At 36.3% G+C, this 72,089-nt stretch overlaps 1 protein-coding gene across 1 annotated transcript; it reads right to left on the bottom strand.

The window, feature by feature from the left end:
* Window positions 1-13,231: 13,231 nt before the first annotated feature.
* On the bottom strand, window positions 13,232-36,342 carry LOC125997088 (uncharacterized). Its single transcript, XM_049765581.1, is given in 6 exon segments — window positions 13,232-13,435; window positions 29,544-29,608; window positions 31,305-34,660; window positions 34,727-35,328; window positions 35,784-36,160; window positions 36,246-36,342. Coding segments are annotated over 6 exon segments (4,701 nt in total).
* Window positions 36,343-72,089: the final 35,747 nt, after the last annotated feature.

Raw genomic sequence — 72,089 nt, 5'->3', positions numbered from 1 at the left:
CTCATTTCTTCCCCTATAAAATAAGTATGATGAGGATGATATTTACCCTATGGAGTTATATGAATTTAAGACATTTAGAACAGAGCCAGAGATAGTACATCTTCTCAAGATTTAATGATGATTGCTATTATATCAAAAAAATTTCCTTTTAATTTTATCTCTTGTTAAGACACACATGAATTAATTGTAATTAATCTTACAATGTCCTTTAGTATTTTGCTTATAGTGGTTAACAAATATAATACCCAATTCTCATAAAAAACTTCATTATTATTCAAATTTAAATTTTGTTTTATTGGGGGGATTACTTGATAGTGCTCAACGTTTACTCCTGATTGTGCACTCAAGAATCATTCCTGAAAAAAATTGGAGGATCGTATGAGATTTTGATGATTGAACTAATGTGTAAGAAAAGTGCCCTACTAGCTATACACTCTATTACTCTATCAAATTTCATATTGATTTGGATGTATTTAGCCATATGTTTCAAAAAAAATGACATTGACATTGAATAAAAAAGTCTGTCAAAATCTGGCCTCTGGTAAATTCAAATGGTGTGTCTTTATGATCTTTTCCATGAAACATCCTAAAGGAATTCTGCTGTCATAATGTAAGATCTCTTTATCAGGGATATATTCCTTATGTTTTATGACTTCTCATAAAACTCACCATAAGAAAACATTATAGAAACAGAATGTATAGATATATCATTGCCACTTATACCCAAAATCATTGATTTCTGATGCTGTTATAAAGTATTGACTATGTTGAAAAAAATGTAGTTTGCTAAGTAGGTCACATATATGAAAAATGACTGAAATATTTCTAAGTTTTCTGAAACATAAAATTTCTCTTACTTAACATTGGCTCCCATTGATTAAAAAAAATACAGTTAAAGGATAAAAACTGCATTTACCTATCACATTTCATCAAAATATTTGAAGGAAATTTTTTAATTGTTTTTATTTAATTTTCTGAAGCTTTTTAAAAGTGTAGTCTCTTAAATTTTCTGGTAAAGTAAGGCTAAATTTCCTAGAAAGATAACTGAAGAAATTTATGTAGTTGAGTAGTTTTTGTATCTGTCAGCAAGCAACAATAATACCATTCAAGTCATTCAGCATCTATTTGTAAGATTAATGATAAAGCATAGGATAACCTTAATAAGGTAACCTTATTGGTTACCAGCATGAAACAGTCAAAATGAAAATGTTTGGGGAATCATACAAATTTTATTGTACTTATTGCTGAGAGTATATATTTCTTTCAAGGTATGTCTAAAACATTGGTACAGTTCTGACACATTTTACTATGTTAAGTTTTTAATACTGCATATAGATACTGCTCCCTAGGATAAAATGTAGAGTTTACAAGAGGTGGGGACTAACATACTTTATTACAGTCTCTTTTGATCAAGATGGAAGTTAAGATTTTTATGCCTGAAAAGTAGGACAAGAATCCCATGACAATTTTGTTTTACTCAACGTATGTAAGTTCAGAAAACAAAATATTCAATTTTCACTCCAAATTTAAGTTATGTTGTCAAATAAATTTATGTCAACATTAGAAAGATTATTTTATCAAACATTGAAATTTGTTTTTTCCTAAAGTATATCTAGAGTACTAATTTTTAGGTTTATAAGAATTAAGCCCAATTTGACATCAATGTGGCAGCAAATTAGTTTATAAATTAATATTTAACAGTTTAATTACTACAAATAGTGTTTTAATAAGTATTTTAATTGCATTATTTCAATAAAATAAATAAATAAAATAATCCAAAATTAATACTTAAGTTTGGAAAACACAGTTTATGAGAAATTTATATATATGGGACTAGGAAATATAAATATAATTGTTGAAATGGCATATACCAAGTTTCATATTACTGAGACATCTTTACTAAAGTAGACACACTGGAAAGTAATTATAATAATAAAAACACTTAATTTTTTAATTTTAAATGTATTCTAAGGAAAAGGTTGAAATATGTGACTCTATTACCTTTTTTGATTAGGTGCACAGGTAACCCTATTGCAGATTTCAGTTCCTTAATTTGGGGACCTTTATTAATAATTATCCATTTTATCTACCTTAATTTTTAGCACCAAAATATTCCTTCAGATTCTCTTTATCTTGACTAATAATTTCATTTGTCTTATATATTTTCTGCATTTACAGTTATTTGGAGTTAGGCAGTAGTAGGAATTTTTGAGAATACTACATATATGACTAGTAAGATGTAGGAAAATGGATCCCTTCACTAGCCACTGAGACTGGAGAAATAGTGTATTTTGAGAAGAAAAATATAAAGCAGGCCAATCTTGATAACTCCAAACTGTGTGAGTTTATGTGCATACTATATTGCTATGTATCACATAGCAATAGTCTTGTGATGCACTATTCTCTCAGTGAAAATTCATGATTAAAGGAGCAGGTTACAAAAATTAACTGAGAAGTCAACATTTATAGAAAGACTATCTTTTCCACGTGAGAAATGTGTTAATTTTCTAAAATGTGGAAGAAGTCTGTTCTAGGATAGTTATAAAGTCAGAAAGCTTGGAGCTTAGTTAGGCAGGGTGTGGAGTAAAATGAAGCCAGAGCAGAAGTAAGATCATACAGAGTTTTGTAGATCTTGCAATAAGAACCAATTTAAGAGTTTCAAACTGAAACACATGATCATGTTAGCATTCTAAAACAGATCTTGATGAAATGTTAGGACAGAGGTTTTTATAATAAACCTAACACATCAGTCATTATATTTTGTCTTGCCAATATGTCTTTTCATTTGCCTAGTTCCTTTGAGAGGAAATTCCTTTCCTCCATATGTCCCATTAGTTTCAAGGACCAGAATATTCTCATCCTTGTAAAAGGACTTGGTTCACAATTGTGCAATGATTCTTAAAGAATCAAACAGTATATTCTATGTGATACATTCTCACATGCCCATACTGGTGCAAATCACACATTCTTTGTCATTGGTGGTATGTGGCTGAGGGATGCTGACAGCCATTTACAAACTACATTCTATTTTGAGATGATCAAGACATTCAGCTCAGGTCCAAGATTGAATATAGAATCAGAATACTTATTTTTCCTCCTACCTCAGCCCAGTAGAATTTACAATCGCACTAATTCTGACCTTTATTTTATTTTGATCTTAACCAATATATCTTTTCCATTATTTTAAATATGACATCAAACTATTCATCTTAATTACTAAATTGTTTTGTACTCCATGAAAGCTTGCACTAGTCTTAATTAGTCGTTAGCTAAGCATCTCACTCAGCTCCTATAGTATATATTGGTCATGTTGGATTTAGCTAGTACTTGTACCATAGTTCTGTGTTCTGGAAATATTGTTGTACCTCATTTGTTTTCAGGAGCACAGTGCATCTTTCATTATGAATATAAAAGTGCCAGCTATATCTATGACACATATGGTAGGTGTCTTTCCTCCACAGATGTTCTAAATGACTTATATATTATCCTCCTCTGTTTTAGAGTAAAGAAAATGAAAATATATATTCCCCATGTTATCTTGGAACTACTGAACCAGCATAAAAACTAGCTTCTAGCAGTTTTATAGCTTCACATAAGATTTGGTTGCCTAAAGTGAAGAGTGCCTGGGTAGTTGTGAGAGTAGTTTATGAGCCTGGTGTTGGGAGCATGGACAGTCATGTTACTTGCAGACAAAGATATTTTGATGAATGCAGATTTGTGATTTCATTGCTATATAGAAATCAGAGTGTCATGATGCAAACTTAATGTGCTAGTTTACTACTTACAGAGGCTATATGGTATATAACCCAAAGATCCTAGGCTACAAACACACAGGTTATCAATTATCATAATGAACACTGTTGGCCATTGAACACAAGCACATTTGTGTAGTTATACACATAAAGTCATAAAAAGTATACAGTAAAAATGCATAAAAATATTTAAAACTGTAAAAACCATAGAACGCTTTTTGTTCTTGGGACTTATAGGACTGGTTGAGTGTCTCTGGTTGAGTTTGTGTAGGAAAGGTAAAGGCCTAAGTACCACTAGTGTTGACTTTTAATACAATATGCACAATATACTGAAGCCTCTTCTAAAACTTCCCACTTCCTAGAATCAACCATTTCTATTATAACCTGTGTTTTGTAAATGTTTGGGTTTTTACTTTCTAATTCCTAAATAATTTTTTAAAGCACTCATTGTACACTACACAAAATATTGTCTTTTTTATATATCCATTTGCAAGCTTTTATGGGTTGTAAACTAAAACACATATTAACTTTTCTATACTTGGGGAGGATCATCCTTGCTAACATCCATGTCCTCATCTCAACACATTGGTTAAATAATCTGCATGGAGCTGATGCAATCTAAGCAATGTCTTCTAAAAGATACATTTAAACTCCTATCTGAGAGTTTCTTAAACTGCTAGAAAGAATATAAAACACCATAACCATCCCTTATTGATGATACAGACACAATCTAAACAGTGTTTTCAAACGTTTTTTGGCAGGTTGGATTGGGAATGGGCACAGTCAATATTGCTAAAGTCTTAACTTCTGGCTCTGTGCTCAGGGATCACTCCTAGAGAGGCTCAAGGGACCATATATGATGCCAATTCTGGTTGACCATAGCAAGGCAAGCACTCTACCAATGTACCATCATTCCTAGCTCTGTTCTCAAAAATTTTAAGGAGTTTGAAGCCTAGAAAAATCTTTTGATAAACTTAATTTTCATCAGAATTTGATTTCTACACCCTTAAATTCGTCAGCTCTGTGTGTTCACTCTAATTTCTACAACTCATGATCCAGTTACTCAGGAAACACCTTTAGGGTATTTTCAATTCACTAATATCACATTAATGGGAGAGCTGCATAACACCTCAACTATACCCTTGTTAATTTTTGCATTTCATGCTTGGAAAGTCCTTTATAGACATGGACACACTACTTGAATAACTTCTTCCAGAAACATTTATGAATTGAATGTTTCACCTCAAACCCACATATTGCAGCAAAGATGTTGTCATCACTACATTTGCATCAATGTCTTTTCAATGTCTGACTAAATATTTGTGTATGCTCTTCAAATAAATTTATGTGTTTCTCCATCTCTAATGTATATACTTCTTGAATCATTACTGGTCTGGACAAACTGAATAAAGCAAATCATTAACCAAATTTTGACACTTTGTTCAAGATCAGAGAAAATATAGAATGGGAAATTTTGACTGCTGAGAATTGTTGATTTTTCCTTCTCTTTTCCCTTCCTGGTTTAAAATAGTGTGTATATTATTTTCATATGGACTGGAAAAGATGGCATTCTGACCAGCAGTGAATAAGAGTTGCTTTCTCCCCACAACCCTGCCAGCACTGATTGTTCTCATTCTTTGGGATGTATGCCAGTCTCTGTGGTGTGAGATGATACCTGATTGTTGTTTTGATTTGCATCTCCCTGATGATTAGTGATGTGGAACATTTTTCATGTTCCTTTTGGCCATTTGTATTTCTTCTTTGAGAAATCATTCATTTCTTCTCCCCATTTTTTGATGGCATTAGATTTTTTCTTGTTAAGTTCTGTCAGTAACTTGTATATCTTATATATTAGCCCCTTATCATATGGGTATGTGTGAATAGCTTCTGCCATTCTGTTGGTGGCTTTTGTATCCTAGGCATTATTTCCTTTGAGGTGCAGAAGATTCTCAGATTAATATCTCAATTGTGTATCTGCTTCTACTTGTTTGGAGAGTGCTGTTTCTTCCTTGAAGATGCCTTTAGTTTCAATTTCTTGGAATATTTTACCTACATGTTATTCTACATACATTATGGTTTCAGGTCTGATATTATAGTCTAATTCATTTGCATTTGACCTTCCTGCAGATTGTTAGATGGAGATCTAAGTTCGTTTTTTTTTTTCAAGTGGCTGACCTGCTGTCCCAATACCACTTGTTGAAGAGGCGTTCCTTGCTCCAATTTGCATTTATTGCACCTTTATCAAACATTGATTGCATACCTGTGGAGCATTCTCTGAATACTCTAGTTTATTCCACTGATCTGAGGGTCTGTCTTTATTCTACTACCATGCTATTTTAATGACTATAGCTTTGCAATACATTTTAAAGTTGGGGAAAGTGATACCTTCCATATTCCTTTTCCCAAGGGTTGCTCTAGATGTTCGCAGGTGTTTATTGTTCCAAATGGATTTCAAGAATATTTGATCCACTTCTCTGAAGAATGTCATGGATATTCTTAGAGGGATGCAATAAATCTGGACAATGCTTTGGGGAGTATTGCCACTAATGATTTTAATTCTGTTAATCCATGTCTCCATTTCCACGTGTCCTCTTTTATTTCTTGAAGCAGGGTTTTGTAGTTTTCTTTGTATAAGTCCTTCACATCTTTAGTTAAATTGACTCCAAGATATTTGAGTTAGTCACATTAGTGGGACACTAATGTAAATGGGGTTGTTTTTTATTTTATTTTCTATCATTATTAGTGTGTAAGAAGATCATTGATTTTTGCGTGTTGATTTTGTAGTCTGCACTTTGCTATATTAATCTATTGTTTCTAGAAGCTTTTTGGTAGTCTTTAGATTTTTCTATATATAGTATCATGTACCTGAAACAGTGATAACTTGATTATTACTTTCCTATCTGGATGCCCTTAATATCTTTTTCTTGCCTAATCGCTAAGAAAAGAACTCCCAGCACTATGTTGAATAGGAGTGGTGAGAAAGGGCAGCCTTGTATTGTACCAAATTTTAGAGGAAAGACTTTTAGTTTATCTCCACTGATAATAATATTTGCCATTGGCTTGTAGTGGATGGCCTTGACTATATTGAAAAAACTTCCTTCTATTCCCATCTTTCTTTTTCTTTTTGATCACCCGCCAGCGCTCAAGGGTTACTCCTGGCTCTATGCTCAGAAATCGCTACTGGCAGGCTCGGGGGACTTGAACCACCATCCTTCTGCATGAAAGGCAAACACCATACCTCCATGCTATATCTCCTGTCCCCCATTCCCATCTTGGTGAGAGTTTTTTAACAAGAATGGTTGTTAGGCCTTATCAAATGCTTTCTATGCATCTTTGAAATGATCATATGGTTTTCATTTTACTTTTTGTTGATATGGTATATTATGTTGATTGATTTTCATATGTTAAACTATCCTTGCATTCCTGGAATGAATCCTACTTGGTCATGATTTATGACGATCTTGCCTGTTATACTGGCAGGCCTGAGAATAAAGGATGGTTGTATAGGATGCACTCTGAGGCATTGGTGGAGAGAGGTTGACATTGGTTGTGGGAAGATCTCTGACTCATTTTATATCTCATTATTATTATCACCTCATTATTCTGTTGATAACAATAGTTTCAATAAAATATAATAAAATAACAAAAACAAAATAGTTTAAACCTTTGGTGAATACAATTTCTGCATTGTTACCTTGAAAGGGTCAAAAAGTAACATATCTACTCAAGTCTTTTGTGGACCACCCTTACTTTTCTCTCTTCTACCATATCACTGCTCAGTAATTTCAGTTTTAAATCAAGAACAAGATAATGCTATCAAAAGAGATGATTAAAACAAGATGCATGCAGCAGATGCAAGACTAACATTAGGCTAGGAACTAAAAGATTTTGGAAAGGAGTTAATGTGTTTGTTTATCATGTATAAATTCCCTTAAAAACAAAACACCAAGAATACAACTTTGATGTCAGTAAGAGTTTTATAAGACTATCATATATGTAGTTCTTTACTGTTTTAAAACTTTACTATGTATTATATATATAGTATATATCTATACTATGTATAGATAAATGTAGATAGTAAGCTGAGTTTGCATATAGGGTTTCTAGCAGAGAAATAATGAAGTGTTAAATTGAAATCTATAATAACCATTTTCACTAAAGTATTTCACAATGTGATAATTCATTGATTTTTATTTTCTGTCTATGTGGAATTCCCATCTCATTATTTTGGGCCCTTTGAAAAATTCTGAGTTATTATTTAGTAATTTTCTTTTTGCTTAAAAGAACTTCAGGGGTTTTAGTGTGTGGATCAAAGAGCTTACTCCTTAGGGTAGATTTTTTTAGCCTTTTTCACAGCAAAAGCACACATTCATAGATATAATCAATATTCAGATTTTTCTGTTTTATATGTTGAATCCAGAATAAGTGACAGAAGAGGAAGAAACAGCATGAAGGTTGTGAAAGTAACAGGTGTAGGCACCAGAGGTAATACTTTGATTTGAGTTTGAAGAAATACTAAGTAAATAGCTTTACTAACCATGGTCTAGATTCCTGATCCAATAAAACCTGGCAGATAAACATTAAAAAATAAGATATTTTTTGCTTTGTCTAGAAGTTTAATTTTAATTTTTAGGATTTTATAAAACATTTCACTCGGTTCAATTAGTGACATGGAAAAGAAAAGAATTTTATTTCTAAATATTATTCATGACAATAGCATACAGTATCTTATTATAGGCTAAGATATGCATATACATCCAAAATCTCTTCCTTCTGGTAACTACGCTCCTGTTCTCTGTTTTTAAACTTATTTTGTTTTATTATTTTGATTATATTCCATATATCAGTGAAATAACACAATATTTGCCTGTTTTTTCTGATTTATAATTTAAAGTTTCATTTCTATATTTGAGAATGACAAGGTTTCTTAATTTATTTGATATAGTAGTTTAGTGTGTGAATGTGACTGTGGTATGTCATCATACATCATGTTCCTCCCTACCTACTCATTCAATGATAGGTAGTAAGGTTGTTTCCATAACTTGAGTAGTATAAATAATGTTACAATGAACATAGCAGCCCACATATCTTTTAAAATCAGTAATTGTATTCTTATAATAAATACATAAAAGTGGAGTAAGATGTTCAAAGTAGGCCAGCTTCATAGAGTCACTCTTTTCTCACACAGATGTAAACTGAGCTGTAAACGCTGCTGGTACACCAGCCCACACAACAGAAAGCTAGCCATCTCAGTAGTAGAGAGCAGGCCAAGCACCTACCCTGCTAAAGTCATGTCTGCTGCCGCCATTATCCAGAATCAACATTTTCCCTAAGGCCCCATCTCATTACCCCTTTACAGTTATTCCCTACAGGGACACCATTCTGATGAGTCATCAGATAGGCTGTTTGGGGGGCTGATATCACCAGGGGTTCTTGAAACAAGTATGGGCACACCCCATACATTCCTAATCCCAGAAGGCCTAGCAGTCTAGTACACGCCCCTAAAATTTTAGTATTAGTAATAGTGTTTTGTATTTCTGTAAAGTTTCATTTGTTTGGTGCTGTCATCTTATAGAAACATATCAATTTAAAAGAATGGACAGCCAATAACAATAACTTACTAAACCTTCCACCATTGTACTAATGACTTCATTGGGCTACAGTACTTTTTATAAATGTGCTTGCTACTACATTTTTTTCTTTCTTAAATTTCTTTTACTCTTTTCTATTTTTTTCAATAACTTTGCTTTTATTTATCTGAAAAACAATTTGTATTATGGCCAACTATTTGTTACATTTTCTTTAAGGAAAGTAAAAATAATGGAGTAAAAGGATCATGTTATCTCTAGTCTGAATACTTGAAAGAGACTTCATATTGTTTGTGTTTTACAGGGCCTTCTTCAGTTGATACTTATACTAAATGTACATAAGGATTCCTTTTTCACACTATCCTTAGCCACATATATTACTTCTTGTCATACTTCCCACCTGTTACATATTGCTAGTAATGTTGTGATATAAATTTGCTTTACTCTAATTCAAATGATAGGGAATATCTTTTCAGAATTCTGTTGGCAATCTATAAAGTCTTTGATGATTTATTTAGGCTCTCTGCCTATCTATTATTGTTGCTGAATTATATGGCTTTATATATTCTCCCATTATTGTTTAAAGATAGTTTAAAGAGCTGAAGTACACTGATGATTCTTGGTCCTTAAGGGTATCCAGGGTATTGCCAGGTTATAAAACAAAAGCCAAATAAATAACAGTAAACACCCAGAGAGATAGAAATTATAGATTAAAAAGAAACAAACAGGGGCCGGGCGGTGGCGCAAGAGGTAAGGTGCCTGCCTTGCCTGCGCTGGCCTTGGACGGACCGCGGTTCGATCCCCCGGCGTCCCATATGGTCCCCTAAGCCAGGAGCAACTTCTGAGCGCATAGCCAGGAGTAACCCCTGAGCGTTACCGGGTGTGGCCCAAAAACCAAAAAAAAAAAAAAAAAAGAAACAAACAAAAAAACAATGATCTTCTAAACAGTAGCTTTTCTTTTCTTTTCTTTTCTTTTCTTTTCTTTTCACTTTTATTATTAAGCTTTAACTGTGAAGTAACCATTTGCTTTCATTTAGTAGCATTTGGTTGGCTATTGTTTCTATCACCATCAGTACAATCAGTAAATTTTCTCTAAGATATCAGGTAGCTTACTAGGTTTTCTTTTCAGATCTTACATGCCAACTCTTTCATTAGAGTTAACTTTTTTGTATGGTCTAAAGATAATGGTCTAGTTTTTCCATTTGTTTAATCATGTTCTTGCTTTTGTATCATAAATTAATTGCCCACAAATGTTCTGCTTTCTATTGCTAGGATATCCATTTTATTTATTATGTTAATTTCTATTTTTTATTAAAATGTTATAACGTTTCTTTGAATTTTGAAGTATAGCTTGAATGCAGAAAGCTTGATACCTCCATATTCGTCTCTGTGTTCGCCATCATTTTTGACAAATTAGAAAGCTTTGTAGAATTTAATTTTTATTTCTGCAAAATATTCCATTTAAATGTTAATAGAACTTGCACTGAATCTGTATAAAATGACAATTTTAACTATGTAAATTTCTCTAATCAAAATATGAATACTTTTATAGATTTTCCTCTATTTCTTTAAACAACTTTTAGTATTTTTTCACTATAGAAATCTTTTATCTTCTTGATTAAATTTATGCCTAGGTATCCATTTCTTTTAATGTGATTATAAATGGTATTAATTTATTAATTTGTTACTGGTAATTGTTTGTTTTAAATAAAAATTATTGTGGGGCAGGAGCCATTGTACAGCACATGGACAGTTGCCTTGCATATTGCCAACCCAGATTTATTCCCTAGCAACTCATATGGTCCCCTGAGTCCAATAGAAGTGACCCCTGAGCATATAGCCAGGAGTGATTAAAAATAAAAATATATAGTGTATATCTTATTTTAAGCTATTTTACTATAATATTTCCTCCATTATTTATGCATGAGCTATGAGACTAGTATTGAACTCAATGCCTTAAACATGTACTTTATCAATTGAACCTAATATTTATATTTTAGTAGAGTATTATGATGTTCTATGTTGTGTTAAATAAATAACGATGGGGCTGGATGGCGATGGATGGAGGCCTTTGTGCTTAGGCCCCAGCCACGTGGCTTCATCCCCATCCAGCTGGCGGATTTCAGGCCCAGGTAAAATCACTCACAGGCAGGCTTCAGGAAGAATCATCTTTATTCATGCCCTTGCCACCACAGGTGTGTGGCCTATGTCAACCTTTCAAGCATTCAGCAATATTTTGCTAGCCCTGCATCTTATCTCCTGTTAGCCATCTTCCCTTTGGGCTCCATGCGGCCCAAAGATCCAAAAGCCAGGAAGCCAAGCCGGGCCAAGAGAGAAACGGCAAAAAGGGCCAAAGTGGAAACTTTTTCATATGCTACAGTTCTACAGATGTAGATATCATCTATAATTAGTGAAATTATTACTTTTCCTTTTCAAGTTGGTGATTATTATTTTATTTACTTAATTTTTTCTGGGTATGGTTTCCAATATTGTATTGAATAAAAGTGGTATAAGTGAGCATCCTCATTTATTTCTGATCCTAGAGAAAAATGTTCAGCTTTTATCATTAAATGATGTTACCTATGCATTTATAATATATGAATGATGCTGAGTTACTCTAATGTTACTGATGTACTCTAGTGTTTTTGTCATGTTGAAGTAGTCTACTATTTTTTTGTTTTCATTAATCATAGTTCATGGTTTTCTCCAACAACTATAATTATTTAATATTTTATTCTGAACTACAGCTGCTACTTTTTTATCTTTCTACTCATTACTCCACTCAAAGTTTTTATGTACATTTGGCCTTTTATATGTAGAAGATCTCTGTTCAGCATTTGTTTTAAGTCAGGCTTAATCTTCTCTCTTGGAGAAAAGCTTATTATTTGAAGGATAACTTTGCTGTATACAATATTCATTACTTGTGGTTCATAATCACATATTCTATATATATTTATCAATATTTTGTCTTCCTAATGTTCAGGCTAAAAATTTGGGTTGATTTTATAATTTTGATTTTTTGTAGGTCACACAATTCTCTTTAACTGCACTTATGTTTTTATCATCATCTTTTGTTAATATTATTATGAATATCCTGGTGAACACATATTTCAATGCTATTATACTGAAATAATTGCTGTTTTTATTTTATTGTTACAATCTCAAATATTTAGTACTTTCTGTAAGTTTGAGAATTTCTCAACTATCATTTGTTTAAATAAGCTTTCTTCTCCTTCTGTGGTCTACTGATACCCTGATATTTATAAACAATATGTTTCTTAGTTTCACATTCAAAAATATTATTTCTCTTTTCTTCCATCTCTATAATTTTTGATTCCTGCTTTGATCTCAAATATCTTCTCTGCTAGGTTTTCTGCTATTTTCGATGTTTTGCAATGCAATTTTACCCCACATATTAAATTATTGCTCGACTTTTTTCTTTAAGCAAAGCTTCAGTCTTTATGAAACAATAATTGTGAATCTATTTAATTCCATTTATTATTCTATTGATTTACATTTAATTTACAGTCCATTAATAATCACTGAGACTTTTTGTAGCTATTTGAGTTAGTGACAGCTGTTTTGAATTTGCTATCACTTAGATTATAATCTTCCTGACTTCATGCTTGGTTTACAAAAATTCTTATTTTATTTTGGTGCCACCACATTGCGGTGTTTTGGTGATTAAAATGTGTTTGCTACATTACACAGAGCTATTACTTTCTATTACTCTTAATAAATTTGTCCCTGTGGTTTTTTATTCAATAGTGTTTTTTTTAAATAGTGTTTTAATTCAAGTCCTTTCTTTAGTTTCTCCATAGGTGATGGCATAACCTATGCTTGGTTTTTGTACCTGTTTCCTCTATCAAAAGTGAACCAATGTCATACCCACTATCCCTGCCCTTCACTAAGAAATGTTAGTACTTCTACTGTTTCTTCTTGTGCTTCTTGGGTTGCTGCAGGTATGACCAGAACATACAGGTGAGGTGGATTAGAGTTATATGTGTAGGTTCCACCAGGGTTCTTCTTCAGAGCTGCAAGCCTAAAGTGAAGGGTTCCACTACTGCTAGTTTTGCTTGGGATATCAGTTCTGGTCTAATGGAGGAAGAGAAAACACAGATGATGAATTTAATTAAATCCATATGATAAAAAAAAGAATAAGCACAAATTCTATTCAATAGTTATTCAAGATATCTAACAGGTAATACAATTCACAAAAAAGACTCCCTTATTTAATTATGTTTGTAACCATGTAAGAAGTTATATATATATATACATATTTTATACATACATATATATATCCTGTTTTATTTTTACTTTGTGAACACTCCTCTCATGCTCTTCTTGTATTGGTATTTCAAAACCAGATGTTGATACCATTTTAGCAACAATATTGAAAATTGCAGTGTCTAAAAGGAAAAAATAAGGAGAGAGATGAGAAAAAGAGAGAAAGAAAAAATGTATATCATAGAGAAAGCAAGTAGAGGGGTAGATGGGAAACTGGAAACATTGGTGTCAGGTAATGTGCACTAATAAAGTGATGAGTATTGGACATTGTATTACTGAAACTCAATCATAAACAACATTAACTATATATTATGGTAATTCAATTAAAATATCAAAAATAAGAGAGAAAGAAGAAAACAAACAACAGTAGCATGCATCTTTTTTTCTGGAGCTACAAAGAGGATGTCAGTCTTTTCATAAGCATACTGTGTACTTTGGTCACATACTTATAGAGTTGTAGAGAAATCTTAGCTTAAAAATGGTATACAAAGGTAAGATTAATCAGTGATAACAATTATTTAAAGACACTTTTTGAATATACATTGCTGAAATATAATAACTGCCAGTTGAACATTATGGTAAAATAAATATATAGCATAGAAATATAAGCTAGTATAAGAACTTTATAAAAATTTAATATAAGAATATATATACTTTACAAATATATGGACTAGCAAGGGGAGATGGAACTCTTACTCCACTACATTTGAGGTCTTGAAAAATAAAACTAGACAAGATCTCTAAATCTAAAAACACAGCACACCTAGAGAAAATCAAAGTAGATTTCAAAATAAAAAGCAAAATCTGCAATTGAATGAAAAAAAATTTCACAGAAATCAATCTTAACAAAGTGATAATGGGGCGTCTCACAAACAATTTAAAGTAACTACTATGAAGAAAATCAATGAGATCCACTAACAAAGACCAAAACATATAAAACATGAAAACAAATACAGGGTGGAAGGGAGTTATAGACCTAAGGGAGTGAATCACCACAGAAAATGAATTTTAAGCTACCATGGAAGGAATGAAAAATACTCTCAGAAAGAAAACCATAAGTGTAATAACATAAAATGTCCTCAAATGTAAAAGAGAAGGAAACAAAAATTTTTAAAAAATTAAAAAAATCTTGACTATGAGAGTCCATTGGAAGGGGTAACCAAAAAAATCATACAAAAGTTATGCTGGTTTCTGTTACCTTTGAAGTGCAGAAGCTTCTAGTTTAATATAGTTCCATTTGTTTGTGTTTGTTTCCACTTGCTTCGCAACTGGTGTTCATCCTTGAAGAAGCCTTGAGCTTTAAAGTCATGCAGTGTTCCACCTACTGTTTTTCTTTTTGTACCTTATGGTTTCAGTTCTGATATCAAGGTCTTTAATCCATTTTGATTTGGCCATTGTGCATGATGTGAAAGAGGGCTGAGTTCTCTTTTTTTGCATTACTTGACCTGTAAGCCCAAACAATACCACTTGTTGAAGAGGTTTTTCTTGTTCCACTTTATGTTTGTTGTCCCTTTATTAAAGATTAGTAGATTGTATACCTGAATTTCAATCTCAGAATATTCAAGTTAATTTCATTGATCTGAGGGTTTGTCTTTATTTGATCACCATGGTGTTTTAATGACTGCTGCTTTGTAAGTAGAGTTTAAATTGGGTGCAAGTGATGACTTCCTTCTTTTTCCCAGGGATTGTTTTAACTATGTATTGGATGTTTATTTTTCCAAATGAATCAAAAGTATTTAATCCACAGCTTTGAAAAATGTCATGTTTTTATATATGGAATGAGAGAAACTATTCATTCAATATCTACCTGATTAGGGGCTGATATCTAAGATATACATGGTACTAATAAACTGAACAAGGAAAATAAAATATAAACATCTAACTTAAACCAAAAATGGGCAAAAAAATTAACAGGCATTTATTCAATAAAGAAATACAGATGGCTAAAACACACATAAAAAATGTTCCACATCATGAATCAGAAAGATGCAAATCAAAATACAAGATATTATCTCACACTGCAAAGACTGGCACACATTTCAAAGAAGAATAAGAACCAGTGCTGGTGCATATGTGGGGAGAAAAGGGCTCTCATTCACTCCTGATAGGAATGTAAACTAGTCCATTCTTTTTTGGAAATCAATATATATATATTCTTAAAAATAAAATAGAAATTGAGCTTCCATATGATCTAGCAGTGCCACTTCAAGGGCTATACCCTACGAACACAGAAACACCATGAAGAAAATCTCTCTGCATATCTATGTCTGTTGCAGCACTATTTACACTAGGCAGTGTCTGGAAAAAACCCAAATGCCTGAGAACAGATGAGTGATTAAAGAAACTTTGGTACATCTTCATCTCACACCACAAAGATTGGCGCACCTCACAGAGAATGAGAACAAGCAGTGCTGGCGGGGATGTGGAGAGAAAGGAACTCTTATTCACTGCTAGTAGGAATGACGTCTATTCCAACTTTTATGGAAAACGATATGGAGCTGCCTCAAAAAACTGGAAATCGAGCCCCCATATGATCCAGCTATACCACTCCTACAGATATAACCTAGGAACATAAAAATACAATTCAAAAATCCCTTCCTCACACCTGTATTTATTACAGCGCTATTTACAATAGCCAGACTGGAAACAACCAAAGTGCCCGTCAACAGATGAATGGCTAAATAAATTGAGGTACATATAAAAATGGAATATTATGCAGCCATCAAGAGAGATGGAGTCATAAAATTTTTCTATACATAAATGTTCATGGAATCTATTATGCTGAGTGAAGTATGACAGCAGAAAACAGACACAGAATATTAATTTATATATGAGTTTTAAGAAAAATAAAATACATTTTTGAAATAATTCTCAGAGACAAAGAGATGATGGCTGGAAGGTCCAGTGCACAATATGACGCTCACCACAAAAACTGGTGAGTGCAATTAGAGAAATAACTACACTGACAACTATCATAACATGTGAATGAATAAGGGAAGTAGAAATCCTGTCTCAAATACAAGTAGGGGGTGGGGAGGAGGTAGATTTGGGCTACTGGTGATGGAAATGTTTCACTGTAGAAGGTGGGTGTTCTTTATATGACTGAAACCCAACTACAATCATATTTGTAATCAAGGTGTTTAAATAAAGATATTTTAAAGAAGCAACATTAATACATCTACACAATGAAATACTATGAAGTCATAAATTTTCTTGTAAATAAATAGATATGGAGAGTATGATGTTGAATTAAAAGAGTGATAGACATAGAATAATCTTCTGGGATATTGATAATCATTTGTGGAATATAAGTGAAATAAAATATAGTATTATAATCATATCTAGAGACAACAGAATGAGATAAAGGAGGACTATTCCATCATCAGAATCTTGCCACAATGAGTGGGGAATACATGTGGATAGAGAAGGGACCTTTATTACAAAGATGGGTGACCTGATCAATCGGGACAAGAAATTAGTCCTTAAAGAAGATAAAGTGATATGCATGCTAATGTTCATTACCAATAGTGAAAACGACAGTGAAAAAAAAGGTAAGAAAGAGAAAGAAGTAAATTATCTTTTCTAGAAACAGGCAGTGGGTGGAAACTTGGGACACTGATGGGAACATTGCACTGATGAAAGGTGGTATCCATTAAATGACTAAAACTCAATCATAAAAACATTGTGACCAGGATACTTAAATAAAATTTATAAAAGGTAAACTAATCGTATTTTCTAGAAAAACCCTGGATGCTAGGATATAATAATAAGAAATTTACCATTTTAAATAATCAATTATCCTATCTTAAGATGCCTTATCCATTTATATTATTATCTGTATATGATAGGAAAAATACTTCCTAGATGAACAAACTTAATAATTTACCACCACCAGATTTGCACCACAAAAATATGTTGAAAGTAGTTCTTTCAAATAGTCAAAAACAAAAAACAAAAGAACACTGAACCAAAAGAAATATGAGGAAAAAGTAAATATGAGGAACAATAATAAATATTGTTTAATAATTATACCAATCAAGTATATATAAATCATTAATAGATAGTATTTGATATGAGGGCACAAAAATATATAAAATATTTATTAACTGACCCAAAGCCAATACCTACACAATACTCCAATAAAAGAATTTCTCAAAACACCACTTATTATTATGAATAGATCAATATAAAGTCAAGAAGAAAACAATAGTTTAATGCAATTTACCAGATTGAATTAATAGATGTACAAAAATAACATGCCAAAAGAAATAAATTATTCTCAAGTTCACAGGAATATTTCAAGTGATATGTGTTAGAACACAAATAAACCGGGGCTGGGAAGGTGGCGCTGGAGGTAAGGTGTCTGCCTTACAAGCGCTACCGTAGGACGGACCTCGGTTCGATCCCCCAGCGTCCCATATGGTCCCCCCAAGCCAGGGGCGATTTCTGAGCGCATAGCCAGGAGTAACCCCTGAGCGTTAAACGGGTGTGGCCCAAAAACCAAAAAAAAAAAAAAAAAAAAAAAAACACACAAATAAACCAATAAATATAGGCTGGAAAGATAGTCAGATTAGGGTATTTTCCTGCCATGCCTCCAACCAGGATTCAATCCCTAGTATCCTATATGGTTCCTGAGCACTGCCAAGAGCATATTTTTAGAGTTATTCTTGAGTGCAGAGCCAGGAGTTCCTTCAAAGCATCACCAGATGTGACTCAAAAACTAAAATAAAACAATCTCAATAAATATATGAATACTGAAATCATTTAATGCAGTAGCCCAAGGTGCCCAAGGCTGCCAAGGTTGCAAGCTACATAGTCCTAAGGCTGCAGAGTTGTAAGGTTCCCAGGGGCCTGTGAGGCCCAGATGCCATCTAAATCTCTTTCCTTCTCTTGGAACCTCAGGGCAGCAGCAGGCTTCAGTCACCAGGAGGTGACTTAGGTTTTTCTCTTTTCTCTCTTCAGTCCCAGGGATTTAGATGGAAATTCACCAGCCAGAGTTGGACAGGGGAAACTTGGGTTCAAAAAGATATAAGAGAATAGTAGCAAATCAGGCAGCATTTCACAATTTTTTTTTATCTCTGGTCCCCTGCAAGGCAGCAGGCATTGCTCTTGTCACTATTCTGGGCCCCCTCTCACCAGTCCCAATTTCTCTTTTTATACAGCATGACAAGGGGCCTGTCTAGGGGCATGTCCAAGCCCAACTACCATATATCTTCTAACTACCAACCAACTATCTCCAGCTATCTCTTCCAACTGCCATAATATACAACACTTCATTTTCTTATCACAATTTTGTGAAGAAGACAACTACAAAAAGAAAAATGGAGAAAATTCAAGCATGGACATAAGAAAAACTGAAAATGAACAATACGACCCGATGGGATGAAGTAAAAACCACTAATAAAGATGTTTTTATATGAAGGTCCATATCAAATCTAACTTTTCAGCTAAAATAATAAAAAAAAACATACAATAATTTTCAAAATAATAAAAAGAAAGGAAAATAATATAAAAGATTAATAAAATTTAGAGCTATTTTTAATAGCTCTAATAAGCTCTAATAAGGAAAAAGAAGAAAGCCTGTTTAAACAATAAGAAAGGGAAAAGTAGAACATGTGGTCGACCCGGGATGGACCAGAGTTTTGATCTCTGGTATCGCATATGTTTTCCTGAACTATCCAGGATAATTTTCTGAGTGCAGATTCAGAAGCCCTAGTCACTTCTGAATATGACCCAAAATCACAGAAAATAAAAGAAATGAGAACCTAGAGAATGTAAACCCATGGTCAAATTGCTATATTGTCGACATGAGACTGAGTTCAATCTCTAGCTTCAGATATATCTGCTAAGTGTGATCTGACCTTGCTGTAAACAAAAGCCTCAGATTATCATAACTAAACTGTGAAACCCTTTTTATGCATCACCATTATCAAGTTGTTAAGAACCCATATGTTTTTTTCAATAAAAAACATATGGATAAAAGTCAGAACTTAAGGGAGCATAATTTTAATAGACTAAACAGATATAAAAATAATCATAAGGGACTAATACAAACATCAATGTTTAAGTACATAACAAGAAATGAGCAGTTATTTTCTAATATATAACCTTCCAAGACAGGAAAAAATGGAAAGTCAATGAGGCAAATCACAAGTAAAGAAATAACAATAATAGTCAAAAGTTTCTCACAGGGGCCGGCAAGGTGGCGCTAGAGGTAATGTGTCTGCCTTGCAAGCGCTAGCCAAGGAAGGATTGCGGTTCGATCCCCTGGCATCCCATATGGTCCCCTCAAGCCAGTGGGGGGACTTCTGAGCGCTTAGCCAGGAGTGACCCCTGAGCATCAAACGGGTGTGGCCCGAAAAACAAAAAACAAAAAGTTTCTCGACACAAAAGCCCACATTTAGATATCTTTACCAGTAAGTGCAACTACTATTTCAACAAAGATATGACTTATATTATTAAACTCTTATAAAAATCAAAAAGACTAACATCACCCTGATTCTCAATAGAAAATAAAAAAAAACCAGAAACCCACATAAAAAGATCATAGACTTATATCCCTCATAAACATAAATTCAAAATCTCAATGAGTTTAATCCAAAAATACTTTAAAATGCAAAATACAACTACCAGATTGCTTAAATTGTAATAAATAACTTGTATTTATAAATAGCAAAAACAAATTACTGTCAAAGTACAACAAACATTGCTTAGATGCTGTGAAAATGTATTAATTGTCAGAAATAAAAAATATAGAGGGGTCATTTTTTAATAGAGTCCGAGACAATCATACACAGAGGTGTTAAAACTGTATTTCTAAAATTTTAGAGTATTATGAAACATGGTAAATAAATGAAATTTTATTTAAAATATAATTTCAGAGGCCAAAGAAATAGTACGGGAGTTAAAGTGCTTTCCTTTTGTATTTTGCCAACTCTTGTTTGACTGCCTAGCACCACAATAGACCCATGAGCTGATATGAATGTGGACAACAGTGCTTCACCCAATAAAAAAATAACTCTTAGATAAATTTTCCAATCGTATATAAAATTTGTATGAACATTGAGTAGAAATAAAAAAATGATCAGACTTAAACACCAAATCTAAAGCCAATGACAACAGAATCAATACTCAATCTACAACAAGCTAGACATAGAGGGGACCACTTATACTCACAGCCTGGGGGCAAAGGAGGGGGATATGGAATACATGCTGGGAACAGGGGTGGAGGGAGGACAACATTGGTGGTGGGAATGCCCCTAATTCAGTGTCACTATGTACCTAATATATTACTGTGAAAGATTTTTAATCTGGTCAAATTTGGAACTCTGGTCAAAATTTTAAAAAAAATTAAATTAAAAAAAGAATTAAAAAAGAGAATATATTACAACAGACAATGTGTGTTATACATTAGTGCTGGTATATAACAGATTTTAATGTTTTCACTTTTAATAGCTATTCTAATAACTTATACAAAAGCTTTTAACAAGTGTTTTTCTATGACTGGAGAGATAGAATAGTGTGTACTGTGTAAGATATATATCTTGCATGAAGCAGAACTGGATTTAAGTTCAAATACTTTTTTTTTTTTTTTTTGTGGTTTTTGGGTCACACCCGGCAGTGCTCAGGGATTATTCCTGGCTCCAGGCTCAGAAATTGCTCCTGGCAGGCACGGGAGGACCATATATGGGACGCCGGGATTCGAACCGATGACCTCTTGCATGAGAGGCAAACGCCTTACCTCCATGCTATCTCTCCGGCCCCATAAGTTCAAATACTTTTTGTTTTTATTTTATTTGTTTTGAAATCATTGTGAATTATCAAGTCCTTCATAGTTGGATTTCAGGCATACAATGAATCGGGGTCAATCCTACCACCAGTGTCAATAAATATCTCTCCAATATTGTTTCAGAGTGCATCCAATGACACCGAATTTTGTCTTCTGCTCTGACAGTAAAAATAGTCTATGTTTTAGGTTATATTGTTATAGTTTGGGTCTCTTGATTCTATTGTTATTGATTGGCTTTGATATTTAGTTCTTTCCTTTTTTTATCTCCACCAATGTACCTGAGACCACTTGGCTCCTGGACCCCATCCTTTCTTTTTATTTCCTTCTTAATTTTATAGAAAAAAGCAGAAATAGGATCTAAAGCAAAGTAATTTGTGTTCCAAGGTTCTATGAAAAAAGCAGGAGCCCCTATCTAAAAAATAAAAAAGGTGGCATGTTGTTGCATAGGTACAGCAAAAGTTGGGGAAAATAGAAAGGAAAAACATTTGGCCTAAAAACAGTGTTTCTATACCCATGAAGCATCTCGCCATAAGGCCAACTATAGGCTTCCAGTATACTAAGATGTCTAACCTCAACTTTTTCTTCTTTTTATTGTTTTTGTTTTTTGGGGGAGAGGGGCACACCAAGTGTCACTCAGGGATTATTCCTGGCTATATGCTCAGAAATCGGTCCTGACTTGGAAGACCATATGTTATTCCAGGTTTCGAATCCAGGTTCATCCTGAGTCAGTTGCATGCAAGGTGAATGCCCTACTGCTTTGATATCACTCCAGCCCTCCCAGTGTTTTCTTTATGGTCCAAGAAAATGTCACCCTCTATCATGGTTGTCTCAGTAAGACTTCTGTAGCTAGAGATCCTGGGTTTTTCACAGATTCTGTGTCAAAGTCAGGATTTCATAGAGTCTTCTGGTTTAATTTCACAATTAGGTGGAGAGACAGAGAAATCCTCCCTGAAGGCACGTTGTTGCTGTTTCCATGTTTTCAGGGTGTCATATGAACTGAACCAGGAACAAGTCCATGCCAGGGCAGCATTAGGGCCTTTCCTGGTAGAAGTTTGATCCCTGTTGCCGGTGCAGAAAATCATGCCAAAGATGAAATTCTAAACTAGATCTCATTCCAAAGATGGGATTCAAGGTTCAGGAGTAAATGGCCAGAGCCCGATCAACTCTAAGGCAAGTCACTATGAGAAATGTTCAGGGCCAAAGATCCCCCTGAAATATAAAATTTAGGAATTTCTATCTGTATTAGATAAGAACTTCTATACATAAGATTTCCCCAATTTGAAGTACCTATGCAAAAAGGACAATGCCAAATGATACTACTGGTTCATATGGGGGTAATAATAACAAGCTAGACAATTTCTATAACCTGGTTCTATCGTGAACTCAGTACTCAAGAGAAACTTATTTACTATAATTTTCTACTAAAATAAAAAAGATGGGGAAAATTACATCTACATGAGGAAATACACAATAAGTATCATAACTATTAAGGAAAATACATATAAAAGAATATACAAGAAAATATTCATATTGCCTTTAAATCTTCTGAAATTGTCTTGGTTTGGGGTTAAAATTAGGAGCACAGTTTCAGCCTGTGATGTGGTCTTTTGGAGTCTAAGAAATGACTACCAGAAGTCATGGGTCAGGAAATGTCTTTAAGCTAATGGTCTCTTAAAAGCCAAAACTAAGGGGCCGGAGTGGTGGTGGCACAAGCAGCAGGGCACCTGCCTTGCACGTGCTAACCCAGGATGGACCACGGTTTGATTCCCCCACACCCCTGGCATCCCTTATAGTCCCCCAAGCCAGGAGCAATTTCTGAGCACATAGCCACGAGTAACCCCTGAGTATCACCAGGTATGGCCAAAACAACAACAAATAGCCAAAAATAGTAGTGAGAAAAAGTCTAAAGAGAAGGAAAGTGGGAGAAAAGGTGCTGCAGCAGTAGTGGCAACTTCTTCCCAGTCCAATGCAAGGCTGGCTGGGATGCTGTCCCTTTACTTTGGGAGCTGACTGGCAGCTGATTGGGTGTGGGGGGAACATTCTGTTCTGATTCCTAAGGAATTAAGAACTGGTGGTAAAAAGGGTTAAATAGGGAAAAAATTGAATAACAGGGATGAGAGAGTGAAAGGATAAAGAATGATTTGTAAAGTGGTAATCAGGGAAGGGAGAAAAGGAAAGGTTATATATATAACAGGGGGGAAGTACTATATACCACATAGACATCATTATGTACAATACAAACACAAATAAGACAGGCATAGATGTGGCTACCACACACACACACACACACACACACACACACACACACACACACACACACACACACACACACATAACCACCACCACCACCACCACCACCACCACCACCACCATGAAGATTGATCCATAGGTTACAGTTGACCAGGTGGAACAGGTCAGAGCACTTAAAAATTATAAAACTGGAAGGTCAGATGGAAAGGTTTTCCAATTACTAGGCAAATTATCATTGATGAAGGAAAACTTTGCTGGAGAAAGGCTTCCTGGGTAAGATTATGCATAGAGTATTCTTAACACAATCATAATTTTTAAGTCTACAATACTAAGTAATATGGTAATGAGCACTATATAGGTGTCCACACCATGGAGTATCATCTATTAGGTCTTGAGAATCCTGGTTTCTTTCCTAAAAACAAATTGAAAACTTAGGCATTATTATATAATCGTAATCCAGCTTTAATTGAAAGAAAATTGCAAAAACATACTCAATGAACACTGTAGCAACAGTATATGGCACGCAGTTGCCTATTTCAATGTTATCTGTGGACATACGCATTCATCATATTAGTAAGTATACTAAAATGAAAAATGAATATATTAGAATATTTGTCAAAACATGATAATAATGAGCACTGTATTTTGAGTCTAATATAATATAGCACTGCAGTGCAAAACTACGGTGACCAACCTATATCTCTAAGATCCATTGAGAACAAAAAGATTAAAGAGTTATTACAAACATATTAAAATTAAGATACCAAAACTCTCTTATAGTGAGCACTAGAGTGAGAGTCCAGGGCTTCCAAATGCATTCTTCACTTATTTCTGTGGATAAAAACATTAGAATATTATTATAGACCTATATAAATTGCAGTATTTGAGCAACTGCTCGATCTACACAGCCATATCTGTTGCTGCAGGTCTCTTTGAAGTATAAAAAAAATATAAGATTTGTGTTTCTCCTTTTCCACTCATATTGTTTCCTTCTCCTTGATATATTCTGGAGCCAACAGTGTTAAGACAACTACCATTTAAAAGATTGTGTTTCTTAGTGCAGCTATTCTAAATACCATGTATAAGTGATATCATTTTTCCTTCGTCTTCTTCTGGCTTATTTAATTTGTCATAATATCTTCTAGTGCTATCCATGTTTCTGAAATTGTATGATTATCATTTCATATAGCTATGTAGTATCCAATTGTATATATGTACCACATCTTCATGATCCACTCATTTGTTTTGGGCATTTTGATTGATTCCAATTCTTAACTATTGTACTTAGTGCTGCAATGAATAGTGGTATGCATATATTTTTGGGTAAATTTTTTCTGTCCTGGGGATAGATACCAAAAAAAGAGATTGCTGGGTTATCTGATATTCAATTTTGAGTCTACTGAGACTCCTCCTTACTGTTTTCCATGGGGGTGTGTGTGGATCAGGCAGCATTTACACAGTAGTGGATGAGAGTACTTTTCTCGCCACATCCCCACCAATAGAGATTGTTTTCAGTATTTTTGTTTGTTTTTGGGTCACACCCGGCGGCTCTCAGGGGCTACTCCTGGCTATATGCTCAGAAAATGCTCCTGGTAAGCACAGGGAACCATATGGGATGCTGGGATTCGAAAACCGTCCATTCTGGATTGGCTGTGTGCAATCAAATGCCCTACCACTATGCTATCTCTCCAGCCCCGTTCTCAGTTTTGTTTTGTTTTGTTTTTGGCCACACCCCATGACGCGCAGGGGTTACTCCTGGCTCTTCGCTCAGAAATCACTCCTGGCTTTAGGGGACCATATGGGATGCCAGGGATCAAATCATGATCTGTCCTAGGTTTGCCGTGTGCAAGGCAAACACCCTACCACTTGCACCACCGCTCAGGCCCTGGTCTTCAGTATTTTTGATAAGTGAATTTCTCATTGGTGTAAGATGATATATCATGGTTGTCTTGATTTGGAATGCCCTAATGATAAGAGATGATGAACATTTTTTTTAATTTGTCTGTTGTCCTTTTTTTTTTGCTTCTCAGCTATTGTTTTAAGTTGCCTCAAGTTAAGCCAAGAATAAGCCCTGAACATAGTCAAATGTAGCCCAATAGCAAATATATATACATATATACTTTTCTAAGCATTTAATTTTATAATTGTCCTATCATTACTATTCATGGTATTGGCAAGAAAACAGAGACTCCTTATAAACCAAAAACTGAGCATCTCATAACCAATTGAGGTTTTTTATTTCAAACTTAACAATCTGTTTAATCTTATTTCTCTTATATGGCATTTACCGTGCTTGATTAAGGCAATCTGTGTAAATAAATTTCTCTTTGAGTTTGGTCTGGATACCAAAATAAACAAAACAAAACAAATTTCTGTCATACAAAGAAATAAATTTCTGTTGGCCTTTTCAATATTTAAGATATTTCTCTGAATGGATTTTTAAACTTGATTGATTATATTGCTTAGTTTTTGAACAGTAATACTTTTTCCCCTGTGATAAGTGAGCATTTCTATGAATAAAATCAAACACTTATGCTGTTCTCTGTTCTAACTAGAGACAACAGTTATTTTGATTCCAAGGAAATAATACATCATACAAGAAAAAAAGTTCCATTGGTTCTACATTTACTAAAACAAGAAGATAATTGGTCTATCAATGGAAAATACAATTCAAGCGTTTTATATTGTATTAGACTCTGTAGACATAAAGGGAATTCACCCCTCTGATAAAGATTACTGTCACAGGATAAATTATTTACAATAAAATATGGAGCTATAGGGGCCTTCTGCTTCTTGAATTAAGAAGCTTACTGCTCACCCCAACAGTTCCATGGAATAGGATGACCTGGATGACCCTGTTCCGCCATAAATTACTGTTTGATCTGACAATTCAGATCCATCAAAAATGTTGTGCTGGACAATAAATAATTGCTAGGCAATTATTTTACCACTTGGAGTTAATGCAATCGCCCAAGAGGCATACTTTTGAATGTTTTGATAACAAGAGGGAAGAATTGCCCATGTACTTGAACAAAATGCTAGAAGCCTGGGTTCAACTCTTGTATTAGTTGACCTCTAGTCACTGATCAGCTGTAAATGCCCCTAACCACCAAATATCATCAACACAAAAGTGCTGTGGGCCAAACCTGTCCGCTAGACGCCAGCGCCTGCAAACAGATCCTTCGTGGAGTTTTCGGGAAAAAACCCGCGGGGAGAGAGTGGGTACACGGATGGCGAATGACGGAAAATATGTTGTAGAAATGAATGAAACCACACAGATAGTATGGGGACTCTCGTTTACAGAAACGGAGACAAATTTATTTTTTGAGCTGGTAGCTTTTAAAGGTTAGAGACTTGGAAGGCAGATGCAAATTCTAGACATCAAAGAGGCTGGGAAAAGAATGAAGGACTCTAGCTTAGATTAGCATATAAAAGAGTTGAAACTGAAGGTGAAAAAAGCAGCTTGTTTTGGGTTTGCTAGTTTTGGGTAAAACAGAAGGAAAAGGTAATTTACAGGTGGACTGTTTCAGAGTTTCGGGGAAACACTGAATATTACAGAGGAAAACTGAAAATTGCTTCGTATTGAGTAAACAGAGAAAAACTGAAAATTACTCTGTTTTGGGTAAACAGAGCAAAAAGTGAAAATTACTTCACTCATGAGCTAAGTTGAAAAACCAGTTCTTGGCACCAAGGTAGTTTTGACAGTGGGAGACTTTTGGCTGGATTGATTGCTGTTCTAGGAGAAAGAATTTACTAAGGCCTGATTTTTAATAAAGGTTTAAAATAAAGAGAGAAATAGTTACAGCCCTTATGAAATTATGTCCAAATAATCCACGCAAAGGGTCAAGTGATTTTGACTACTCTAAGCGGGCCTTTTTGGCATATAATTTCTTTCTCAGGAGGGCACTCTACCTTGTGGTGTGTGCCTCTTCTGAGTGGGATGTGACACAAAAGGAAACTTCATAAAGTGTTGTTGAGAAAGTAGACTCAACCTAAAAGGAAAATAATATGGAGATCTCTCAAAATATTTCAAACAGTTCTACAATATTATCAAGCAACCCACTGTTAAAATATTATAATATATCTAATTTGAAAATTTGTATGTACACTTACATTCATTTCAGCATTATTTTTAATAGACAACATGTAAAACACAGAAGTGCCTAGAAACATAGAAGTAACTAAAGAAGATATGATGATTATGCTCAGTAGAATACTAGTCATACAATACCAAAAACAATTTCTTTGAATTTTGTTATAGAATTGTAAGGAGCTTTCAAAAATTAAATGAAGTCAAATATCAGATATTCTCACTTGTATGTAGCATACAAAGAATGAAGGGAATACACAAAGCCAAATGAAAATAAAACCCTTAGATTCAGAAAATTCTGAAAGTACTGAGAGATTGTAAGATGAAGAACACAGAGGAAAGGAGATCCTATGAAATGGAGTGGAAAAATACTAGTATTTTGATGCTGGGTGGTGTCCAAGACTACTTATTTTGAAAAAAAAAATTATTTTAGAAATGATATATATCATATGAAATTGATATTAATATGTATAAACTTAAACTCCAGAAATAATATAAATCATTGCCTCAGTAATTTGACCAATGGACAATGATTCAATTAACATTCCTATCTAGATCTTGCATTTAAAATAATAGCAGAAAATATTGATATTAGGGGCCGGCGCAGTGGTGCTAGAGGTAAGATGTCTGCCTTGCAAGCGCTAGCCTATGGTCCCCCAAGCCAGGAGCGACTTCTGAGCACATAGACAGCAGTAACACCTGAGCGTTATTAGGTGCGGCCCAAAAATCAAAAAAAATATTGATATTAGTATGTAGATAAACTGTCCGGTTCGAGGATTCCAAATTCTGCTCCGTCGCGGAGAAATGAAGGGAGACCAACTCAAGCAAACGCTCAGGTGGATTCTTTTATTCTGGTACCAGGGTCTACCGCTTCCTCCCACAGAGCAAAGCCAGAAAGACCGCGTGCTACGGCTGGTTCCCCCTTATATAAGATGGGAAATGGGAGGAGAAGGAAGTAGAATGATGCACTTCCTTGAGGGCTGGGCTTCCACCATGATAACACAGATCATTGGGTGAGGTAGGGTTTCCGGCCCGATAGCGCGGATCATTGGGTGAGGTAGGGGTAGAGGCGGGACTTCCGCCACAATAACGCAGACCATTGGTGAGGTAGGGTTTCCGGCCCGATAGCGCGGATCATTGGGTGAGGTAGGGTTTCCGGCCCGATAGCGCGGATCATTGGGTGAGGTAGGGGTAAAGGCGGGACTTCCTTTTCACTAGACGCAAGCTTGTAAACATGTGGTCCTTTCCTAAGTAAAACCTAAGTAAAACCCGGCATGGATCTAAGTAAAACCCGGCATGGATCTAAGTGAAACCCGGCATGGATTTTATTCCTTTTCATCTCCCCACTTCTTGTAGTAAAACTTCTAATCCTAGAAGTCAATGTGGTCAGGGGCCTCCACTTCCTGATATTCCTGGTCAAAATTATCTGCCTGAGCTAATTCTTGATATTGTTGACGTAATACCATAAGTTTAACGTCCCCAACCTGGGCTCGTATGAACGCAGTGATCCGATTGATTATGCATGGACCAATGGCTACCAGAAGTAAAAGGCTCAGAAGGGGTCCCAGTAGGGGCATTAGATAGGGGAGAATCCCACCCCATAAGGACCATAAGGGACCATCTAATAGCTCTTTTCTTCTTTGGGCAAGCTCCTCTTGATGGTGTCTGATCCTGTCTCGCACTATTCCTGACTTGTTAGTATAGAAACAACATTTTTCTTGCAAGGCCACACAAAGCCCTCCTTGCTCTGCCAAGATCAAATCTAACCCCCGCCTATTTTGTAATACCACTTCAGCCACGGAGTCAAGCTGGTCCAGCACATCATTAATGGAATTATATACTGTCTCCACATCTGAAATTAATTTTTGCGAGAGTTTGTTATATTTGTCTATTGATATGGCTAGCCCTGCGCTTCCGGTTGCTAGTCCACCTGCTACCCCTAGCCCTACCAGTAGGGGCAGGAACATTATAACTTGTCGAGACCGTCGGGTGCCGCCTAAGAGATCAATGCTAGGCAAGGGGATGGACTCTGTCCCCGGGATGATGTCAATGTTGGGGAGCACTAATGCTGGGACGCATATTCCGGTCCAGTTCTGGGGAAAAAGAGAGTAAGCCAAATTTCCACCACATATCCATGCCCGTCCCGGAGGTAAACACCCTGGGCTAGAGGGAGCAGGTAGGACTTCTGAACACTGAGTAGCCCCTACCTGACCCAGGTCTACAGATTCGGTGCTATTATGCGAATAGCAAACGGATGATTCAAAGCTAAAAGGGACTACCTTAAAGGGTTTGACATAGGTACAGCTAGAAGAAGCAAAGGTTAGATTACCTAGTTGGACAGGGATAGCCAAAGGCCAATTTTCCCCCATTCTCATACAAAGCCAACAATCAGCAGCTAGAGTAGGGTTAGAGAAATTAAGAAGTTTGTGAGTTTCTTCTAGGATGCCATGAGTATTTGGATCTAACTTCTCAGCAGGCATCCGGGGTCGGAGGGAGGGGTGCCGGGGCCACTTAGGCATTTTAGTCTCCACTTCCTTTGTAGCCCAGTCTATGGCCTTTTTTTCTCTTTCCTGGTCTGTTGGCCCTCCACCATCCGAGATGTGAATGGGTGCCTTTAGGGGCCAGCAGACCAAGTCTCCCACTTCAGCCATGCAACTTGCGGCTCCATAGGGAGATCTATAGCTACTAACTGTCCATTTCCCTCCTATGCTCCCCTTGTAAGTTTCAGTGAGTCTGGCCACCAGATATGCCCAGTTATTTTTGGTACACTTTCGATACTCCCGATAGCACCGGGAGTGAACTTGAGTAAGCTCCACACATCCAGCAGGGCACTTCCCCCCCGAAGAGGGAGGCAAGGGTTGAGGTTTTTCTCTACACACCCATTCTGGTTTTCCCCCCCCTTGGGAAGAAGTAGGGGACTGGAGGTAAGCAATTCTAGTTCCACAGTCTACTGCTCGAGTGTACAGGAGCCTACTGTTGAGTTGATAGCCTCCCATACAGTCACAGGGGTTTCCAAATAGTTTTTTTACCAGTTCTTCTGGGCTTATGGGCTCATCGAGTCCTCCTTCAGCCAGTGCCAGGAGGAGCATTGTTAGAGTCAGAGGGCATATCAGGGCTAGAGTGCGTTCGCCGGACTCGAATCTTGAGAGGATTCTCGGTGCGCTCCACTTTCCACTCATTACGGTTGAGGTCAGCAGGGGCAGGTTTCAGATGGGAGGCGTGAACCCAGGAGGCAATGCCGTCCACCTTAACAGCAGTAGGGGTGATCAGAAGGACGACATAGGGTCCCTTCCACCGAGGCTCCAGTGTCCGCGAGCAATGTCGCCTCACCAGGACCTGGTCTCCCGGCTTGAAGGGATGTGGCACCGTCAATTCTCCGGGTTCATATGCCTGTCTGAGTTCTTTCCAGACTTGGCTTTGTAGGGCAGCGATGGCGGCCAGCCGAGCTGCTAAGGGAGTGGAGGGGGGAGAGAAAACATCATAAGGCTCAAAAAGCATTCGCACCGGGGGGGGAGCACCATACAACACTTCAAAAGGAGTTAGTTTACACAAAGAGGGCAAAGGGGTATTCCTAGCCCTGAAGAGGGCAGAAGGTAGGAGGGTAGTCCAGTCCCCTATGCCAGTCTCTAGAGATAATTTGGTTAAAGTCTCCTTAATAGATCTGTTCATCCTTTCTACCTGCCCTGAGCTCTGCGGGCGATACAAACAGTGTAATTTCCAATTTATGCCCAGGGTCTTGGCTAATCCCTGACTTACCTGGGCCACAAAAGCTGGTCCGTTGTCTGACCCAATTACCTGAGGAAGTCCAAACCTGGGGAAGATGTCATCTAATATCTTCTTAGCCACCACCTGGGCTGTTTCCTTCTTGCATGGGTAGGCTTCCACCCATCCTGAAAATGTATCTACAAAGACTAGCAAATACTTTAGTCCATATTTGGCAGGCTTGATTTCAGTGAAATCAATCTCCCAATGTTGGCCTGGTCTCTCCCCTCTCAGTCTTTTTCCGGTTCCCATCTTAGTAGGATAGGCATTTACCAGTTGACAAGGTTGGCAGGACCTTACAATTTTTTCCGCCATTTCCTTTAGCCTCTCTGGTTTTGGTACCCGAGGCCATTCCTTAATTAACTCCATCATTTTTCTGGCCCCTAAGTGGGTGAGTTGGTGAAGAGTTTGCAGATACTGATTTACCTCTGGTTCTTCAGAAAGGGGGTCTACAGTTGTTGACACTGGTGGGAGGTTGTCAGGTTCAGTAACAATAAGTGCAGGGATCTCCTTCATGCGGGATGCCGCTGCCTTTGCTGCTTCATCAGCTCTTCTATTTCCGGACGCGACGGTTTCCTTTCCCGTTTGATGACCTGGACAGTGAACTATCGCCAGTTCTTTGGGTAGGAGAAGAGCAGATAAAAGACGCAATATCTCTTCTTTGTGTTTAATTTCCTTTCCTGCAGATGTCAGGAGTCCCCTCCTTTGGTAGATAGCGCCATGGACATGGGCAGTTCCGAAAGCATATCTGCTATCTGTGTAGATGGTTGCCCTTTTTCCTGCTGCCATTTCTAGTGCTCTGGTAAGGGCTATCAACTCAGCTCGCTGAGCAGAGGTCCCCTCTTTCAGGCATTTGGACCAGATAACGTCATGGTCACTCACCACTGCAGCCCCAGCTCGTCTCTCTCCATCTTGGAGAAAACTACTCCCATCTGTGTACCATATGACATCAGGGTTCTTTAATGGCTGGTCCTGTAGGTCCCTTCTCAGCCCACTCTCTTCGGCCAGCAAATCCTGGCAGTTATGCAACACTGGTGTCTCTGACTCTTCAGGGAGCAGGGTGGCCGGGTTGAGAATCACAGGTAGGCCGATAGTTATTCTGCCTTTGTCTAGAAGGATGCTCTGATAGTGGGTAATACGGGCATTTGAGAGCCAACGGTCGGGGGGCTGTCGAATTATACTTTCCAGAGCATGAGGGGCTATTATAGTCAGCTTTTGTCCCAAGGAAATTTTATCTGCATCCTTTACCAGAAGTGCAGCTGCGGCTATTGCCCTCAAACATTTAGGCCACCCACTGGCCACTGGGTCTAGTTTCTTTGATAGGTAGGCAACCGGCCTTTTCCACGGACCTAGCGTCTGTGTCAGCACTCCCTTTGCCATTCCCCCTTTCTCTTCTAGATATAAGGTAAAAGGCCTGCTAGCATCAGGGAGGGCCAGGGCTGGGGCTGTGAGCAGAGCTGTTTTGATAGAGTCAAACGCCCTTTGGCATTCATGGGTCCACTCAAACTTGGCATCCCCTTTTGTGAGGGGGTACAGTGGGGCTGCCAAGTTGGCGAAACCAGGGATCCAGAGGCGGCAGAAACCTGCCGTCCCCAGAAACTCACGTAACTGCCGGCGAGTAGTAGGTGCAGGGATCTGTGCCACGACCTTCTTCCGGGCCTCCGTCAGCCATCGCTTTCCCCCTCGTAGCATGTATCCCAGAAACGTCACCTCTCTCTGGCACAGCTGCGCCTTCTTAGCTGATGCTCTATACCCTAGCCGAGCAAGTTCCTTCAGCAGGTCATGGGTGGCCTGCTTGCAATCTTCTTCAGTTTTTCCTGCAAGTAAAATATCGTCCACATACTGGAGCAGGGTTACCTGGGGGTGCTGGCTGCGGAAGAGACTTAAGTCTTGGTGCAAGGCCTCATCAAAGATGGTAGGAGAGTTCTTAAATCCCTGAGGCAATCTGGTCCAGGTTAGTTGGCCTGAAATTCCTGCCTCAGGATCACTCCACTCAAAAGCAAATAAGGGTTGACTGGCTGGATGTAGAGACAGGCAGAAGAAAGCGTCTTTTAAGTCCAATACACTATACCATACTCTTTCAGGACTTAAGGTGCTGAGAAGATTGTATGGGTTTGGCACAGTGGGATGGATGACTTCCACCTGGCTGTTAACTGCCCTTAGGTCCTGTACTGGCCGATAGTCCCCAGTTCCAGGCTTCTTAACTGGGAGTAATGGAGTATTCCAGGCTGACTGACATTTTACTAAGACCCCTTGTTGGAGAAGTTTCCGGATATGAGGAGTTATGCCTTTCTTCGCTTCCTGACTCATGGGGTACTGCCTAACTCTCACAGGGACAGCAGTAGTTTTTAACTCTACCACTACTGGAGCCTGTAAGGTAGACAACCCCAGTCCAGCAGTTTCGGCCCAAGCTTCTGGAACTAGTCTCAACCAAAAGTCGGTGTCTTGGCTTTCAACTGGCAAGGGGTCATTTGTAAATAGTCTATATTCATCCTCAGCCCTGATGGTCAGGACGGAGGTGGTAAGTGGTTGAACACTGGGATTAAGAAAAGCAATTTCTGGACCAGTTTCTTCAAAGGTTATCTGGGCTCTGAGTTTGGTTAGCAAGTCTCGTCCCATTAGAGGTGAGGGGCAGTTTGGTATGACCAGGAAAGAATGCTTGATTTCTCCTTTCCCCAAGTCCATAGTCCGGGAAGTAGTCCAGGAACGATAGCTACTTCCATTTGCTCCTTGTACTAAGGATTGCTTACTAGAGAGGGGTCCCAAAGGTTTCTTTAGGACCGAGTATACTGCCCCTGTGTCAAGTTCAAAGTCTATGGGAGTCCCCTCCACCTTAAATTTAGCCCTGAGCTCCCGGAGGGGGTTGGAGCCCTGACCCCCCTATTCAGATTCAAGGGCCAGGGTCCTTGAAGGTTGAGGGGATCGTGGGGGTTGGGTGCTACGAGGGGATCGTGGGGGTTGGGTGCATTCCCGAGCCCAGTGTCCCCTCTGGCGGCAGCGAGCGCATTGGTCCTTGTCCAGGGGTCGGCGTCTTCGTGGGCCCAGGTCCCTACCTTTCTGACCTGTGCTAGATCTGTCTACTGCTACTGCCAAGACCCTTGCCAGTTCCTTATTCCTTCTTCTGTCCTTTCGTTCTTCCCTCCTCTCTCTCTCTTCCCTCTCTTTCTCCTCTGCTTCTCTCCTTTCCCTGTCTCTCTTCTCCTGCCACTCTCTTCTCTCCTTTTCTAGTCGCTCCTCTCTTTCTTCCTTTGTTTCTCTCTTACTGAACACTTTCTCAGCCTCCTTTACTAGATCTTGTAAAGTCTTTCCCTGGATATCCTCCAGCCTCTGGAGTTTCTTTCTAATATCTGCTGCTGACTGTCCTACAAAAGCCATAATGACTGAAGCCTGATGAGTTTCAGAGGTTGGATCAAAAGGAGTATACCTCCTATAGGCTTCCATCAGCCTTTCTAGGAAAACCCCGGGAGGCTCATCGGGTCCCTGTATTACCTCTTTTACCTTGGCTAGGTTTGTGGGCTTTCTAGCCGCTTCCCGGAGACCTCTCATGAGAGTCTGGCGATAGGTGGACAGATTCCCCCTACCTTCATATGTGTTGGGGTCCCAATCCGGTCTCCGCAAGGGGAAAGAGTCATCAATAACATCAGGTCTGGTTGTCACCAAGCCATCTAATCCTATCACATTTTTCCGGGCTGCTGCCAAAATGCGGTCCTGTTCTTCAGTAGTGAACAGGGTACGAAGCAGCTGCTGGCAGTCGTCCCAAGTAGGCTGGTGGGTGTTCATCAGAGAATCTAAAAGATTAATTAACCTAGTGGGGTCTTCAGAGAAAGAGGGATGGTTAAGCTTCCAGTTATAAAGGTCAGACGTGGGGAAGGGCCAATACTGGAGGGCAGGCATCTCCCCCCCCTCCCATCGTCCATTATGGGCCCTACTGGCCTCAGCGGCATGATTGGCAAAGCTCCAAATGTCGAATCTTTTTGCCTGCTGCGGGTTCCCGCAGCTGGCCCTGCTCCCTGGCTCTCATCCGGCAAGGACTCTGGGGATGATGGAGGCAAGCAAGTTGCTCCTCCCCCTACCCCCTGGAGCACGTGAGAAGCTGCTCCTTCCCCTCCCCCCTGCAGCACATGGGAAGTTGCTCCTCCCCCAGCCCCCTGGAGCACGTGGGAAGCCGCTCCTCCCCCAGCCCCCTGGAGCACGTGGGAAGCTGCTCCTCCCCCAGCCCCCTGGAGCACGTGGGAAGCTGCTCCCCCCCCAGCCCCCTGGAGCACATGGGAAGGCTGGGAAGCTAAGGAGAGATCTAATGGGGAACGGGGTTCTGCAGTCGCCTCCCCTGCTGGAGCGGAAGGGGTGTGAGCAGATGGGTTGTAAGGGGGGGGTTCAAAGAGAAGTAGGTCCGTAGTGTCAGGGTAAATGCGGGGCACAGCTCGCTCCTCTTTAGGCTGTGACTCCGATTCCCTTTTCTCCTTCATGGGTAGGATCGTAGGCTCCAAAAGCGGCTGTAAAGAAGAAGGTTTAGGGGGGGGAAGGAATGGCCGCACCCAGTCAGGGGGACTGGTACAGAGGTCCTCCCACATGAGAATGTAGGGTTCTTGATCAGGATGTCCATGCGGCCCCGGTCGGTACACGATGTCTCTCACTCTGCGAACTAGGGAAATATAAAAAGACCCCCCCCTTTGGCCATCCAACTTGAAAGGCTGGCCACTCAGCAGCACAGCATGTCTGCCACTTGCCCCTTTTTACGGCTAGGGAACGATTTTGTGCACGAGTCCTCACTTCTGACCAGTGGTCCAGAGTGAGGGACAAAGGAGTTGTCTGCTTCTGTCCCATAATGAGAACAGTAAATCAAAGGAGTAGATGAGGAAAAGATTTGGGGGGGGGCAAAGGAGGTGAGGATAGAAGAGTTCAAAGAATTTAAGCCAACACACGTCTACAGAACCTACACACTTACACGACACAACTACAATGGAACAAGACAGAACAGAGGAGCAAAACTCAAAAACAGAAATCTCTAATTAATAGAAATAAGGTTCACCACAGCAGCCTGGGGAACGTCTTCCCCGCTGCAAACTCGAACTCCTGGGGGCCCTCCAGGGTCGTGACCTATAGTTTCTGAACTCGTCAATTCACTACCACCCGGTATCCACTTCGAGTGGGGACTCTCAGGTCCTCGGTCACCCTACCATTTCCCTACTTCCATTTTTGATGCACATCCAGTCACAACAACATAAAGTATACTGCCAATTTCTACCCGAAACAAGTTACAACCGACAACATAAGATACAGTGCTAGCTTCTACTCACAACAAGTTACAACCAACAACACAAGATACAAGATACAGTGCTAGCTTCTACTCACAACAAGTTACAACCAACAACACAACAACACAAGCTACATTAATTAGAACCCACCGAGTGGTCCGTTCACTACCCCCGCTCCGGGCAGATCTGGTATCTCCTGGCTGGCTCGCCAATGTCCGGTTCGAGGATTCCAAATTCTGCTCCGTCGCGGAGAAATGAAGGGAGACCAACTCAAGCAAACGCTCAGGTGGATTCTTTTATTCTGGTACCAGGGTCTACGGCTTCCTCCCACAGAGCAAAGCCAGAAAGACCGCGTGCTACGGCTGGTTCCCCCTTATATAAGATGGGAAATGGGAGGAGAAGGAAGTAGAATGATGCACTTCCTTGAGGGCTGGGCTTCCACCATGATAACACAGATCATTGGGTGAGGTAGGGTTTCCGGCCCGATAGCGCGGATCATTGGGTGAGGTAGGGGTAGAGGCGGGACTTCCGCCACAATAACGCAGACCATTGGTGAGGTAGGGTTTCCGGCCCGATAGCGCGGATCATTGGGTGAGGTAGGGTTTCCGGCCCGATAGCGCGGATCATTGGGTGAGGTAGGGGTAAAGGCGGGACTTCCTTTTCACTAGACGCAAGCTTGTAAACATGTGGTCCTTTCCTAAGTAAAACCTAAGTAAAACCCGGCATGGATCTAAGTAAAACCCGGCATGGATCTAAGTGAAACCCGGCATGGATTTTATTCCTTTTCAAAACTATATCAATATAACAAAATTATTTTTTTGGTTTTTGGACCACACCCGGTGATACTCTGGGGTTACTCCGGCTAAGCACTCAGAAATCGCTCCTGGCTTGGGGGGGGGGTCCCAGGGACATCGGGGAATTGAACCGTGGTCTGTCATAGGCTAGCACACGCAAGGCAGACGCCTTAAGCCCTGCACCACCTCTCTGGCCCCGAATTTAACAATTTTTGTGGATCCTTTTGTTTTATTAAGAACATCCTCCTCCTTCAGAGTTATTTCATTTATAGACTTGTGCCTTATCTTCTTGTGGCCATTCTTAAAAATGGAACCACTCAACCTTAATAAAAAATTTATTTCCTCGGTATCTTTGCTGAGAATTGGTTGCCAAACAATGTAATAGAAACAAAAGAAAAATACATATAATATACAGACACCTGCCTTTATTAGTCAAGCTCTTTAAGAAAAATAAGAGCAAAATTATGCTATTTTTAAATTTTTTTGTTAGAAGACATGGTGTTGACAAAAATGAATTTGTAATCAATCATGTTTGGGTATGTTTTCAAGATATGAGTTTGGGAAGACTTTGGAAAGACTGTCAAAAATGAAGCTAGAATGACAAAGAGAAAGATACATTCACTATAAAACATAAAAAGCAATGCAATTTATGCTAAGGAAACACTTATGATGAAATAAAGAAACAAAATAAAATACAGGGAGGGCTGGAGAGATTATTGAACACTTGCTTTGAATGTGGTTGGTTAAAGTTGGATCTCTAGTACTATATGTGATTCTCTGAGCACAGAGCCTGGAATAACTCTTAATAAGGCCCAAAACAAACAAACAAAATACTGGGAAAGTTTAATTGCTTGTGTTCTCAAAATTTCATGTACACAGTAATGAACAGTGTAGATTTTGGAAATAAAGAGAAGCAAGATCATAGAAAACCGCGCAGAAGACAGAGAGTTAATTAGTTACCAAGTCCATTGAATAATCTTATTAAAGGACATGCAGAAACGTAAGTAAAAATGTTTTCATGGAAATACTCAAAAAATGTAGGATTTAAATTTAGCATTAGAAATTAGAAATCAGAAAATTGGCCAGAACTGGCTGAGAATGCCCCTCTTGTCTCTTCCTAATATATAAAAGTATAGTAAATATTACTCCTCTTTAAGACACTGGATCCATAGGTATAGTCACACACATTATATCATACTTCAAAGCTGTTGTTTTCGACAGTAAGCTAAAAAGATAGACGTGTTTTACAATTTAGTAGATGTCTTATAAGTTGAGGACACTGCAAGCAATACTCCACTTCTATTTGACCTGAATATATTTGCTTGTTTTTAAAAGGTGTCCTTTTAATTAAAAGCAATAAATCTTCTCTTGCCTAAGTGGCATTTTCACAAAGAAAAGAAAAAAATCTAAATAAAAATTATATAGTAATGGATTTCAAGGGTTCAGGAAGTCCATTCATAGATAATTGTAATATTCTGATGAGAGGTAATCAGGAAGAAAAATATCAAAGAGACATCAAAAGTTAAATATCTTAGAGTATCTAATAGACCTGATTATATATTGATTGAGGTGAGAAAAAAAGGAAGTGATGACTATCATTTTTCACTTGAGTGGTATAGTAGAGTATAGTTTTTTTAAAGAAAGGTTAGAAATAAAATATGAGCAAATCATAATTATTTTAAATAAAATATTTATTTAAAAAAGTGAATAGGATATACATTCCAGATATATTAAGGTTGGCATGTTTCAAACCAAGTAAAAAATAATTTAATATGATGATTCTGAATCAAGTATCTGCCATTTGAAAAATAATTTTTTTTTTTTTTTGGTTTTTGGGCCACACCTGGCAGTGCTCAGGGGTGACTCCTGGCTGTTTGCTCAGAAATAGCTCCTGGCAGGCACGGGGGACCATATGGGACACCAGGATTCGAACCAACCACCTTTGGTTCTGGATCGGCTGCTTGCAAGGCAAACACCACTGTGCTATCTCTCCGGGCCCGAAAAATAATTTTTGTGCTAAGAAACTAGCAATTCCTGCATTGCCTACAATTGAACCATATAATTTACAGGCCATGGTATACTTAGTTTGGCTGCATAGCCAGAATAATAGTTTCAGTTGATTCTACTTTATAATATAGTAATATTGCATAAATAGTTATAATTAGGCAATTAGTTCTATTGCTCGTGGCATAAAATCAGAAGTACAAAGCCTCAAAATAGGGAATCAATACTGCTACATGTAATCAGTTGAATTTAGACTGGAGGTAAGCACAAAACTAAAAGAATTGCCGATATCCTGATGTGAGTGAATAACACTCTGTAGGGATTTATAAAATTATTCAAACAAACGTATTCATTGCTTCAAGATTAAATTAATTTTGCCTTTAAGAAACTAGTCATTTGAATAAAGTGAATTCAGTCTGTGATGACTGAGCATGTATTAAGAGACATACACATAAACATACTGTCTTCATACATGCATACTGTGTTATTAACTACTAGGGGTTGTGGTTATAAAAACCATTGCTTCTACAGCTTAGAGTGTAGAGGAGGTGACAAGTATTCAATACTCACAAAAATATATTCTAAAATGTAAGAAAATTAATTAATAAAAGCATAGTAGGCAGAGAAAGATCACTACATAATTATTACCACAATCTATATACATGTACATTTATTTTAAAGAAGTACTTCACAGATCTTGATATTATATTAACCTAATAACCCATTGTTACAATGAAGGTCCTTAAAAAGAGAAATGGAAAGGAGGAGGAACAGTTAGAAAAGTGGATGTGATAATGAATCAGATACAAAAAGTCTTACTTGTGGAATAATTGGTGTTTGAGCATTAATTTGCCTTTGTGTTGTGTAACAAACAATATGAAATGAATTTGTTTCTGCATGGAGGCAGGCAATGGTAGTAGGTGGAAAATTGTGTACTGCCTGAAATGACTGTTTTGGAAACAATTTGGTAAATCATGGTATCATAATAAATTTTTATAGTTAATATGTGAACATCAGAAAAGGTAAATCATGATTAGGAAGTAATAGAATATAAATATTAGTAGTAAAATATGCCAAAATTTAGTTTCTCCTTTGCTAGCTTATGTACAATTTCTCTGTAAGTTTGCTACTGCAAAACTTTTCATAACAAGCTCTACCAAATATAATATTATACTTTTAAAGTTTACTTGACCATAGGTAAAAACTTGTTATCAGATTAGCTTGGCCTTCAGTGACCATAGGATAAGAGAATATGATTTGTATTTCTCCGAGGTCATTGAAAATGAGTCCTAAATGAACCAATACAAGTACAAATATGCCCAAGTGAAGCAGTATGACAAAAGTCTTCCTGATCATAATATTCAAAAGTGAGAAATTAGGAGGCATGAAACAAGTAATAAATTAATTGAATGTACAGAGTAAAAGCTTAGTAAACACATGCCAAGTAGGATAGAAAAAATATGTCGACTGATAAAAGTATTAAGGGGAAAAATGGGGGATGGAGAGAATAAAAGAAAAAAAAGGATTAAGGGAACATTAATAGAAACTAAAATATAGAATAAAACATTAAAATTAAAAGGTAATCTTTAAAAATTCACATTTTTATTCTGAAATATTACTCTATTTTTTATATTGATGGAGATTCCCACAGGTTTCTCATGTGAAATGGAGAGGAAAGAAACACCTGTCTTTCTCTCTTTATACCTCTGCCACACGAAAATGACTAGGAGATAAGACCAGAAAGCCTCTGATGAGTCCCTGCATGGCACTGGCCTCAAGTATTTCTAGTCCCAGTAGGTAGCCATCAAATAATACCTGATGATCCTTTGAACTTATCCCAGACACACAAATTTTAGGGATCCGTGGATAAAGGCTGAAGTGAGGAATTGATCTGCAGAAAAGAATAGTAAGTCCTCGATCATATCCAGACCTTTCATTTCATTTCATTTTCATTTCATTTCATATGAAGGTCTGGGTCCTTCATTCACAGAAAATGATTTTAGTAGGAGATGGACAGTGAAAACGGACTTTATTTAAAAATATGGAGGAAGCAGAAGGACAGAATAAGGAGGGGAGACAATAACATGCTCAAGAGAGAACACAATCTTCTCCAAAATTGGAGAGATCCCCAGTACAAAACCCGGCCTGCAAGTGGGAAAGCTCACATCCCAAGAGGATAGATTCATGTGACATATGCATGCAAGGCACCATGTGCTTGGGCCCAAGGAACATAGGCATGAGTCTCCTTTGTTCCAAGTTGGTTTATATTGGGTTTCTTCCAACCTGCCCTATCAGAGGATTTTTATCAAGGTTTAGAGTCTTGTTGTGGTAGCCAAGGGGAAAGGTCAGAACTAGTTAATCTTTGACTTTCCTTTCTTGACTTTTGTTCCTGCTGGAGCTTCTCCTATGAGGTTTTAGTTCCAGTATTCTCAAGGTGTGTCCCTTAGAACAGGGAAAATAAAAATGTCTTCAAATTCCATATCTTGGTTTTAATATTTCCCAAGATTATTTTTTTACTACATCCCAAGAATCTAATTTATTGATTTGGTGGTGTTGGTGGGCCTTCTCAATCTACCTGCCTGATTTATTTCTATATTTAGGTCTTATAGAAAAACCTACCTTGCAATCAACTTCTACATTGTTCAACAAGAAGAGAAAATGTTTTGTTTGTTAATTTAGTTATTTTCAAAAATATATCTTATATCTTATAAATTATATTATATATATCGTGTTTCATAATTTTTATCAAAGTACCAATATTTCCCTTTTAGTCTTTAAAACGCTTCCTATGACTACAATTACAAAATGGTCTTAAAGTCTCTTGTTCTCTATCTCATCTATTTTTTCTTGTTTCCTATTAAAAAAGTAGTAATATATTTATATTTTCTTTCAAAATTGATTAAGGCAGGGGCGGGAAAGATAGGACAGCGGTAGGGAATTTTCCTTGCATGCAGCCCATCCAGGACAGATCTGGGTTTGATTCCTGGCTTTCCATAGGGACTCCTGATCCTGCCAGGAGCGATTTCTGAGCAAAGAGACAGGAGTAACACCTGAGCATCACTGGGTGTGGCCCCCAAACCCCCCAAAAAAGTGATTAAGGCAAACTCTTTTCAGTTGTTCCTTTAAGATATGACTTCACTTAGCTATTTCAAATACCTCAAAGTAAAAGACTTACATACAAAAAGTGGGGATGCAAAGACAAAGTTGGGAAAACTGAGGGTCACTGAAGAGGTCCCACATTACATTAAAAACAAAGAGAGTTTTGAAATGCATTAGATGGTGTTGCCAGTGGGGAAAGTTACACTAGTAAGGTTTTCTGTGTGATTTATATGAAATGGGGATAGAGAGGAGGAGAGAGCCCACCACCTTCTCTATCAATCTCAGGGGTCTAGAGAATTCAGGACTAATAAATTTGCAATTAGATATTATAGGGTACAGAATTTATGGCTCCTAATTCCCATGAGACACTCATCAAACTACATCTGGTTTTATTAGTTGTGCCCAGCCTGGGAAATTATCTTTGCCCCTCAATTTCTCAGAAAATAATGGAGCCCAGGGATTTCTCATTGCAGAAATGTCAGTAATTTGAAAATTACTCATTTTTCATTCCAGGTTCATTAGTCTTATCTCACAGAAAAGAATATAAAAAATAGATAAAAAAACAAAGTAAAGCAATTTTATTAAAGAAGTAAATAAAGGGAAAGGATGAGTGCTCACAAGAAAGGATGGATACAGAAGTTGTTAAACATCCTAAGTAAGGATATACAGGCTACTTTTCCAGAATGGGGAAATACTCCCTAAAGTGAAAATGTACAGATCCAAGGAGGAGTAACACAAATACTCGCATTTTCCTCTACCAAGTTATATTGTATTCAGTTTTCCCAATCTTTCCCTACCAATGAGTGCTAAAATAAATTTCTAGAAGCAGCTGATTATTTATTATCCAAGAAAATATGTTTCTTGGAGAAAGTGTTAAACTATTGATATTCTTTGCATACTCTTTTTTTCCAGCAAACTGAGACTTTCCTTCCAGCCTCCAGCCACCTGTCTTCTAAGGGAGCCACACAGCTTTCGGCCTGGAATTATGTATCTCTACATTGTTTTATGGACTCCTGTACGGGGTCTTTAGTGTCACATATCTTCAAGGTGCTTTAGATTTCAGACAATGTACGTTACCAGGGCTCCCCTATCTCTTTGCCTATATATAACAAATGGTGGACAATTTTTTAAATTTTTATGACAATCTCTTTTAAGAAAATAAACATAATCAAATACTCAAGCAAAGAAAGGATAATCCACTGAAGATGTTAAGTATAAGTGCTTTAACTACTTCAAGTACTACCAAGGCATAGAACCTTGAAGCAACTGTGAAGCTAGTTTTTTCCACTCATTCTTGTGAAAATCATTTTCTAGGAATAGAGAATTAAATACACAAGCAAAACTTAAATGAAAAAGAAGGATTTTTATATCCTTAGAAGAAAAATAGCAAATGACCCAGAATAAACTGATATCCCTACAAATAAAACAAGTAAAGATTCCATTTCCAATTATTTAGTATCATTAGTTTAATTCAGCAAAAATTATTTAGGGAAAGGGGAAAGAAATGCAGTGAAACACTCAAATTAAGGGAGGAGTCTATTAAGTAGGATTCCAGAGAAAGATAATAATCTCATCATTTCTAGGTATCATTTTAACAACGGTAGACAACATTTCTTTATTATATTCCAAGAATTCTGGCCAGTAAAACAGGGAGAGGATGCTCAGATGATTATATTCTCTTGCACAAAACCTTCAGGGCCTAAGTCATCTTGTTTATCTAGCACCACTTATCTAGCACCCTTGTGACCTTCTGCACTGGGAATACTCTTCAGAGCTATATCCCTAAATCATATTCCTGTTGTCCCATCAATGGGGAACTGCACTGAGAGAATTTAGTAATTACCCTAGTACTACCAATCTCTAATACACAGGACCCAAAGTTAGGCACTACTTTTCTTGTTATCTTTATTTAAAAAAAAAAGATCTTGTGACTCTAGAATGTCTACTTTCAGGACATGTCTGTCCTCTTTTAACCTGCAAGACATTGTCAATAAAGCTTTCTTAATCTATGTCTATCTCACTTGATTGGCCTTTGAGAAAATTAAATCTTGAAATTTAAAGCTAAAGAGATGGTTACTAGGGACTAACACTGTTCTAGGTAGGGATAAATGTCACCAACTTTGCAAGTTACATAGCATACGGATTTGGTAGAATTAGCACTATAATTTTTTTTACTAATGAATGAAATCTTAATATCTAACTCAAGACGAAGTTCTTAATACTCAAAAAAGAGTTTAGGTTACTTTATTTTAAAAAATAGACAGTCAACAATTCCAACTCTAGAAGATCCTTAATCTAAAATAATTTTATCAATATATTTTGTTGTTTGTTTTCCTCCCTAATACTGTTGTACAGATATTCTGGATCTTTATCAGTTAGACATCTTTGCATGACATAGCCTAGTTTATAAGAAGTGTCTAGTTATAACTTACATGTATGTGCTTCTCTATAAAATGTGCTACGTTGACACACAAAAGCTTCTAGAACAATTATTTGTCTATGTTTCACACAATTTTTACCCTCTTCTTTGCAATAAAAAATAATCGCAATAATTGTTGTAACAATAATTGTTGTCTTGTTCATTTCTTTACATACCATCAAATTACAATTAGTTTTCAGAAAACTAGATAACCAAAATAGATATGCGAGTATTTAATTATTGAAAAGTATATATCTCTCTACTTCTCAACATATCTTAAGTTCATTTACTTATAGTCGTTGACTAATTGGTCGACATCTTGTATTTAAAAATTTAATGCTAATATGAACATAAAGCATGTTCAATAGTCATTAAATGTTTATTTGTTTTGCTTACTTTAAAATTTTATGCAAATATAATAAAAGATAAAAATGAATTAATTCAAGATTGAGATGAAAATAGGGCACAACTTATTCCAAAATTGGTTTGCATGAAAGAATATATTGGGATGGCCAAAGAACTGGAGAATATACAGGAGCCTTACATTAAATTCATATATAGTTTTAAAGCACCATGAGACGTGATTCTAGAAACACTTGCTGGATATAGACCCACAAACAAAATTAATATACAACTACCTATTTATAATGCTGTTTCTCTATATTTTCTCAGTGATAAATTGAAGTAAGAAATCTTAGATTGATCTAAAATATTTTCCCATAGACATTCTGTAAATGCTATTTCCTATTGAATCTTCACTATGATTTCATTTTGAGTCTCAGCTTTCTTTCAGAAACTTAAAAGTCCCCATAAGATAGAATGCTGAGATTTTTGTTTTGAAGGAATTACTCTTTTCTTATGTAAAATTGAAAATCTTGGTTAAATTATATTTATACTTTTGCTCATTTCAGTGGAGTTTATGTTTAAATCCAGGGATAAGCTACAAACAGATATCAAACTTCTGCCTCTTTTACAGTTCATCATCAGTTTCCAACTATATTTCAGTTGCATCTGAAAGAAGTATTGTTTCATGGTATAGTTCCAACTATTTTCAGAAAACATTACATATTATCAGTTGGCAAATGTATAACAAGATCTGTAAAGTTATCTGACTGGAAAGAGGAATGTTACAGTCTGTCTTAGGTAAAGTGTAATCTATGAATCATTTTTTATTCTTGAAGCAAATGACATTTTTATAAATTTAATGAAATGCATTTTTATTCCCAAACTTAGCATTTTAATGATTATTTTTATTATGGCATGTCTACAAACAGGTATAATTAATTGTCTTAATCTACGGATTATTGCTGAGGTAAAATGCTAAAATCAAAACTTTTCTAGCTACCTATACAAATTCAGAGGAAATGTCCAAGTTTTGGTTTAGTTTTAAATTACTTTTGGAATCACTGAAGAAGTACTTAAATAATATTAGCAATTTACTTTTTAAAATATAACTCTGATTATAGTCGTAATATCCTAGGACAAAAAACAAGAGGAGAAATTCTCCATCAGTTTTTATCTTTGTAATTAATAATTTAATAAACTCACAAGTCAAGTGAATGTTGGATATTTGGAAAAATGCAGGGACATTTCAAGGAATGCTCAATTCTTTATTGTGAGCAGAATTTACTAAGGAACAATTTTTTAGTGAATACTGACTGGCTGATGAATATGTGAGGTATTTGAAATGAAAGGCTCATGTTTAATTGGTCATTCCAATGAAAATTCTCTTTGAAAGAATAGTATTAGCATTCATATTTAAATGAAATATAATAACATAGTTAAATTGAAAAAATAATTGGTCTTACTATAAACCTGCAATAAGCTACACATAGATTTAAATACTAATTGATTTGTGTAAATGCTTTAGACACATTTCTCAGCTACGTTATATTTCTAGATTTAAAAAAAATCTATTTTATTAAAAGATGTTTCAAATTCTGTGTATTTACCTAAAAATACCAGATAAGTCAACAGAGGTGGCATGTTTCCAAAGTGAAAGACATAAAAATTTTGGGGAAAGGGACCGGAGAGATAACATGGAGATAGGGTGTTTGCCTTCCATGTAGAAGGACGGTGGTTCGAATCCCGGCATCCCATACAGTCCCCTGAGCCTGCCAGGAGTGATTTCTGAGTGCAAAGCCAGGAGTAACACCTGATTGCTGCAGGTGTGACCCAAAAAACAACAAAAAATTGGGGGGGGGAATTCAGACATTCTAAATGTCATTCCTTTGGAGCCAAAAGTCTGCACAAGTACAGCCAAGTCACAAGCTCTTATAATGATAAAGATTTTTACCTTTGTGCATGCCATTTTCATAATATGAGACCCTGAATAAACCATGGGAAGATCCTCCCAAGTGAAGGAAGAAAACTGACAAGAGACCTACCAATATTTTAAAAAAGGATTCCTTCCCACTAACATTTATTTCTTCAGATATTTTCAACAGATAATTTTTCTTTGAATAGTTGGCTTTTTTATTTTAGACTTTGGCTTCTGATATTGTAAGTGATAGTATCCATGCCTAACACAGTTTTTAGAATCCAGCACCATACTGGATACACATACACATACACATACACATACATCAGAATAAATGCCACCACACCTGTTCCCATAGATCTCTTACTCCATGCTTATACAACTGTCTTCTCAACTCATTGTGGAAAATATCCACATAGAATTTCAGAGCTTCCAATTCTCAGTTTCCATTGCTTTGGTCATTTGTTATACCCCTATTTTTTATATTTCATGTATATGAATGTATATGAGAGAGATCATTCCATTTTTGTCTTCCCTAACTTCACTAAGCCTGATATTCACTCTCCAGATACATCTACATAGGACCGACTTTCATCATTTCACATGTTTTTAGTCATTTGGTTTGTTTCCAGATTTTGAATAATGTGAATAGTGTTCAAATAAGAATGTTTTGAAGGCTGAGGGCCAGAGTGATAGCATCAGCGGTAGGGCATTTGTCTTGTGCACATCTGACATGGGATAGACCTGGATTCGATGCCCAGCATTCCATATGGTCCCCTTAGCCTGCCAGGAGTGATTTATGAGAGCAGAGCCATGAGTAGCTCTTGAGCACCACTGGGTGTGGCCTAAAACCTAAATAAATAAATTATTAAATTAAAAATAAGTGTTTGAGGATTTGGGGGTAGAAGCAAATAAATGGAATTGCAGGGACAAAATGAAACTCAATTTCTAAGATTTCTGTTTGTTTTTTGTTTGTTTGCTTTTAGTCACAACCTGTGGTGCTTGTGGATTTGTGATGGACTTGTGGCTCTGTGTAAAGGGATCTCTTCGGGCAGGACTTTAAGAACCATATGCAATTGAACTCAGGTTGGCTGCATGCAAGGCAAGCATCCCATCTGGTATACTATTGCTCTAACTCTTAATTCCTAGTTTTTTAAGAAGTGTCCAAATATTTTCCAAAAATGTTGGCTCAGTATACTTTGCCATCAGCAATAACTAAGGGTGCTATTTTCCTTATATACATGAGAACACAGTTATTCATTAAACATGTTTTTATATATTTTGACCAAGTAAACTGTAGTTCTTTGTCATTTATCAATAAAATAGAAAGTTCACCTGGAGAACCAAGTTCATTTGGTTTTCTTTATTTACCATAGATATTTTAATTTATTTAGCTTGCATTCTTTGTGTTTCACTGATTTTTTAAGTATAAGTCAACAAGCATCTCCTGTTCTTTATTCTGTGGATTATACACACATCAGCCCTTAAGAATAGAATACACAGAGGTGGGAGCAGTGGCACAGAGGTTGGGCGTTTGCCTTGTACACAGCTGACCTAGGACAGACTGCAGTTCTATCCTCTAACATCCCATATGGTCCCTGGCCCAAGCCAGGAGTGACTCTTGAGCATCACTGGGTGTGCCCCCCAAAACAAATAGACAAACAAAAAAGAATAGAATACACAGGTAAGACACAATCTCTCTTCTATATCATATTCCTTTATAGTTCAGAGGGAGAGAGAATGGTCATTTGAGAGTGTGTCATTTCTTCTCCGATACAGCAGATAAAAAGTTTCTAAACAATCAATGAAACAAGAATGTAAAGTCTGCCGCCTCAGATGAATTTGAACAGATAAGATGTCCATAATGTAGATTTATTGGTGACATTAGACTACCTAGTGTGAAGGCTACTCAAGCAAATTTTATCACCAGTTTAAGACAAGAGCAAAGTATGACATCAGAAATTTGTTTTAGATTTCAAAAAAGGTTAGAAGCTTTACACTGTTATCTTAAATTCTTATTTAAATGTTTAGACTATCTACTCCCTGCTTAATACTTCATTTCATGAGAACCATTCCCTTTAAAAATAAACTAGACATATACCCTTGTGGCCAGAGCGATGGTGCGGCTGGAGGACACTTGCTTTGCATGTGGCTGGACCCAGGAAGGACCTGGTTCGATCCACAGCATCTCATATGGTCCCCCAAGCTAGAGCGATTTCTGAGCGCATAGCCAGGGGTAACCCTTGAGTGTCACCAGGTGTGATGCAAAAACAAAAACCATAAAGAAACATATATCCTACACATATGCATAGTAAATACAGATAAAAATTCAGAAATATGCAGATATAGGATTGTGATTTAATATCAGGACACCACAAAAATTTTGAATACTAACCTACAGAATATTTTTGACAGCAAACAAGAAGTATTTTATATTTTTTAAAGGGTAATGTAAAACCTTACTAATTGAAGTAAAGAGGCTAGAGGTCATATAATGCATTTGACTAGAAGGCAGGTATGTTAAGAAGGCAGGTATATTGATGAGTGACTGACTGTCAAGACAAGGGAGATATAAATATGTATGTGAAAAAATTTTTTTTTGTTTTTTTGGGCCACACCCGTTTCCTGCTCAGGGGTTACTCCTGGCTAAGCGCTCAGAAATTGCCCCTGGCTTGGGGGGACCATATGGGACGCTGGGGGATCGAACCACGGTCCTTTCTTGGCTAGCACTTGCAAGGCAGACACCTTACCTCTAGCACCACCTCGCCGGCCCTGTATGTGAAGAATTTTAATTATTCATATTTCTAAGGTTGCAGCTTTCTAATGGCATGTCTTTGCTGTTTGTTACACTTAAGGTGGTCTGGAGACTTACAAAAGGCAAAACTGTTTTCAAGAAACAACTTTGTGGTAGAAAATTTGGAAAGGACTGATTACAATTTCTATGATGGAGAGAAAAGCTAGAAAATCCATGTCACTTTGAATGAAGAATATTTTATTGCATTTAAATCACTTATCCAAATGTATTATGATAAGATAATGAATTATGTTCTTCCCACAGTTGCATTTAGATGGTAGAACAGATGGTGAAGTTTTACAGAAATGTTAACATAAGACAAATGTAATAAATTTGTTGGTAGGAGTCTTTAAGGCTATGGGGAAAATATTTACATGAATAAGATGGTGGTTAGATGTGCAAAAAAGGCATAGTAAAGAGGGTAGTTTGTATTTCCATAATCAAATTATAAATCTTGAGTGTGCAAAGGTATTTTATACTCTAGGAATAAGAATAGATACTTTTAAACTCTATTTTATTGAAGCCCATATATTAGCAAAGTTGTAAGTCAAAATTCTAACCAAGGAACTTCCTAACTTAAAATATTTGTCAATGATTAATTAGAGTAACTCAGGTACCAAGAATAGAACTGTCTTAATGTTCTTCTGATCATGTGTACGAACTCTTTATATGCTACCATACTTCCTATGAGAAATAGGAATCTTATACGCATGATGATTGTGTGTAATAACAGTAGCAACAAAACTGCATCTCCATTTAGGTTTACTAAAATATATTCCAATCCTCTATTCCTCTTTTGAATATTAATCTCGAATATAAAATCTTAACCCCAGTATTCTGAGTGAGGTAAAAATTTGGAATTATATTATCTTTAGCATTATTTGACTGTAGAATTGGCACCACTGACACAGCATTTTGGTCTCTGATGTTTTTTGCTAATAGATTTTCTAACTGTATTTTGTCATTTGGTCGGTGTAAAACTATAATTTATATGATATATATTACAAATATATATTATATATTTACATAGCATTATACTGAATCGTGTTAATGAAGACTAAATCTCCAGACACATTCTGACAATGTGTTTTAGTAAGAATCTGGTCCCATTCAATATAATTTCAGTGTTTACTTCAGCAATAAACTAAAACTGAAAATATTCATAATATTAAGACAACACACTTTAAAAGTATTTCAAAATTGATATGTACATATACTCAAATTAGTTATACACAGATATTAAGAGTAGAAATAATGTTAACATTCTTTCAAAATATTTAAATTATTAATAGATTGAGAATTTCATAATGAAAATTGTTTTAATAAGATGGTTGTGTATAGGGGCCAGAGCAGTAGCGCAGTAGTAGGGCATTTGTCTTGCATGTGGCTAGCCTAGGACGAACCGTGGTTCTATCCCCTGGCGTCCCATGGGGTCCCCAAGCCATGAGCAATTTCTGAGTGCATAGCCAGAAGTAGCCCCTGAAAGTCACCAGTTGTGCCCGCCCCCCAAAAAAAAGATGGTTGTGTATGTTCTAAGTAAACTTCAGGAGGAATTTACAATTCTCTGTTATACTGGGAGTTTTTGATGCCTGAAGATGAAGGCAGAATATTGAATTAAGGTTGTATCATAATTTCAATAAGAATATAAGCATTAGATTAGGGATTGATAGGATAATACTAAAATATTATATTCAGTTGTTTAAGGTGGTAGAATATTGAGATCATTTTACCAATTCTGAAAATTTTGGAGTGATAAAATTAAATTGATAATGAATAATATTTATATAACTTGATTATATAAATAATTGTTTTCTATATATAATAAAAGATATGTATCTGTATATTTTCAATATTTCAAATGATAGAACTTCCATGGTTTTATATGCAAGAGTTTCCACGGTTGTTTAAAAATCTATATCAAGGAACTATTCTTATTCTTTATCCTATTTTTCTTTTATTAATGTCTTTCCTGGCCTTTGAAAGTAATTTTGAAAGCTCAAAGAAGTCAACCTCTCTATATGCAGGAAAGGTTTGTGCTTCTTAAATAACTTTAATCTTAATACTTTATGTTTTTTTACGGTACTCTTTTTTATACCAGCTGATTTCTTCCTCTTTCTCCACTTGCTGCCTAAAGAAATCCTACTTTAATTATAGCACTGTTGAAACTTCAAAAGAAAGCATCACTACAATGGAGTTATTCATTGGGGGGGGCTTAATTTTACTTGATAAAAGAAGTTTTTTTAACCTAGGAAAAAAAGAGACAAAAATAGAATTGAATTTTTATTGTACCTTTCCTAGTATGTTAGCGATTATCCATAATTTTTTAAAATATATATACACTCAGGGGAGTCTAGCAGGAGGAGGTTTGGCAGGCCCCCGCCATGCCGGAGGCCTGCTGGACCAGGCCTAGTGGGGGTGCAGGACTTGGGTAACCCCAGCGCCCCTCTACCGCCTCGCTCCAGATCTCCAGGGCTTCCCCGGGCCACATGCCTGGGCAAGCCGGTGAGTTGGGTCCCTTGGTGGAGCTTGAAGGTACCCTAGGCCTTCCCCCATTATCCATGCAGCTCCTTAGGGAGGGTCTGGGTGGGGCTCTGAACTTCTGGTCTCCCAGCTTCTTGAAGGATCTCTCCTTCCTGGGAGCCGGGAGTCTAGCAGGAGGAGGTTTGGCTGGCACTGGTAATCTCTGTCCAGTCTATATTTTCAAAATTGCGCGGGGGCTATCGCCCCCACGTGCACAAGAAACATTAATAGTACTCTCACAAGAAACATTAATAGTACTCTCACAAGAAACATTAATAGTACTCACTATCATTGAATTATGTTTTTATGTATGCAGAATGTCCATTTTGAACTCTGCCCTTTTGCATACCCCTTCATAAGTTCATATTTCTCTTTAACTTCTTTTACTCCTATCATCATTACTCCTTTTTTACCCTTTCTAACTTAAGTACTGTTTAGTCCTAAGTCACAGACCGAAGTGGTGCCCAGGAGTTAACACCCACCCAACTATTTTAAAAGGCATAAAAAGGACACATATCTTTTCAACATTTTATGGGTGTTTTCTTTGATGGCTATAACGTTTGCTGAATACTTTCTTATACAGTGATGATCCCCCCATGTTTTTTATCTTCTCTTTGTGAACTGCTCAATATGGAATTTGGTGTGAAAGAATCCCTCAGTTTAATACTTATGTTTGAACCAAGTCATGGGTCTTGTTGGAAATGTTCTTATGCCCCCATATATCTGATAGCACCACGTGGCTTTATATCTTGTTTGCGTAGGCACACTAACATGGGAAAATACTATACATACCAATAAGTTCTTATCTAATAGAAATGGGAACACACAAATCTTGTAGTGCAATGAGACCTTACATCCTGAACATTGACATAAAGACCTGGCACAGGCCTCAGAAGAATGGGCATTCTCCATTTACCCCTTGATCTACAGAAGACATTTACAAAACATCCAAGGTTGTATATAACATCACCCGGAGGCATTCCTGTACCAGAAAAGACCCTACAGCTGCTCTGACATCGATCTACTCAAAAGAGACACCCCTTAACACTGAGAAGACAACAAGAACAATGACCTGCTTACTGGACAGGGCTTGCTGTATTGCCCCTTAATGGTGAGGTTTGTCTATAACATCACCTGGAAGCAATCCTCTACCACGGAAGACCCTACCACTGCTCAGACATCATCCTGCTCAAAAGAGACTTCCCTTAACACTGAGAAGACTTAACAACAACAACCTGCTTACAGGACAGGGCTTCCTGCATTGCCCTTTCATGGTGAGGTGAAACGAGAAGGCACTCCACATCATGACTTCAATGTAGGACATGCAGATTCCAGAATCTTTAATACAGAAACATGATACCAACAACAGAGACTGGGTGATAAGTGTGTTGGCGCTAGGGACAATGTCTTGGATCGAAAGATAACTTGCCTGAGGCCTAGAGCTGGTCTTATGCCAGGAAACTTCAGGGGTAGGATCTCTCTGTATTTAGGCCAAGGTTATTCTTTTCCATGCCTCTCATATTTTGGTGGGCCTATGCAAACAACAATTGCCACTCTAACACCGTTTTTACTGTGCTCCTTTGACTCTAATCCTTAAAACGCACCCACTTAAAATTTGAGGTTAACTTAAGCTAATATGCATGTACATGGAAATGTAAAAAATACTATGCCTCTAATGTTTAAGGAGTTATGTAAGTTTGATGGCTTTAGATGGCCTTGTGTGCTGTTAAAAAATATTATAATGTGCTACAATCTGGGAACTTGAGGGACAAAGTAATTGCACATGGATTCTGGTTTATTTATCTTAACTTTCTTTGGCTGAAAGTTCAAAGTTAAGATATCAGCAAGGGGACTTCTTCTGGTAATTATGTTATGGGTGATTGTCCTTCCACTGTAACTTTACCTTATCCTCTTTCTTTGCATCTTTTGTTCTCATAATTCAAAATAAAAAATTATAAAAAATATATATATACACTCACAAATCACCCTCACAATTTTTATTATTTTATTTTTCAGGAAAGAGTACTTATATAGACCCCCATTACCACATTGCAGTCAAATTTCCCACATTTGGTGAAACTGAAGGGTCAGCACATCTGGAGTGCAATGGATACATCTTGCTCTGAGAAAAAACTTTCTGATCATATCTTTCCTGCAAGTTAAGTATTTTTAAACTTCTATTCTTCTATTTATAAAGGCATTTTTATGACTAAATAAAACATTTTCTGTTCCTTATAATATTGAATAATTCCTAAATCCTTTATGTGGAATTGAATGAATAAAATATATAAAAGCTTAATTGAACTTCAGCCACAGATAATTAAAATAATAATGCACTTCTATTTTCACTTTAGAAGATATAGGAACACATACTTTCAAGCAGTCTCATTAAGGAAAAGAAGAGATATGAACTCTAGGCTAACCAGGTAGACTTCTATAACTTTTGATTTAAGTCACCAACTACAATGATCTGACTTCCAACTAAATACTAAACTAAAACCTAAACTCCGGATCATACTTTATGAACCAAGATTTGCTCACATTTACCTTTCTGATTTCATATAGGGCCCTTCTATATTCCAACATTCGGGTGCTTTCTATTTTCTTTTTGTTTGTTTGTTTGTTTTTTTGGTTTTGTTTTGGGGCCACACCCGGTGATGCTCAGGGGTTACTCCTGGCTATGCGCTCAGAAATCACTCCTGGCTTAGGGGACCATATGGGACCCAGGGGATCAAACCACATCCATCCTAGGCTAGCATAGGCAAGGCAGACGCCTTACTCCTTGCACCATCGCTCAGTCCTTACTTTCTATTTTCTAAAATACATAGTCTTTCCCATTTCAAAGTCTTTCAATTTGCAAGCCCACAGACAGACATGATTTTTGCACTCATTTTATATAGTTAATTCATTCTCATTTCTCAAGAATTAAAATGCACCACACTAATTGACTATCCTCTCTTTACTTACTCTTTAACCTCTGTACCTAATTTCTTTCTAAGCATGTACCATAATTTGTAATCACATATTTACATATACATTACTAGTATTTAAAACATAATTTGCAATTACATATTTATGGGTCTTCCTAATGCCTGGCTCCCTCTCTAGATGCTAAAAGAAAATAAATACAAAAATACAAAACAAAAACCCCTTCCTTACACCTATATTCATTGCAGCACTATTTACCATAGCAAGACTCTGGAAACAACCAAGATGCCCTTCAACAGATGAATGGCTAAAGAAACTGTGGTACATATACACAATGGAATATTTTGCAGCTGTCAGGAGAGACGAAGTCATGAAATTTTCCTATACATGGATGTACACGGAATCTATTATGCTGAGTGAAATAAGTCAGAGAGAGAGAGAAAAACACAGAATTGTCTCACTCATCTATGGGTTTTAAGAAAAATGAAAGACATTCTTGCAATAATAATTTTCAGACACAAAAGAGAAAAGAGCTGGAAGTTCCAGCTCACCTCAGGAAGCTCACCACAAAGAGTGATGAGTTTAGTAAGAGAAATAACTACATTTTGAACTGTCCTAAAAATGAGAATGTATGAGGGAAATGGAGAGCCTGTTTAGAGTACAGGCAGGGGTCGGGTGGGGAGGAGGGAGACTTGGGACATTGGTGATGGGAATGTTGCACTGGTGATGGGTGGTGTTCTTTTCATGACTGAAACCCAAACACAACCATGTATGTAATCAAGGTGTTTAAATAAATAAAAAAAAAAAAGAAAATAGAGTAAGGTGTTAGCTAGGCATGAGTTGTACGTATGTATGAGTAAAGGGTGGTTAGATGATCAGAGACCACATCCCAGGATATCTTCACAGCAGCAGAAACTAAATCTAACCACCCTGTGGTGTGGCATCTCATGCCCAAGAATGCTAAAATACAAAATTCTTTTTTTTTTGTTTTTGTTTTTGTTTTTGGGCCACACCCGGTGATGCTCAGGGGTTACTCCTGGCTATGCACTCAGAAGTTGCTCCTGGCTTGGGGGACCATATGGGACGCTGGGGGATCGAACTGCGGTCCTTCCTAGGCTAGCGCAGGCAAGACAGGCATCTTACCTCTAGCGCCACCGCCCGGCCCCCAAATACAAAATTCTTAGTGACTTCTTCCTAATGGGAATAAATACTGCTAGGTCGCTGGTTTGAAGAAAAACAGGCCATCTGGTAGCAATGCTTCCCTTATAGGAAGAGATACTACAGCAAGAAAATTCTGGATATTTCCAAAATTGGTAATAAAGAAAAGTGTTCAGATATAACCCCACAAAGTTTATACTGTGGGGCTACTACTCATTTTGAGTCAGCTCACTCCAAACATTTCCTTAACTTCTATTTTCTTTCTTTGATTTCTCCTTTTATTGGGGTCTTCTAAGCTCTGTTAGGGAGATTCAGGACAGTAATTCTGAGCTAACTAGTCCAGTGGTACATTACATGAGCTGAGGATATAATGCTTCTGTGATTATAAGGAGCTGTGATTCTGGGAATTAACTTATTTGGTGCTTAGGTAGCACTCAGAAACTAATCTTAGGTCTGTGACTCTGAGGTCATTTCTGGCAGTGCACAGGGATCATGTGGTACAGGAAATCTAGCTCTGGCCACCTAGATATAAAGCATGCACTCAGCCCTTTGAGCCATCTCTTCACTTCCCAGAACTACATTTTCACTTATTTATAGTTGCTAAAGTGAAGATCTAGGTGACTTCAGGATTGTTTTTTATTTTAGGGGGTTTCTGTTTGGCTTTGAATGTCTTTGGCCTTTTACCTGTATACCTAATAGATTTGTATTTATAAATATTTGTGTTCTTTCCTTTTTTGAAAAAATATGACATCAGTCATATGATTATTGGAATGCCATAAAGCTCTCAATTTAACACGTTTACTTCTTTAAAACCTTGTCTCCAAATTTAGTCACATTCTGAGGAACTGTGTTGGGAAGGACACTGTTCACAACACTATAATATTCCCAGTACCTTACTCAAAACTTAGTATAGTGCATGATATTTAATGAGGGGAAGAGAGTTCTTTGTAAAAACAAAAACAAAACATGAAAAAAAACCAACAACCCTGAATCATTTGGTGCAATATTTGTTTAATTAAAAGGAACAACAATAACAAAAGTTCTGATAAAATTTCTAAAATGGTTTTTGAAAAAGTATATTTTTCATAAAAATACAATGATTTTACTTTTAATATTAAGAAGACAAGGCAAGTAAAACATTAAAAGTAGACTTCTTTAAATGTCCACTTCAAGAAGGAATAATGCAGTAAACATTTCAGCTGGAAGATCAATAGAGATAAATCTTGAGGATAACTGCTAGGCATTATTTCAAAGAATGAAATGAAATGCATGTACATCTTTATAAGTAGTTTTCATTTTAGTTGCATGAGGTATGTAAAGAACTTATAAATTGCATATTTGTAAATTAAGTCATTGCCCTGAAATCTGTAAAGTAGATACATTTTGAGCTGGATCTTGTTAGGTCAATTATCAGATGATAGCTTCATAGCTGTGCTTCAGAATAATTATAAGAATAAGCATAAATATTAATTTCTATTCAATATGTATGCACTCTGGAATCCCGAGGTGTGAATAGCAATATCTTATTACACAAATCCAAGTATTCATTAAGTGTTTTCGTTACTCTTTAGAGAGCATATTAAAATTCAAGTGTTAATGTGCATATGGGTAGTCAGTAAAACTCAAGAAAGGTTTCAAAAGTAATTCCTGAATACATTTCTAGAATAAAACTTACCAATAAAATATCAACATAAAACAAAAGAAGGTCAAGTATGGACATGGATTCAAGTTTAGTAATAATATGCCCAAGGGTAGAATATTTTTAAGACGGATATTGTGCATGAATGCCACAGTTATAAAATCTACTGTTTTATTTGGTCAATTCAATTCACACACATTATGTGTGTGTGTGTGTGTGTGTGTGTGTGTGTGTGTGTGTGTGTATTATTGTTGTGAATACTATGATTTTCATTGTTAGATTTTGGGTTTTGATATACTGTTTGATGGTAGGGTTTTTGCATGTATTTGTGAAAGACCAATAGAAACACATGCATAGATACATGTAATCATGCTCTGAATAAAATGATTCCTGAGATTATTTTTGTAGTTAAATTCTTTCCTGAGACCTGACTCAAGCACATTTTTGTTTATTTGTTTGTTATTTTTGTAATCTTGAGAATGCTATTGTGTTGGAATATCTGTTGGAAACATACCCTTTTTAATCTTTTATAACTATTTTCACTCAAGATTTTAATATATTACCTTCAAGATTCATTCAAGTCATTTTCCATATCAGTAGTTTTCTCTTTTGATTGCTGAATAATATTTCATTTAAAAGAGTTATAACAAATGCATTCATACATTCATTCCTGAAGTATATTGAGCTGCTTCCAGTAAGGGCAATGTGAATACAGATACTTTAAATATTTATAAGCAAATTTTTGTGTGAATATAATTAGAATTTCTCCAAGATAAATGCCTTGGACTAGAATTTATGGGTCTTATGAAGTAGTACAATTAAATTTATAATAAGCCACCTAATTATTTTACAGAATGACTGTATAATGTTGCATTCTCACTAGCAATACCTAGAAAGCCTCTTGTTCCACATCTAACTAGTATTTATTTTATATGTATATTTAATTTTTGAAAATAATATAGGAACTGTAATGATTTCATACACTGGTTTTAATTTGTATTTTTATGAAAACGAATAATGCTAAACTTTTTTGTTTGTGCTTAGCTGTTATTCTCATTTCATCTATAGTAAAACTTTCGATTAAATCTTTTGGCCATATTTTCTATTTGTTTAGTTACTTACTATTGAAGTTTCACATTATATGTATATATAAAAAACATTACTTTCTATTCTATGGGTATGAATAGATTTGAAATTTATATATTTGCTGTAAGTTTTTTCTCTTTTTATCTTTTTCATCCATTTTGTATACCCAATCTACACACAGCCCCTGATAACCAATCTGTTAATTTTATCTAGAATTTTTGTTTGCTTACATTCCTTTTTTTTTACATTTCACATGTAATTTAATTCATACAGTATTTCTTCTCATCTGAGCCATTTCAATTTTAAGGTCCATACTTACTTTTTAATGAATAAATAGCATTAAATTATATAACAAATTTTTAAAACCTATTTTAACATCATTTAACCCCCACCCAGTGGCATAAAAACAACTTTATGTTTTGTTATAAATCACAAGATAAAAATTTCACATTGTTCTGAGTTTTAAGCCTATGCTCTACATTTATATTTCATTTGATTTTTTTTAATTTCTAATGAAACCATTGTGAATTATAAGTCCTTCATTGTTGGATTTTAGGCATACAGTGACAGTGAATTAAGATCATACCCACCACTTACCTCGGTGCTCAGTCACACAAGGCACCATACATTGCCTGAAGCATGAAAATGGCCAGATAAAACTCTTTAACATACCCTTTATCTCTAGATTATGCCTTCTTTTAGGACCTGAAGCACAGGATCGGTTGGATCACCGAAGCAACAACCGAGACCTACAGATTTTTAACACAGGGCCCAAGCATCGAACCCTTTCAACCAAACTAACATGCCCTTGCTCTTATAGCCTCTCTTCTCATTACTTTGTATTTTTGTTGGTTTTGGTGTTTGATTGTTGGTTTGTTTTGTTTTGTCTTGTTTTTCCTATTCTCTCTTCTTGTCTCCCTCTTCTTCCACCTTCTCCTCACTATCATCAACTCAATCTATGCCAAATAAAAACCACATGGTTACCTCCTCTATAGGAAAGGAATGCTGACATATAGGGTGCTGTGGACAAAACTGAAAAGGGTAAACACCTATATAGATAGCCCTCACTAACATAATGGTCAATACTCGAGACACGAAACCTATACATACCCAAAAGTTGATCTATTAGTTTCCTTTCCTTACAAGTACTATACTTAGTACTCAACGCACCTCTTGCATTCCACACTTCTCTACATTAATATACACCTAAGCTAACTTCTATATTTTTATGTGTGTGCAGGAGCACACAGAGACAGAAATTCTCCTTAAGGGCCAAACCTAAACCACAAACAACTCATACCTACACCCTATGTAACCCCTCCCATATACTATTCCCTCTCCCTCCTCCAGAAATCCGACTATTCCTTCACCCCTGAATCCCACCCCCGATATCCCACCACACTATAACTCTTCACCCTCAGCTCTTAATCCACTAGGCACCAAGAAAGACCTCCTACCACAACGAGCCAGTACCCACTACCCAAGTGAAGAGACACCCACTCAAGCTCTCACTTCGTTCCCGGCAAGAAAATATAACCAACACCCTGACAGACTCATGCAGTGTGGCCCTCCTAATCACTTCTCCCTAATGTGGACTGTGGTTTGATACCGGAACTAGCTCCAAAGGACCCCCACTGCAAGAACTCTACCCAAGACCTCCCTGCCTGGCCCCCACACCTCACAAGTCAATATCAAAAAACAAGGGGGGGGGAACCCTATTCTTTCATCATAAGTATAGACCTATATAACACTACCTCTTATCCTGTTTCTCCCCAAATGTAAAGTGATCTCCTGTATCACTTTCTCCCCTTTTTCTTTTCTTTTTTACTCTTGTTAGTTTCTTTTGTTTGTTTGTTTTGTGTTGTTTTAGTTTTTTTGATTTGATTTGATTTGTTTTTACTTCTTTTGGGTCACTCCTGGCAGCGCTCGGAGGGTGCTCCTGGCTCTATGCTTGGAGAACGTCCCTGGTGGGCACGGGGGACCATATGGGATGCCAGGTTCTGAGCCACCGCCCTTCTACAGGAAGGACAGATGCCTGATCTCCATGCTATCTCTCCTGGCCCCACTTTATCCATTTAATTACATCTTTTATTTAATCTTCTTTTTTTTTTTAAAGAAACTTTTTTCCCTTTAGATATGTGTGAGCATATATATTCTTAGTTTTTGTCGGGAGTCAGGATTCTTTTCTCTCCACCCCCTAAATCCACCAGCAATATAATGTAGCACCACTTCCTCCTGCAAAGACATATTAAACAAAAGGGAAATCGTGTGTATAAAAAACAAGCTCTTATCTACTAGGGATAAGAACTTATACTTGTTCACAACACAGGGACTTCTCCCACCTGAATGTATGTCATGTGGAAACAACTTAGGCTCCAGGGAACTAGATACTGACCGTTCAGCCTTCATTCCTGGATCCCAGACATAGATACGACAGAGTTCTCCACAACAGCTCCAGGAACCAAATCCCCTCCAGGGCATTTACAATGCTGCTCTGACACCAACATGAGCCAGTTCTAAATTGATATCCTGACAATGAGGAAATGGGAACAACCTGATCTAAGAGCAAGTTGTACTTCCTCATCAGCTATCGATAAGACAAAATCAGAAAACATGTCACACTTTGATCTGTGCAAAAGCCAAGATCGATTTGTACAGACGACTGGTTGTTGCAACCAAGACTGGACGTACGCATCCAGGGGCCAACAACAACAACAACAACAACAACAGCAACAACAGCAACAAAAAGCTCTAGCCTAGCTTTTGGTATACGATCTGTTCAACAAACAAGAGCTCCAATTCCAGAAGTTTGACCGAGACAACCGAAACTGAACGGGTCTTCCAGAAACATAATAAAAGACTTTATCCCAGGCTCCATTCTAGGAGCAACATAACGATCAAGAACACCATAACGACCAAGAATACCAACTACAGAAGATGGATTAAAACGACTCTGAAGAAGCATGACTGCTAGAACCACAAAGAAAGACTTCATAAACTCCATTCCCTGAGCTGCACAGCCACCAAGATCTCTAGAAACAGAAGTCTGTTTTTACCATCCAAGACAAAGCAGAAGTCTTCCACACACCACGAAAGCAGCAAGGATAGAGTAAATGATCATGCAAGTGGTCTAGAGTTAATCCCATGACAGTATACTTCAGGGGTGAAGAAACCCTGTATCTCCTAGGTCAAGATAATTCCCTCTACAATATCCCCAATAGTTACTGTGCCTATGCAGGGGGATAAAGAAAAGGAGGGGGAAAAAAGCACAAAACAATCATTTTTCCACATGTTTATTTATCAATTGATCGATTTTTTTGACATCTTTATTTTGGTGTGGAGATTACGGTTGATGTCTCCAATATTATTTTATTTTATTTTGTCTTGTCTTTCTCTTTCTTTTTGCACTCAAGCATGATTTGATATCAGAACCGAGACTATTGTGTGGTGCCTGTGTTTATAGCTGTAGTGCTCACTGAATATTTAATTTGACATTTTTTCCTGTATTATTGTGGTATTTCAATTACCATTTTCACATCCTCTCTCAAACTGAGGTTGGAAGCCTCTAGGGACTCTGCCCATTTTCAGCGTATTTGACTTTTGACTTCTTTTTTTCCTTCTTATTTTGTACCCCAATCTATTGTTTTTCTTTCCTTCAAACAAAACCACATACCTCGATTTTTCTAGCTCTGCCTCTTAAATAGAGGGGGAAACAAGGGAGGGTTCCAGGACCAAACAGATATGTGATCACTAATAGTAAGCCAGACAAAGAGGGGTCCACCTACTCTAGCAGCCCAGGGGGTGATGGTGGGGTATATGGGTTGTAGAAAGGGAACTGGAATGGGGGGAAGTCATAGTTGGTGATGGGTATTCCCCTGATTCAATGTTAATATATACCTAAAATACTACTGTGAAAGATATGTAAGCCATTAGGGGAAAAAATTGTGTTTTTAATCAGAAACTTTCTTTGACTTACATTTATTATTATTATATCAATTATATTATATGTTATGTTATGTCACTATATTATGTTATGTTAGTTTACCTCATTATGTTAATCAATTTTTTCTCTTGAATAAATTCTTACAATAAAAAAAAGAAAAAAAAAAAGATCATACCCACCACCAATATTGACCTCCCTTCACCAAAGTTCCCAACATGCAACTTATATATACTATTTTAGTTATTACAAGTTTTTTTCCTTCGGTTGAATATTTTGAGGTTTAATTTTTAGTTTGAGGAATACATTTAAACATATGTCTGATTAATTACTTCAAACTCATTTGTTAAAGATTAATCATTAAGTTATACTAGAAATTTTATCAAAATCAGTCATATGTATGACCCTATCTCTAGAGTATCTATGATTTTTCATTAACCTATCTACATACAATTAGAAGAATTCTCAAAATGAGGTAATATGATTTCTCTCATTTTATTTATATTTTCAAAATCATTTAGCTGTTGCAGGTATTTTTTCTTTTCATATATACTTTGATAACACCAGATTAATATGTACTTAGCCTGAAATTTGAATTATAACTTTACGTTTGTTTTTGGAGCCACACACAGTAATAGAGACTTATTCTTAGCTCTGATCTCAGAGATCATTCCTTGCAGTATTCAGGGGTGATATGAATGTGTTGCTGAGGATTGAGCTTGGATAAACTACATCCAAGAAAAGTGTCTTAATCTCTGTACTATTGTTTCAGATTAGAGATAATAAATTTTGTATAATTAATTTAGGTAATTTTTCCATTTATTTTAAATTTTAGCTTATTATACATTTTAGACCCACAAAATAAAATTGACCTTATGTGTTATTTTGTGTCTTCTACTTATTAAGCTCACCAAGTATTTATGAGTTTTAAATAATATATTTCTTGCAATTTCCCCTGTACAACATAATGTTTACTATATGTATCAATAGTTTTAATTCTTCCTTTATAATTTTATATGCCTTTTATTTTTTTATATATCTATAATCTTTTCATGCACATATAAGATAAAATACAATGTTGGAAATAAGTAGTGAGCACACATACTTAATCTTCTTAATATTAAAGGGAAAATATTCAGACACTTTTGACAAGTATTCTATTTTAAATGTACCAAAAATGTGCATGATAAAGTAATAATCAGATACTTTTCTTCCTAGATAAGTGCTATTAGCTAAGTTTACAAAATTGGAATGTACTTTATATATTTTCCAAACCTCATACATAAGAAAATGTGATCCAACCCTGTTTATAGAGTCCTTTGAGAATAAAAAAGAAAATGCTCTCAAGTGACCAAAATCATAAATGCAATTAACTGTGATAAATCATATGCATCATGAAATAAATCATGTTCATAATCAAAATAACCTTCAATATAAAGGGATTTGCTTTAGACTGTAATGTGGGTTTATTTTTCTTTTCTAATATAACCTAAATTTAACAGTTTATATTTACAAACTACCTGCATAAAATAATTAATTATTTTAAATCTCAAGATTGTCAGGATTAATAATAAGGATAATATACAATAAGCAAATAAAAATACAAGAATAATAAAAATTTATAAAATACAGGGATGCATGCTAATATACAAATGCTTTATAATATATTTATCAAATGCACTATTGTATAATAATAGGGTTTAGTATAGTATGTTTCTTAATTAGAACTCAATAATATGGAACACGAGTCATAGTGCAGCAAATAGGGTACTTGTCTTGCTTGTGGCTGACCTGGGTTTGATTCTTGGAAACCCATATTTTCCCTTGTGCACTGGTGAGTATTGGAATAAACCAAACAAAATTCCTTTATTAATAAGGATTTTTGAAAATAAATAGTATATCTTTTAAAAAATTAGAAAATAATCATATTAATTTATTAGGAAAAGAGATGACTTTACAGGATTGTGCTACTCAATAAGTGGCTTGCTAAAGGTTTTCTTAAGTCCATAGACAAAGTTCTGCATAATTTTTTTGTACTTTCATATCCCATATATATGCTAATAATACTTTATCCAGATAAAATTTACTAACTAGAGCACTATATTTTAAAGGTGATATGAAGTTATACTTACAATAAAAGATACAAATACATATTGAGGAAAATAACATAAACATTCCCAAACAAAAATATGCATCATATATCAATAATTCTTTATAATCGTATGCACATCTCATATTGACCATTAAAATATTTCAACAAATAATAAATGTGGAAATTACTCAACCACTAGTTTTAACAAAATTGTCTCAGAAAATATAGATATTAACTGTAGTGGGTAGCCACTCATTCATAGAATTGAGTAATTTATAAGTCAAATTTTTAAGAGTTCTAGATTTTACACAGGTTATGTCTTTGATAACCTGAGTTAAAAGGAGTAAAAATAACCCATATCCTTATACTAGTTTCATTCATATTGAAATATATTATATTTATATGTAAATATAAAAATAAAGGCATAATCTATGAAAATTTGTCATTGTTGAGTAATTTTACAAGGTACCTTACCACAAATAATTCAGTTATTAATAACATTTAAAAGAAATTGTGTCCTTTTTCTATGACTCAACATTTCTGAGGTAGCTGTAAGATTTTTTTTTTATGTGAATCAAGAAGGTTTTCTATGAAACTTAATTAGAAAGTTGAGGGGGCAAGAGAACACAGGCTTCTTCAGAGTGAAAAGAGGTAAGAAAAAACAAAAACATAGTCAAGAGAGAATACAAGCTTGATGAATAAGCATGGTTGAGAAATTTTTCCATGAGATCTTCTAGTTCGTAGAGAATGACAATTATATATAGTCTATCTATTGCAAAATTTTTAATCATGTGTAAAATATAACCACCTCTAGACATGTTGCTAGGTTACTAGTAAATAGAATTATTGTAGTTTGATATATTTAGAAAGTAAGAGACAGAAGATAAGAAAATAATTATAATAACTTTGTCATGTTTGTGCAACTTGATGCATTAATATATGTCCAAAGGCATTATTTTGGGGAAAGAAGAAAGATATGTTTATTTTCCATTTTGAATAGTTTTAGTGATTTATTGAATGCACTCATATATTCCAAGTACCTTGAAAGCATTTCAGTTTAAGAGAATACTCAATTCACAAGTCTAGGTTTATACATTTTTCTTAAACATAATTGCAGCTGACTGGCACAAATAATGACAGTTGACAGGGGAAATTATAAATGTTCTATTTGGAGGGAATCATAAATTATGCATTTTCTAGTCTATAAATGAAAACAAGTAAATGTTACCTTGTTTTTTAGAAATTTTGAAGTTTATTAATATAGAATTCCATTACACAGTTCTTCTACAATAATTCAATGCAGTTTATTATTTTAATTTTTCTTGCTTGCCAAATGAGTGACCCATTTTGTGATATAGTCACTCAAGATAATTTCAAACAGAATATTCCTATTCTGTGGGTAGTCTTTGTATCCAGGTCACCATTCCCTTTGAGGTGCAAAAGCTTCTCAGTTTTGTGTAGTCCCATCTGTTAATCTTTGCTTCCACTTGCTTGACCAGTGGTGTTTCATCCTTGAAGATGCCTTTAGCTTCAATGTCTGGAGTGTTAATGCTTACATTTTTCTCTACTTTTCTACCTTATGGTTTCAGATATGCTATCGAGGGCATTAATCCATTTTGATTTGACTATTATGAAATATGCTAAAGAGAGGCCTGAGTTTACATTTTTACATGTAGTTGACTAGTTTTCTCAACCCTCATTGTTGAAGAGAAGCTCTTTGCTCTACTTTATATTTCTTGCCCCTTTATCAAATATTTATTGATTTTATACGGTGGTTATTCTCAGAATATTAACTCTATTTCATTGATCTGAGGGTCTATTTTTATTTTGGTATCATGCTGTTTTAATGATTTTTCTTTATAGTACCTTTTAAATTTAGGAAAAGTGATGCCTCCTGCTACATCCCCCACAGTAACAAATCCTGAGACCTAAGAAGGCACCAAGTTTATAAAGGCCCTACTTGCCAAAGAGAAGATTTTTTTAAAAGCTGTCTGCTGTTATAGGAACTTTTTCAAAGCAATCTATACTCACAAAGAGGACGTTTGAAAAAAAAAAAAAAAAAGCACCTGTAAGAAAAGATGCTTGGTAAAATAACCTGTACTCACAGGCATTAGGGCCCAAAAAAAAAAACCTTGGCTGCTTGTCCATGAGGCATTTGGGAGATAAAGGGATGTAGCAGAAATATTAGGTGAGAAGAAGCAGCCTCAAAAGTGAAACTATCCTGCATCAGAAATATGCTTTATAAAGTTTGCCCCATGCCCTTTTATTTGGTAAATTAGCCTTATGATTTGTCAATAAATTGAGTATAACTATTCCACCTTGTACCTTGATTAAACGAAATAGAGTTTGAACACAACTTGACTCCTTGGCCTATGTTACCCATTCACCAACCCCAGTACACACCTTTCAAGTGACACCAGATGATTTCCTTGTGTCAAGACCAATCAGTCTGTAACAGCTTCCCATCTTCTTCCCAGGGATTGCTTTAGCTAATAATTGATGTTATTTGTATCATAGGAATTGTAGGTGTGCATGAGTGTTATTTTAGGAATTGTATTAAAACTCTACAATGCTTTGGAAAGCATTGACATTTTAATTATGTTAAACTCCCAGTCTATGAACATCATATATGCCTCCATTTTGTGTCCTCTTTTATTTCTTGAAGGAGTGTTTTGTAGTTTTATTTGTATAAGTCTCTCACCTCCTTAATTAAGTAGATTCCAAGGTGCTTGATTTACCAAAGCACAATGGTTTATGAGATCTTTTTTAATATTTCTTTCTTTCCATTCATTACTTGTATATAGATAAACCATGGATATTTGCATCTTAATTCTGTAGCCTGATATTTTTATCAATTTATTTTTTGTAGAATCTATTTACAGAGTTTTGGGGATTTTATAAATATAGTATCAAGTTATCTGCAAACAGTGAAAGTTTGACTTTGTTCTTTCTTATCTGGATACGCTTGATATCTATTTATTTCACAACTGCTTTGTCAAGTAATTTTAGGACAACATTGAATAGGAGTGGAGAGAGGGGGCAACCTTGTCTTGTATCAGATTTTAAAGCAAAGTCTTTTAGTTTTCCCTCAGTGAGCATAATATTTTCCATGGGCATGTGGTAAGTGGCTTTGAGTATATTGAGGAAACTTCCTTCAATTTTCATCCTGTTGAAAGTTTTTTTTTTTATCAGGAATGGGTTCTGAAAACTGTTGAATTTTTTTTCGCTGTATCGATCAATATGATCATATAATTTGTCATTTCTTTATTGATGTGGTGTATTATATCAATGGCTTGTATATGTTATAGAACCCTTGCATCTCTTGGATCAATTCTATTTAGTCATGATGTATGAACTCTTGATGAGTTATTTGGTAGTATTTGTTGACAATCCTGGAAACTATACTCTTAGGGATGTTGGCTTGTAATTCTGTAGAGTGTGTATGTGTGTGCGCGTCCATGTGTGAGTATGTGTGTGGTATTTCTCTGCTTTTAATATCTGGGTAATATTAGCTTCATAGACTCTATTTGTAATTGTTTCTCTTTCTTCAATTTACTGGGAGAGCCTAAAAGAGATAGGCAGTAGATCCTGTTTAAAGGTTTGAAAGAATTCATTAGTAATTCCATCTGGGCCTGGGATTTTGTTTTGGGGAAGACATTTAATTTCAATTTCAGTTTTGAGTCTGTAAATTTTTAAGGTGTTATTTATCCATGAAGCTATATATCGTACTTTACTTGGATAGAAGTCTACTGTGTGAAATATTCTTGAAAGGCATTCATTTCATTGTTTTTTTTTTCACTATATTGCACCAATGTTTTGGGGCCTGGAGGGTAGCTTGAGATAAATTTACTGTAAATATTAAGTTTGCTTCTTTGTATGTAATTTCCCTTTTTGAACTTGCTGCTTTCAGCAGTCTATCTCTACCTACATCATAATGACTTGGTTGTGCCTTGGGAGAATGCTTTTTATTAGACTCTCTTTAGCTATTATTCTTCAAGCATCAGGAGCTGGGTGCATGCACTCTTCACCTCTGAGAACTTCTTAGCAGTGACATCCTTGATTGCTGATTCTTTATGGAAAGAACTTTCTCTGTCTCTGATGCTCCACAGATTAACACTTTTTTTTTCTGTTGAATTTATTCAAGAGTTCTATTGGCTGTTTGCTTATTTTGAGAACTTTTCCATTTTCTGCTATTTTATATTAATGTTATATTAATTTCTCATTATTAATTATAGTAATAATGTTATATTAATATCTCCTGTTGTATAGAGGTGTTATACAGCTTATCTTCTAGTTCACTGATTCTGTAATCAGCAGCTGTTACTCTGCTTGTGAGGCCTTCCAGTGAGTTTTTTATTTTGCTTATCAAGTTTTTCATTTCTATTTGAAATTTTCTTATTTCTACTCTTGTATCCTCTTAATCTTTTTGGGTGTTGGGTCCATGGTTCTTTGAGTTCTCTGAATATCTTCAACATTTCCTCTCTAAAGTTCTTATCAGAAAGCCTATATTGGTGACTGGTTCTAGTTGGGCCTTCAGAATTACTATCTTCATTCATTAAATATTGTGGTTTCCTGTGTTTATCCCCATAGTGAGTTTTGCAGTGTGGTAGAGTTTCTTGTGTGTTCCTGGGTCTCAATGACTAGTTCAAAATTACTGGCTACTGAGCAGAGGGGAGCACTCACACTGTTTTCCTGGTGTGCTGGCCCTGCCTCTTCTGTCTCATGGTCCAGGCTTCCTATAAGGAGCTCTGGTCCTGGCACAACTTTTGCCTCATGGGACAAACTCCTTTTTGCCTCACAGCCCACTCCTCTCAAGGCATGCTGCTCCTTGTGCAACTAACTTCATCAAATATTTTAAATAGTTAAAACAAAAAAATTATACCTCTAAAATGTGAGCTTGAGATCTGGAAATTTTTTGCAAGTGAAGGTAAAAAATTAAAATTTGTTAGAAAGTGTAAAATAATTTTTTCATTTACCATTTTATGAAAGTGACTGTGAAATGCACAAATAACCCACTGATGTTTAAGCAAACACTAAAATAAGTTTGAAAAGAACAGAGGATAACATTTGTGCTGAATTATGTGAATTAAAAAAAAACAAAATATATACTGAAAGAATATAGAATTAAATAATCTTCAAAATTCCTTTTTTCTAGAACAGTTTTCAGACATTAGGGACAAATAGGTTTTTATTTTTTATGCCTCATCAAAGATGGGCTAAAAAAGGTAGATATTCATTTTAGGATAATTATGTAAAATACATTGTACAGAAAATCTACAGGGATCTACTAACATTCTTGACATTAAAATCCTTTAAATTTCTAATTTTGTCTTTCTTTTAATTTTTATTTCTGTTCTGAAATTCAACTCTCTAAAGACTCTCATTCTTAAGGGTTAATACCAGCCTCTTTTTCTCCTGCTTTTTTTTGTTTGTTTGTTTTGGAGGACACCCACATCCAGTTGTTTCAGGGGTTACCCCGACTCTGCGCTCAAAGTTATTTTGAGCAGTGTGATGGGAGGGGGTTTTATGGGTTGCTGGGGATAAAATCCAGGTCAACCACATGCATGGCAAACACTCTACCAAGTATACTACAACTCTGGAACTCTCCTGCCATTTTTTTTTATATTGTCAGCCTCAGACTACTGTCTGGCTCTGGATAAAAGCATAATTGATTTTAGGTGTCTCACAGCATTTGTGATTCCTCCAACACTCAGACACCAGACTTTAAATTCTATATTTGAAACTTAGGTCTTTCCATATTGTTCTTGCAAGTGTTTTGAGTATTTTCTGTCTTACAATAGAATTCTTCAATGAATGACTGAATATTTGTTAAAATACAACTATTGTTGAGTTACAATATTGTCTAATTGGGAATTCATATATATTTTAGCTGATAATAAGCCTTTTATTTTCATACATATGTAATTAAAATACATAGAAAATAACATGCCTCAGTTATATAATTTTTCATCTCTAAGAAAGAAAGGGTAGGTACATAAAAAAACTATAGGCTTTAAAGGACTTATTTATGTAGCTGTGGGCTGTGACAATAGTTCAAATCCTTGCACTGCTTATGATCTCCCAAGCATTGCCATGCATAAAGCCAAAAGTATCAATAATTAAAGGTCAGGTGAGACCACAGAGCTCTTCCAGTAATGCTACACTGTCCATCCCCCAAAAGGAAACGAGTGTAAATAAGGTTTGTAACAATCTGTATGGTGACACCCAGCTAAAAACCCCAAACAACGACATTTTTCCATCTTTATTTTACCTTCAAACTTTTCTCTTATATATAAGAGAAGCACACCTGGATCAATCAACCATCCCTGCCTGGTGGGCTTTGTACTGGAAGAATAAAGAGGCTTGATTCACAGAGAAATCACTTGGTAAAAAGCAAAATGACTCTATGTCTCTGTCTGTCTCCTAACTAGATAGCCTACCTTCTTCAAACCCATCCACCTGAAGGTGAAAAATATGGTGTGTGGGATAATTTCACAATGTGGGGATATATTTTACAACAAGCGCTTGAAAAGTGACTTGAGGACCCAAGAAAACTCCAATAATGTTGTGTGATTTGACCCTA

This window comes from Suncus etruscus, chromosome 1 (assembly GCF_024139225.1).
Source record: "Suncus etruscus isolate mSunEtr1 chromosome 1, mSunEtr1.pri.cur, whole genome shotgun sequence".
Classification (NCBI taxonomy): domain Eukaryota; kingdom Metazoa; phylum Chordata; class Mammalia; order Eulipotyphla; family Soricidae; genus Suncus; species Suncus etruscus.
The sequence above is the reverse complement of the archived record's forward strand: the minus strand, read 5'-3'. Positions and strand labels throughout refer to the sequence as shown.